At 41.2% G+C, this 64,761-nt stretch overlaps 2 protein-coding genes across 5 annotated transcripts in view; both read left to right on the top strand.

Annotated features, from left to right (window-relative positions):
- The first annotated feature begins 4,932 nt into the window (after positions 1 to 4,932).
- On the top strand, positions 4,933 to 46,168 carry lig1 (ligase I, DNA, ATP-dependent). The gene is made up of 27 exons (XM_026313191.1): positions 4,933 to 5,097; positions 5,684 to 5,746; positions 6,373 to 6,553; positions 7,977 to 8,145; positions 9,605 to 9,742; positions 11,226 to 11,585; positions 11,745 to 11,850; positions 13,793 to 13,879; positions 15,630 to 15,686; positions 16,377 to 16,435; positions 16,975 to 17,088; positions 17,229 to 17,395; positions 17,818 to 17,894; positions 18,061 to 18,152; positions 20,947 to 21,046; positions 21,265 to 21,350; positions 22,240 to 22,355; positions 25,019 to 25,114; positions 29,466 to 29,576; positions 31,528 to 31,599; positions 33,576 to 33,720; positions 34,385 to 34,467; positions 35,123 to 35,275; positions 40,322 to 40,375; positions 42,822 to 42,965; positions 43,673 to 43,765; positions 46,007 to 46,168. Exons 1-27 carry the CDS (start codon positions 5,081 to 5,083, stop codon positions 46,079 to 46,081), a joined length of 3,015 nt encoding a protein of 1,004 aa, XP_026168976.1. The 5' UTR covers positions 4,933 to 5,080; the 3' UTR covers positions 46,082 to 46,168.
- Positions 46,169 to 54,498: 8,330 nt separating this feature from the next.
- The window catches only part of mpz (myelin protein zero), a 14,171-nt gene continuing 3,908 nt past the window's right edge, over positions 54,499 to 64,761 (top strand). Inside the window, exons 1-6 of one of the 4 annotated variants that reach the window (XM_026314075.1) lie at positions 54,499 to 54,726; positions 56,169 to 56,335; positions 58,482 to 58,695; positions 59,422 to 59,551; positions 60,054 to 60,096; positions 64,701 to 64,730. In XM_026314075.1, coding sequence (XP_026169860.1) covers positions 54,681 to 54,726; positions 56,169 to 56,335; positions 58,482 to 58,695; positions 59,422 to 59,551; positions 60,054 to 60,096; positions 64,701 to 64,730 — 630 coding nt within the window. In that variant the 5' untranslated portion in view covers positions 54,499 to 54,680. Of the gene's footprint in view, positions 54,727 to 56,168; positions 56,336 to 58,481; positions 58,696 to 59,421; positions 59,552 to 60,053; positions 60,097 to 64,380 lie in introns of all 4 variants that reach the window. The other 3 variants (XM_026314073.1, XM_026314074.1, XM_026314076.1) reach the window with 3 other exon arrangements.

The following is a 64,761-nucleotide window of genomic DNA, read 5'->3' as shown; positions in this document are numbered from 1 at the left end:
TCAAAATCCTAAAAAAGAGCGAAAATGTGACACATTTTTGCTCTAACTATTTAAACAAATGGGCAAATATCCATCATTTAGTAACGGTATAGTGATGATAATGCATCATTCATATATTAGTCATGTATCAGTGGCTTATAGTTTGCATGTGAAACTAAAAGTATCACAGCATAGGTGTGAGAATCTAGCAGCTGTATTCCAGGTCTTGCATAATGTCATGTGCTCACTTGCACCAGACAGCCAGTGTTACATATGTCCGTGTAAAATTTTAAGGTGCCATAACCCTTGGGTGCTCTGCTGAGAGGTTTAAAGGTCTAATCGTGAACTGTAATGTCTCCACTTTGAGTGAATGTGTAATAAACACATGAAATACTCAAACAAATAGTCCAGTATTTTAGGAAATGTGATTCTTCACGTTCTTGCTCTACCAGCAGGTGGTTATCTTAGCTTAGCATAACCAAATGTAACAGGGATCAGCTGCTCTTGGATGTGTCCAAAGCTAATTCCTCTTGCTTCTCTAGCAGTGCTGTTCCCTGACTGGGCCTACAAGCCGGCCTGGTCTCCTGGTTCCAGGCAGGTCCAGCTGTGGCACTTCCTACTGGAGTTGCTGGGGCGGGGTGAGGGCGGGGCCATCGGCTGGGGAGGGGAGTGGGGCGAGTTCGTCATCCGGGACCCCGAGAGGCTGGCCAGGCTGTGGGGGGAGAGGAAGGGCAAACCACACATGAACTACGACAAGCTCAGCCGAGCGCTCAGGTGATGCAGATGGTGCCAGTACTGTACACACACACACACACACACACACACACACACACACACACAAATATGGGTTACAGCTCTTTAACTGTGAATGAGTGTAATCCTTCTTCTGTGTGCGGCTTCTCCCTGAGGCTGCTGCTGTGAATAACATGCAGTCCTCACCAACAGATGTTGTCACATGAGATTTTTCAGTCTGTAGTGCCCACAGATGCAACACATGTCATTTGGGGAAGCACTTTTATCTCAACTGCCCTACAGGAACCTGAGTGTAAAGCATAGACACACATCAAGCAGACACAGTCAGAGTGTAGTCTCACACAGAAAACATTTCACTTCCAGATACTACTACAACAAACGCATCCTGCACAAGACCAAAGGGAAAAGATTCACCTACAAGTTCAACTTCAGCAAACTCATCCTGGTCAACTATCCTGGATACCCACCACCACCCGGCCATCAGGTCATCACCATGTCTGCACAGCTCATGTTAAAGGACATTGCTCTTTTGGAAACTGGCTCCTCAGTTGTATTATTTTTAATGTAAAATCATATTGTTTATTAAATCAACGTGTAAACTGGAATTTGGCCAGTTTTCCAAAACATGGGTATGGTCCTTTAAGAAGAGTTTTATTCCAAAAAAGCTCTGAGAAAAAAAATAATTATCTTAACTGTATTAATATTTAAACTTGAGCCAAAAACAATGAGCTCAGCTTTATCATTTAATATGAAGTTGGCTGACTGGAATAAAAATCATTTAAAGCTAAACTGACCAACTGGCTGATCCTCTAATGCAGAGAGGATTGTCTGTTTAAAGTTATATCACATTCACAGGCACACAAAGGACTTAGGTTACCTACTATCCTTTAGAAAGCACCACACTTTAATTATATGGTTAATCCCGTATAATAGGGATTAGCATGCTTTGTCTGTTAAGGTGGAATAGTGCTCTGTGAGTACAGTTAAAATATTCCATTATCTTTTGCAAATGGAAATCCCGCTTTGGAATAAAACTCGCAATATTTATTGTAATTAAGTTTTCATAAGTATTTCAATTGTAAATGAGATCAGCGGTGTACAAAATATCAGGAACACCTTCCTGTTATTGATTCACTAATGTTTTAATCATCTGTAGTGTTAATTTAACTTTTCATTTAACTGCCTGCTCTTAATTGATCCAAATAATTTAAAGTTAAAGCAGTGCTAGATAAAAACTTCACTTGGTGTTCTTAATATTTTGTGCACACAGTGTCAGGCTCTACAGTTTTGAAAGACCCATGTTTCCATTTCAACCACCCTCCCATCTCATCCTCCATGCATTCATCCATCCATCCATCCTCCAGCTGGTTCAAAGAGGCGCCCTCCCCGTGCCCCTCCTCCCTGCTGAGCGTGGTCTTCCTCTGTGTGGAGGTGCAGGGTCAGTGACGGACAGAGGTAAGAAAACATCCATCAGTGGTTTGTCTGTGCACAAGCTACATGTGCGGGGTCCGAACAGGTCTCACAGTGTGGCTGTCACAGTAGACTACAGTTCTCTGCTTTATTCTCTGTTTTCTCTGACAGTGAAGATGATGATGGCCACTGCCAGGAAAACACAGATACTGAATATTCAGTTCAAGCATAAAATATTTTTCTATATATTTTAGCAACACTTTAAGTCTCTTCATTTCTAAGAGGCAGATAGACTTTTAATAATTGGTTAAACATAAATTAATAAACACTGTTGTATCATTAATGTTTATTGTGCACTGTTTTGTCAACAATATGAAGAACATTTTATATCATAACTATTTTTTATCATATTGTCATTGAATAGCTCTTTATAGACTAAATGTGCACAAGAGCAAGCTGTTAACAAATACATCAATTAGTATTTACAGCATTATTACTATTATTGACTATACTGTTGAACAAATTTTGGATTTGTTAGGGACTATTTCAAGCAGCGGATTAATACACATTTGCTACTCGTGCGTATTTACAGCTGCAGGATTTATTCAGACTAAATATATCACCAGCATTAGTTTTTCAACCAATTTAATTTTAGTATGTTTAGTGAATTTAGCTTTTTATCTGCATTTGATATTAAAATAGTCGGGAAAGCCGAAGAGCAGTCATTGACAAGTCCCCTTTTCATTTTCCATTCTCATATTCATTCAGTTTCACATTACGTAAGTCACTGCTTGGATGCTACACATTCTGACATTTTCGTTTTTAGTTCCTGTTACAAGGAAACTGCATTTTTGTGGTGTCCTTCTGCTGCTGAATGTGTTTCAAGGTGAAACAGGACCTCAGTGGTGGGAGATAATTGAAGCATGCAGTTCAATCTTGACCTTGAAGACAAGAAAAAGAGCAAAAACTGCACACTACTGCTGCTATGCAGGTTGAAAATTGGAATACTGAAGGTTTTCATTTCGAATTTATTAGACCCTCAATCATTTACTCAGAGTAATTTTAATTTTGATCAGTTTGAAATAAAATAGAAACATCAAGTCCAGTTTCTTGTGCTTTTAACCACATGTCACAGCTTTCTTCAGCTGCCATAAACATGGCACAGTTTAAGGCTCCAGGACAGGCTAGAACGTGGACCTTGGGTTAAGATTTTTTGGTCAAACTACTGTTTTCAAAGTCAGGGCTGAGCTGTCATGCTCAAGATTTCTTTTTTTGCCCTTTTATTACTTTTGCCATAAAAATGTCAGCCATGTGTAAATTATATTTTGCAGCCTCAGTGAACAAGGTCAAAAAGACAGTTTTCATTTTGCTGTGAATGACTTAAACTTCATCTGAGGCTCATTCAGTGTTTTAGGTTCATTGGGGAAATTTGTTTTATTATGTTAGTATTGATACATGAATATGTACGTGAACTCCTGTTGTGTTTTCCACATGCATATTAGTACAAATCTCATCTGTACTTTGTGATTGATGTGACCCTTTCTCTCTTTCCTGACAGGGGTCCAGTCTGTGCCTCATCCCTTCTTGCTCCCTTGCAGCCTCCCTAAGCCTGTCCTGACGCCCCGGCCTCTCCATGGTCCCTTCCCCTTCATCTCCCACCCAGCACGTCCAGGATCCAACCCGAAGGAGCTGAGGGGGTCGGGGCTCCCACCTCCCACCTCAACGCCCCAAGTCGGTGCAATCAACTGGCCACTCAAGATCCCCGTGGGCTGGGATCTGAACCACATCAGTCACAGCCTGTTTGGAGTGAAGCAGACTGAAATTCAAGCAGAGGAGAGAAGGGCCGGGAGTGATGCACAGATGGGTGAGAGAAAGTGAAGAACAGATGGACAGCTTACCCTCTTCAGATCTCTCAAATACACACTCGTATTGTGTGTGTGTTTTTTAATTGTACAGTAGTAATTTGCTGCTTGAGATTTAAAATACTGTATATACTGAATGGGACTACATTGTGTGTGTTTCTGAGAATAAAAATGCTGAGAACCCTGCTTTTCTTCTGTCTCCACTACATCACACAGTAGGACAGTTTCAGTTGTAAACAATGAACTAACTCCATGGCACTTGTGTTTGACTTGAGTCTAAGTCTAAGTCTAATAAAGCAGTGCCCTCAACTTGTGTTGTCCAACTGTCTGTCTTGCATTTACACCAGGCTCATTTCAGGCTTTATGGAATTAATAAAGCCTCCGACACGAAAGGGGGCAGTAGCAGATTTGATGCCATAAACTTTTCACGGCACAGCTTTTCCCGGGAGAGACTACTGAGAGGTGTAAAATAGGAGGAGGTGCCACACTGACCATTGTTTGGGTACCATCATCCTGGATTAGTTTACTTTGGAAGCTGTGAAATGAGGCTTACTATTACAAATGTTGATTTTGCGACAGTTTTCGCACACACACGTTACTATAACTATCATTTTCTGGTGCATAACCAACATTGTTTTAGATGTTGTTCATTTCTTTCGGCAACTTCTTATATTGTCTTTGAGTAGTATATACCATTATAGAACCCTTTTCATAGTTTACAACAGTTTTCTTTCTTCATTTTGTTTGTTTTTGCAGTTATTATAAATCTTTTGATGCAATTTATCTTTACATTTACTGCAGTACATGGACTAGGTTTGTCGGAACATTTCCAGAAAAGAACATTGGTGTGTCTTGCTGGTTCAATTTGCAGGCCGAAACCGGCCCAGATTTCAGCTGCTGAGTGACTCATCTTGATTGTTGAGAATCTTTGAGTGCGATGTCATTTTGGCGCCGAATATTCCAAATATATTGTGAATTTACAGCGCGGGAGTTGTTGTTGTTATTGGTCCTATCGGCATTTTAATCGTTAGTCTTAATTAATTAAAACCCGGACGAAGGAAGAGTTTGACGACAACATGCAGCGGAGCATCGCGTAAGTACAGTAGTGGCTTCTTGCTTGGAGTTAGCTAGCGTTAGCTTGGTGACGTTTCAGTCTGTATCAGCGTTACCGAGCTAAATTGTGTTTATGTTAATTATAGGTCGTGTTTTAATTATAAGTCGCGTTTGTGGATCTTTGAGATGTCCACCAGAGAGTTGGCTAGACTTTGAGGTGTGGGTGAGGTTTGCGTTAACTGCATTAACGTTACCTCTAAGCTAAGATAGCATTCGCATGCTAGCAAATAATCCAAACATCCACATAATCCGGGGGGAACAAACATAACAAGCGCGTCGTTTTAGCTTCTCACCACGTCTATGGGGGGAAACCTTATCTGCTTTGGCTTTATACGAACTTTGTGAACCAAAGCACAAGCAGAAGCCTCTAATAAAGCGTGATGTGTTAGCTACGTGCTAACAAGATAGCAAACTGGTTTCACGCTAGCTACTCGCTGTCAATATTTATCGTCTTTAATTTGTTAGTTATGCACATTTCGGCTGTGTTGTAGTGTCCTGAGGTGATCCAGTCTGTAAGAGGTAAACTCCTTTTTTTTAAACTGTGTGTGTGTGACTGCTTCTCTCAGGTCTTTCTTTCAGCCCAAGAGCAAAGATGTTCAGAGGAAAACCACAGATGATCCGGTGAAAAAGTAAGTTTTTCGTCTCGGGCACATAGACATGCAGCTTTTTGCTTTATGCAAGAGGTTTGACATTTATCCCTGGGCAGATTATAAGAGAATGAAGTCAGCGTTGTTATTGTAAATAATTACAATTCCTACATTTGACGACAGGGATACCAGTGTGGGTGGGAAGACACTAAATACGAGCTCAGATATCAGCTAATTTTCAGACACATTTTTGTATTGAAACCCCCACTGATGGTTTTAGTGTGTGCAGATATCTTTATGTCTGCAGGAGCTATTATCTACAAACTCGATGGCAAAGCGGTGATGACTTGAGTTTGCTATCTCTGCACTGCTTTGATAATGTCATGTATCATCCTGTATCATCTTTAAAGTATGTCTTAAAACCCAAACTAATCTCCTTGTCTTTATGTGATGATCTTCTCATTGTTGCTTTCACACCTGTTTTATGACTCTTGCCTTTGAATGTGTGTGTGTTTCTTTTTTTTTTTTAATTGCTTTTTCTGTTGATGTTATCTTTGAAAGTACTTAATATAGCACATTGCTCCTGTGCTTTTGAAGAGCGTGTTATATGTGAGGCAAATGGGGTCTGTTTATTTCAATTGCACAATGTGTTGTGTGCTCATTTACAGACCTGTCAAAAGCCCTCTTAAGGTGCAGAACGGTGTATCAGAAGCAGATTCACCCATCAAAAAAGTTGTCAAACGCAGTCGCCAAATCCTGGACAGCGACGATGATGAGGCACCAGCTGTCAAAGAACAAGTTGCTACCAATGGTCAAGTAGATAAAGAAACTCCCAGCAAGACAGGAAAGGTAAAAGGCTGCTTATATTTCCTAATTTGCACATCAGAATCTCTTAGAATAGTTAAGTTTAACCACATTAAATGGAGCTTCTTAGTGACATTTGTGCAAAAATAAGCCGACAGTTTGATGTCACTTTGTTAAAAAAGCAGATCTCATATAATCTATGCCTAACGCTACAATTGTAAAAGATGAATTAACAGTGGACTTCCCTTTTCCATGCAGCGTAAGACTCATTGAACCAGTGTGTAACCCATTCAATGTCCTAAATCCACATTGTGACCTGCACAAAGAAAATCTAATAAGGCTGTAAGAGCTCCTGTAGGCTTATCAGTTCCTTTTGTTGATTCAGTGGTGGTAGAGATACTGTTACATAAAGGCACAGTAATTGTATGGTGAATCACAATGTTGAATGTATATGTCAATAAGCCACATAATGAAAGGACCTGATTATCGGCTTTGGCTGTTGCTCAACCACCTGTGGTTTGATAAACACTTCTTTTAACCACCACGTTCATTTTGCTTGTGAGACGTTAGGAATTACTCATTAAGTGTTCATTGAGGAAAGATGGAAAAATGATGTTTGTCAGCATGAGCCACCTTGCGTCAGTTTTATATGGTTGGTTATTAAAATATTTTTGGGACTAGGTAGTAATACATTATGAACAAAGGGCAACAAATTCCATGAGAAATTAAGGTTGCAACTAATTATTTCCATCAGTAATTAAGCTTTTTGTTATTCTGGTTGATTAATTATTGATTTATTTAATGTGAAACAAAATCTGAAAAATCACATGTACAGGTTGTAATAGTTCTGCTATACACTGAGTGAACTAAGGTAAGTGTAGAGACACAGAGAGGGAATTGAACATTTTCTTAACCGATAACTCGATAAACAATCCAATGATCTTAGTTCATTATCTGCTTTTACTGAGCAGCACAATCTTCGTTAGGGTGGACAACTTTTATGGTGCAAGGAGACTAGAAATCTTAATTCTTAAATACTTAAAAAAAAAACACCAGCAGCTCGTGTTTGTGTCTTATGAATGCTCAAAATCAACTTGGGGAGCTTGAGTTTCAGTGTTGTATCCTTGGTTTTTCTAACTGCTTTGCAAAGGTTTCTGCTTTTATTTGCATTCAGCAGTCCCATTTGGGATGGTCATTGTCCATAAACAAATGAATCCTCCTTTTTAATTTGAACAAATCTGAAAAGCGAATGCTAAAATGCGACATTGAGGATGAGTGGTACAAACAGTCCACAGTGATCCAGGTCATATTGTCCTGGACAACTATTACCATCAATGGTTTCATTTTCAATATCAGCTGCAGACTGAAATAGTCAAGATGTTGTCGCCTCATGTCAGGACCATAATCAGCTTGTGCTTATGCCTCTTTTTACAAATCATCACAAATACAAACTCTGCTTCTTTTTCAGAAGGATGATGCATCTAAGGCTGTTCCCACCCCCCGCTTTTCCCCACCACCAGCCGTAGCGAGCCCTGTAACCCCTGCCACTCCGGCTACCCCGGCCTCCTCGGTGTCATCGGGGACCCCCGGCACACCAAACTCCATCTCCCCCTCTGGGATCGTTAAACGCAAGACGGGTTAGTGTCTCCTCTGATTTGATTAATTCCTTCTTTCTTTATTTCCTTTACACCAGCCTCTCACCAGGGCTGTGGCTCTTTTTGGCTACAGCAATTTGAACTTTGACACCATCTAAGGATTGATAGTTTTTCTGCCTGGAGCTATTTTGCTTGATTATTTGTTAGCAGGAGCTTAATAGCTCCAAATACTCATTATTTCACAATGAGGGGGAAAACAAGACATTCATCACAAACCGAATGCATAAGAAGTTTGTTCACCAGAAACGGCTAAGTACACTTCCCTCCCTCTTGTTTCATTTATCTCTGGAGTCTCAACTTTTAGATTGACACCCACTAGATTAGATTGTGTTGTGGTCTTCGGCATTGATCTCATCAGCTGAACCTCGAGTGCCCACTCTCTATGTCATTATTTTTCTGAGTGTATTTGTAATGTGATAATGTTATTGCTGCAGCATTGTCTTGTGATGTGTTGTTTCTGCTGACTGGGCATTAATGGAACCAGCGGAGCAAGTTGTCTTATCATTGTAGCTGATTATCTGCGTTTATTTGGTTTGTTTTTTGGTTTATTACTGTATGTATTGTGGATATTATTATTATTATTATTATTGGCTGCTGTTTTTCTGCCATCCATATTCATTATCTATAAATTCTAAATCTAAACCTTCTAAATCTTTGCATTTAACATAAACTATAACAGCTCAGTGATTTTAATTGAAGCTTTGCACTTGCTGTATTTTTATGTCAAACCAAGAATGTGGGGTTTTGAATGGAGACTTTAAGCCATTTAGAGCTATAGTTTTCAAGCATTGCTTATTTGTTTTAATTTGCGCCGTCTCTCATTTCTTACTTTGTTTCCTTTATCCTACTTTTGCATCAGGGAAGCGGCTCATTCTCTTTTCATCATCTCATTCTCTTTGTGTTTGATGACTGCAGTGTTTTCTTTTAGCAGCGGTGCGTTGCCACAATAAGAGCCCTGCTACCATCACCACTGGAAAAAAACATCACATTAAAGTAACACTCTAATTTGACCAGAAATTGCATTCTTAATGTCCTGGGTTAATGCTTCCATTATCATATCTAAAAAAAAAAAAGAAGCAGCAATTCTACCTGTGTTGGAACCTTAACAAGGACCAACACAGAGGCAGATGTGGAACCAAGAGCAAAATTACCCTCGAGCACCGTTGCTGCATAAAATTACAGAGGAAATTACACTGGAACTATAAGCTGCTGTGCTGCATAATATCTTTCAGGATGGAATTAGTGTTTTCATTAGCAGAGTACGTATTTGTGATTCTTTTCTTTTTTTTCATTGCCCTACATCTGCAGTAAGAAAGCAGACTTGTCCTGTTTTCATCTCCAAATTCTTTTTCTGTTTGATCATGGCACGATTTCCGTTGGGATGGCTTTCACTCCCCCAACCCCACACCTCTTTTAATTTAATGTTTATCCTGACGTGCAGCGAGGAAGATGTTCCCAAAGAGGAAGCTTGATGAGAGCAGGAGTGGCAGCGAGAGTCAGAAAGAGGAGGCTGAGGTCGAGGAGGATCAGGGGCAGCAAAACAAACGACCTCGTGTGGAGAGCAGTGCCAGCAGTGCAGGTACGCTGTCATGTCTGCTGTGAATCAGGTCACAGTCTGGAAAGACTTGATGACAATGGAAAATTTACTGGAGATTTTCAGGGTGTTGGGAAGTTGGTGAAAATGAGGGGAAAAAACAAAACAATGCATTAAGTGTTTTATTAGTAAACAATTTCATGGATAAAATGTAACAATATTAATATAATTCTCCAATAATAAGACATCAAATGTCCCATCTCTACAACACTGGAGTTATTTCTTAGCCAATAATATGCAGATTTGTTTTGTATATATTTATTACTTAATTGCAAAGGCAGGGTTTCTGTGGGAATGCAAAGTAATTTCTCCACGTTCATGAATATGCAGCCAGTTTTTCTGCATACCCTTTATACATTTTTCCAGCATGGAAGTGGGATGGAGCTTAAATTGCATTGGAATTATCTAAAGTCTTAAAAAGCCTTAAATCTAACTTTATCAAAGGTGCAGAAACCCTTAACTTATTTCTTTGAATTTAGTCTTTTAAATTGGAAATGAAAGATTTGGGCTGTTGGTCAGACAAAACAATCAATTTGTAGATGTCACTTTAGCCTGTGTTAAATAGTGACATGCATTTTCTAAACAAAAAAAAGTTATATTAATCAATGAATGAAAATATTTTCTTTGCCGCCGTAATGTCTGAGACAGCTGAGGTGTTACGCAGAAAATAACAGGACGTCAGCTTTGGACATATGGTGGTACCTGCTATAAGCCTGTAAATAATAGTCAAAAAACCAAGTCAAATCAGCTTGATGTTCAAAAGATCTGAGTCACTGTTTGTGTGATGCTTGCCTTAGGTTGAATCTGTCTATTAAATGCTCTACCAGTGTCAAAATCCTGTTTTAAGAAATGCAATTATCGTTTAATTTCTTATCAGACTTGCCTTTGATTCTGTTTGCTATTTGTTTGCTGTCTTTATCCTAGACTACGCCAAGCAGGAGGTTGTATGTTTTTACCATCTGTGAGATCAGTCTTGGAAATGTACACCATCCCTAATCTACATGTTTACATGATGTCTTCTTCATGGTGAAATTACTGAAAGTGACAAGTCTGAAAGAGCAGTAACACTTTCTCCAGTAAAAAGTCCTGTCACAGCCCCTTTAATCCTGGTGGTAAAATATCAAAAGTACAGTTGGAATCACCAATCTAAACTATCAGTCATTTTACATGTGGATGAGAAAATGAAAGTTTCACATGTGACTCCTCAGCCAGTCAGTATGACCCCGGTTCTGTCTGTTGGGACTCGGTGCTTCTAGTTTGTCAATAGTCATTTCTCTTACCTGGCTCTCGGGTGAAAGGGAAACCTCAAAAATATAACCTGCGGCATTTATTGAAAGAAGGCTGTTTTGCTGAAAATCATCTTCAAACATGGGCTCACAAAAAAAAGAAAAATTGGGTCGACCTCAGTAAACCTGCTGGCATTTATCTCTTCAATGACTCCGCTCCCTTTCTGTCTCACCCTGTGCAGGAAACACAAGTGAACCAATGGAGGAGGGAGCAAAGGAAGAGAGAGTTGAAAAGGCAGTGACCGAGACCAGCAGCCCAGATGAGGAGGTGGAAAACAAGAAGAAAGAGGAAGGAAAGAAGGCTGAGGAGGAGGAGCAGGTGGGGAGAAAGAGCTCTGATGAGAAAGAAAAGAAAGCTGAGGGGGCGGAAAAGAAAAATGAAGCAAAGGAGAAGACAGATGATGAGAAAGGGCCTGCTGTTGCCAAGGAGGAGGCTGTGGAAAAGGACACGCGAGAAGGAGGAGACAGCCCAAAAAGTCAAACAGCGAAAAAGCAGAAAGATAAGGAGCCGGCCAAGAAAGCTCCCATCAGCAGTTTCTTTGGTGGGGAGGAATTTGCATAGCTCTATGCTTGCACAAAAAAACGTGTCTGAAAATGTGCTATGCTTTTATCTGTTAGAAAAGATGGCAAAATATTGCTCTGCCCCAACACCGCACTCTCTCCTCACCTTTCTGTTTATTTATTTCATTTTTTTTCAATAGCTCCTCGAAAAGCTGTGGTGAGGATGGAGAAACCAGAGAATGGAGGAGAGAAAAGCACGAGTGCAGAGAGGAAGAGTTCAACGGAGGAGAGCAAAGAAACAAAAGGGTAAGGAAAAGTACAACAGGAAGTTGCAGACAGCTGAGTTGTATGTTTGTCCGCCCGAATCTGAATGTTGCTCCCAGGAAGTCTGCTAGTGCTGAGGGATGTCTACATCCAGAATTCCTCACTCCACATTGGGCTTCATGCTTAACTTTTTTCATCTGTGAAATAGTAATATTCTGTGTGTAACACTGTTCTACAAATTTTTTTTTTTTTTTTGAAATTATCAACCTCCAAAATAAAATTAGATTAGATGAATTAGACAACAGGTGATAAAGTTGCTAGTTGGCTAAGGTTTTAAAGATATTTCATGATAAAGATTTATAGTTATCTATACACAGGCGAGTGTATTTGCCTATAAGGGAGGGGGTGTCTGATGAGCATGATGCCTCGTACCTTCTTGACAAAGTACTGTAGAACAATGAAAATGGTACCACATGAAAGTTTACAAATTTATTTTCACTTTGATAATAAAGATTATTACCTAACTGTAATTTGTTGGTTTTATTTTGATGCAGTTGAAGCTGTATCTTGGAAACTAGAGCCAATTAACACTCACACTTCATTTTCCTTTTAGTGACTCAGTTCTGGTAAAATTTAGCTACTGTCATTTCAGTCTTCTCCTTGTAGACCAGTGTTATGCATGAAGCAGGTCTACCATTAATCGTTTCTATTATTTTTGTTGTTGATTACTCTAATGATCTCTATCAAGGAGGTCATAGTTTTGGTTTTTGGGGTGTTTATAGAGATTTTCTAAAGACTTCTTGCTAGTGTTGTCTTTTGAGGTGACCATGACTTAGCAGACCGATTCTCGCTTGTTTGTTTTCATGAGTGCATGATGTGCATATTTAAGGGTTATGGTGGCAGGGACCAAATTCACTGTTCCACCTGACAGCACGGTAATCACAGTTTTACAAAATAAACAACCTGGAGCCATTTACCATTGCTCGGCAGTGAAGGTGGAAAAAGGATGTTGGGCCCACTGGGGTGATTTAATTTTGTGTTTTGCCGCTGACCTGAGGAAGGTAATTGAATGCTGTTCACTGATGAAATAAAATATAATGCGGTCATATGGTTTGAATTCGGCATTGACAGTTTTCTTTTAAGATTTGTGGAAAACTCGGTTGTAGGTCAAAGTAGACACGTAGAGATGTGGGAAGGCATCCCTGACCATGAGCAAAAAGATATTTTGAAACATCTTGGTCACATTTTCTCTTTGACATTTGCTTCCATTATATGATTATTACACAACTTTACAGAAGGTACTTATTCTTAAAGTGCTTTAAGGCAATCAATTTAAATTTTTCACCTAGCATTACCTTTTTATTATAAAAAAGCACTGCTTTATCTAAAAGTCAGACTGTATGTAAATAAACCAGTAGCCGTAGCAGTAATGCATTACTACTTTGTCATTTTGAGGTCATGTTAACAATTCCATCCACCAACTATTTTTAGCTCTGGGAAGAGGAAATGCATTTTTCATTCTCCTATTTATTTTTTTATCACTGCCTGGTGTGCGACTCACCTTGTGTGAGAAAAAGGTAAACATTTACTCAATTGATGCAGATGAATTAAACAATTGATTCAGTTAAGTAGTTGATCCCATTTGGATCTTTTTTTTTTTTTTTTTTTTTTCTTGCAAGAACCAGTTATTATATAAGAGTGCTAGTGTGGGAAATGCTCTTTTGTTAAATGTTAAGCTTTTTCCTAATAAGTACTTTTGAGATGAACTTTTCTGTACTTCTTCCAGAGAGAAGTAACCAAGGAAACTTTCAAAACCTCTTCCAAAACACTCATTACATTTCAAAGTGTCTCACTGTTAGTATAATAGCACATATCACTTTTTAGCTTCAAAGGAATCTGAGTTGGCTTCAGTGACTGTACCAGCTGTCACTGTATTGTTCTGTTAGGCACTAATTTGTTGTCTTTTTGTTGTGGTGCTCTTCAGTGAGTCAACCTCAGGACAGACAGACTATGATCCGTCCAGGCCGGGCTATCATCCTGTGGATCATGCCTGCTGGAAGCAGGGTCAGAAGTAAGTTGAATCTGCTCATTCTTGTCTTTCTCATCTCCTGCAGAAAGGGGGAACCCAGTTTTGTTCTCAGTGGTTGTGATATTTTTGCCATGTAGTGGAATTTCGATGGCTGCCCATCTTTAAATTCTCAGAATATGAGCGATGGTTGGAAGGGCTCACTTGATAGAAGTAATTCAAATGTATATTGTAACTTAAGTTAAAAAATGAATGAGGAAATCTGCTTGGATGACAGCAGTGTGACACAAAACAGGTGGACTTGATGTACGGGTGGCACACAGCTTAGTCAAGGTAGAAAAAAAGCTTTTATTAGTGGCTAGATGTTAAAAACAGGTATGTAACCTCAACTGCATACTGTCTTCTATATAACCACATATACCCAACATAAGACACAAACAGGTTGAATGATTACAAAAAAAGAAAACCAACACAAGGAACTAACACAGGGTGATCAGGCACCCACTTCATCAAGTAGACATGACAAGAAATGATTTCCAGAGTGAGCGAAAAGTTTTTAGAGAGCTCTTTCGTTGCGGATATTATTTCTCAAGCTCGATGCAGTTCAGTACTCCCAGAGTCAGAACCTTCTTGCAGTGTGACAGAGAAGCTCCATCACAGGTGATGCCAAAAATTGGATGTGGATGGTATGTAACTGTTGAAAAATGTGAACTTGCAGGATAATGGGAAAACTAACCTTTGTTTAAACCATTTTGTTTATTTTAATCCTGTAGACGAGAATGTGATCTTAAAGTAAATATGAAAATCATAGCCTGTCTCTGTGCCACACAGTGTAGACAGGTTGTCATGTGGCACCTAATTTCCATCTTTTCCTCTGCTGATATTTGTTTTCACCCCCACTTGTGAGTGTCAAGACAAAAATCCCAAAACCAATTTACCCACGAGACAGCTGAGATTTCGGATGCAAGGTTTTCACCCAGCAATGCCGCCAGCCGCTGATGTTTCGGAGGTTTTTTTTTTTTTTTTTTGGTTGTCATATTTTTCCTGAGTCAAGCTGAAGTGAAAACCATTCTGGGTAAACATGAAAAAAATTCTGAAGAAACAGTATTTTTGACCAGCATATACTTTGTAATGGAAAGTCATGGAAAAATCATGGAATTTTTCATCAAGGTCATGGGGCGAGTATACTGCTTCTAGCAGACTTACACAGGGGTCAACTACTGTGAACCATGTTCTTAGTAACTGTTTTAACCTGCTCTTAGTATGTGTCATAGTTCAAGTGTCATGCACCCACAGGTGCTCAGGGGGAGATGGATAAACAAAAAAAATACATATATTATAATCAAGTAAGCATTTTCATTCAGATTTTCTCATATTGCAAGCAAAAGTAATGTGTTACTCCAAAGAAAGATTTAAAAAAAACAAAACAAATTTCTTAGACTCACAGCTTCAGACTATTTAAAAATGTTTTAAAAGCCCATAGTTTTTCTCTAACTCTACATATATTTTTGCTTTTCTCTAAAAACGATTGACGCTCCACCAGATGGAGCATGATAGATTTTATTTTTTTATTTTCTTCATACCTATCAGGCTTACTCAAGAGGACACAGTTTTCCCTGTGACTGGTCTTTGTCCTCCTCACTTTAGTGGTGTTTTGATAACCCAGAATCAAAGCTGATGTTTTGTTGCACTAATTGCTAGTTGCCCTGAACTGCTGAGTCAGCTCAGTGTTGTGAATTATAATCGTGTTGGTGTGGATGCTTCACCTGCTAACTGCGTGCTCATCACTCTCCAGAGTGCCGTACCTGGCGGTGGCTCGCACTTTTGAGAAGATTGAGGAGGATTCTGGCAGGTAGGGGCTCCACATAGAGGAAACTATGATTTTTATCTCAGATTGAGGTGTAGCTCACACTCACAGTTTGGGAGAAATTCATTGCTTTTCTATTCAAAGCATATACATGTCCCAAAGCATTCTTATAAAATTACCAGCCAGGCTTCCTGCTGGGAGCTTTGAGTATAATTAGACCGTGTTCCCGCCTGGGAAAGTAAGGACCTTTTGGTTAATTTTCCCAAGCGTGAGAAACTTGAAGAAATGGGGGCAGTTTGTAGAAATGTTCAAAAACTTTTTTCACACTTAAATTTAATTGAGGGTTTTGACTTTTCTGCTACTGTCTTGGAAACCTGGCTGATGACTTAATTTACATCTCTCGAGCCAAAAGTGGGCACTAATAAGAAATGTATTTTTAAAAGGCTTGTGTGTGAGTTCTGCCAACACACAGAAGACACCTTTATGGATTCTCATTTAAACTTTTGAGGATATTGAAAGAAAAATGTCCTGGTAATGACTTGTGTTTTTCCTACCCACTGCAAATGATGTGTAGCCCTTTTATAAATGAACTGTTCATCTGCCTCTCGAGCTTCCATTTCTGATTAAAACCTTCAGACAAATCTCATTTCTCGCCTCCTAGTATTTACAGCATGGCTTTAAAATTCGTTTAACTCATCTTCCTTGTCTCAAAGCAATGCTGTTGTCATTTCCTAGGCTGAGAAACATCGAAACACTGTCGAACCTGTTTCGCTCTGTGCTGCTGCTCTCTCCAGGTAAATGGTATTTTATCTCTCCCATAATGCATGCTGATGTAGCTACACTGGCAGCTGGCTGCCAGCCACTCTATCATGGAGATGATGATGTAGCCAGGTTGCACATAAAAGTGGGAGGATGAGTCAGTTCATTGATGTGTGTGTTTGTGTACGAGCATGTACCTGTGGGATATTTATTTATTTATTTATTTTCTTTATAAAGGTATTGCTCTGTGTGTGTGTGTATTTTGTTGGGTTATACAAGTTTTTTTTTTTTTTGGTCAGTCTGTGTTTGTGTGTGTTTGGTTTTTTTGGTGTGGGGAGTGTTTGCGTTTTCATGTCTGTTTATGTGGTTGATTAGATCTGTTGTCTGTTTTTATGTCCCAATTTGTGTCTGTCACTTCTGTGTCTGTCCATGTGTCCTTGAATGTGTTGCTGGCTGACTGCGCTGTGCTTTTTATTTCTGTTTGTGCTTCTCTTTGTAGACTTGCGTGTTTCTGTGGTTTTTGTGTCTTCATATATGTTGAGTGTGATATGATTGGATTCCTGTCTTTTTCCAGATGACCTGCTGTGCTGTGTGTACCTGTGTTTGAACCAGCTAGGTCCTGCCTACCTGGGAATGGAACTTGGCGTTGGAGAGACTGTGCTAATGAAAGCAGTTGCTCAAGCAACCGGTAATGGCCGTGCTCACACAAACAACCGCATTGCTGCACCAAAACACTTGCTTGTGCATTCCCAGCCCAACTGCTAGGAACACTCTTCTGTGCTCAACTGGCAAGACAGCTGCTATTTACCGTTTTGCTCTTGTTTACAGGGCGACAATTGGACAAAATCAAGGCAGAGGCGCAAGAGAAAGGAGATTTAGGCCTCGTGGCTGAGAGTTCCCGTAGCAACCAGCGCATGATGTTCCAGCCGGCCAGTCTGACTGCAGGGGGCGTGTTCAGGAAATTGAAGGAAATTGCCAGCATGAGTGGAAACTCGGTGAGCCAAGGAATAACATTTTCATTTGAGGAAAGCAGGCTTGGGAAAATATTGTTTTCACTGTGTTTGCTTCTCAGTACTGGGTTCAGGGAGAGAAAAGAAAAGAATCGTTAATGCAGTTGTGTATCTAACAAGGAGTTATTAGTTTTGTGAGGGGGAAGAGGATCCAGAAATGATCCTTTGAATAATTTGAATAATTATTTGAATATCTCAAAATCTTTGAATAATTTGTCACCTGTCTAGACTCTCTGAAGCAATTAGTTCCTTTTTCCCCCACTGCCACTGCTATTTTTTTTTTTTTTTTTTTTTTAAGCGTTATGGATTGAACATGGAGTTACTACTTGCTGGTGACCTCAGTCTTTTTGCATTCTATGTCTTCTCTCTCTGCTTCTGTGAATCTCAATTTCCTCCCCCTGCCTCAGGCCATGAATAAGAAAATTGACATCATCAAAGGCCTCTTTGTGGCATGCCGCTTTTCCGAGGCCCGCTACATAGTCAGGTAAAATGGCACTCTCTCACGCACCTACAGACAGAATCGGCTGTGTGTATGACCAAAGGCATGCACATATCTGCGCGTATGTAGACACAAAGAAATTACTCCATGTGAGTATGCTAAAGTTTTTCTCATGGGCATCAGGTGTCAACACTACTATTGGTTTTGACAGGTCCCTTGCTGGGAAGCTGAGGATAGGCCTGGCTGAGCAGAGCATCCTATCAGCCTTAAGCCAGGCTGTGTGCTTGACCCCATCTGGACAAGGTAGTTTTGAATTTTTAACAATAGGCTTAAAAAATGTTCGCCTTAAAGCAACAGTCAGGTGCTCGTATGTACATTGAACCAGGTTTTGTTTGCTGTATCATTCCTGTTGTTGTAAAACTGTGCAGTACAAGTTTATCTGAATTAAATATGAGGCTTCAACAGTCTGAATTAAACAATTCATTTACCCTCCAGAATCCCTCTTGGTGTCACAATCCTTCCACCATAGCACTGCATTTTGTACTGGGAATACAAGCTATCTATGCTATCATATTAGCTTCAAATAAATTTTGGGATATATTATAATTATGCATGAGTTAGGGACTGTGTTTGGAAGCCTCCAGACTTGTAATAATCAGATGCTTCTGGAATTCACTGAAGGGGAGGAGGATGAAGTGTTAGGGCAAGTCATATTGAAGGAGCACTCATTAAAGCTGTGTTAAAATATTCTTTGCAGTTATTAGAGCTGTTATAGATTTAATGTGTTAAAACAGTAAAGTTTAATGTAGACTTTTGAAGTTAACACATCTCACTAATATGTCGCTGAATTCATCAGGATGCATTGAAAGGATATACAGTGGGTACGGAAAGTATTCAGACCCCTTTAAATTTTTCACTCTTTGTGTCATTGCAGCCATTTGCCAAAATCAAAAAAGTTCATTTTATTTCTCATTAATGTACACTCAGCACCCCGTCTTGACAGAAAAAACCAGAAATGTAGAAATTTTTGCAAATTTATTAAAAAAGAAAAACTGAAATATCACATGGTCATAAGTATTCAGACCCTGTGCTCAGTATTGAGTAGAAGCACCCTTTTGAGCTAGTGCAGCCATGAGTCTTCTTGGGAATGATGCAACAAGTTTTTCACACCTGGATTTGGGGATCCTCTGCCATTCTTCCTTGCAGATCCTCTCCAGTTCTGTCAGGTTGGATGGTGAACGTTGGTGGACAGCCATTTTCAGGTCTCTCCAGAGATGCTCAATTGGGTTTAGGTCAGGGCTCTGGCTGGGCCAGTCAAGAACGGTCACAGAGTTGTTCCGAAGCCACTCCTTTGTTATTTTAGCTGTGTGCTTAGGGTCATTGTCCTGTTGAAAGGTGAACCTTCAGCCCAGTCTGAGGTCCTGAGCACTCTGGAAGAGGTTTTCTTCCAGGATATCTCTGTACTTGGCCGCATTCATCTTTCCCTCAATTGCAACCAGTCGTCCTGTCCCTGCAGTTGAAAAACACCCCCACAACATGATGCTCCCACCACCATGTTTCACTGTAGGGATTGTATTGGGCAGGTGATGAGCAGTGCCTGGTTTTCTCCACACATGTCGCTTAGAATTAACGCCAAAAAGTTCAATCTTGGTCTCATCAGACCAGAGAATCTTATTTCTCATGGTCTGGGAGTCCTTCATGTGTTTTTTGGCAAACTCTATGAGGGTTTTCATGTGTCTTGCACTGAGGAGAAGCTTCCATCGGGCCACTAAGCCATAAAGCCCCGACTGGTGGAGGGCTGCAGTGATTGTTGACTTTGTGGAAATTTCTCCCATCTCCCTACTGCATCTCTGGAGCTCAGCCACAGTGATCTTTGGGTTCTTCTTTACCTCTCTCACCAAGGCTCTTCTCCCACGATTGCTCAGTTTGGCTGGACGGCCAGGTCTAGGAAGAGTTCTGGTCGTCCCAAACTTTTTCCATTTGAGGATTATGGAGGCCACTGTGCTCTAAGGAACCTTGAGTGCTGCAGAAATTCTTTTGTAACCTTGGCCTGATCTATGCCTTGCCACAATTCTGTCTCTGAGCTCCTTGGGCAGTTCCTTCGACCTCATGATTCTCATTTGCTCTGACATGCACTGTGAGCTGTAAGGTCTTATATAGACAGGTGTGTGCCTTTCCTAATCAAGTCCAATCAGTTTAATTAAACACAGCTGGACTCCAATGAAGGAGCAGAACCATCAAAAGGAGGATCAGAAGAAATGGACAGCATGAGAGTTAAATATGACTGTCACTGCAAAGGGTCTGAATACTTATGACCATGTGATATTTCAGTTTTTCTTTTTTAATAAATTTGCAAAAATTTCTACATTTCTGTTTTTTTCTGTCAAGATGGGGTGCTGAGTGTACATTAATGAGAAATAAAATGAACTTTTTTGATTTTGGCAAATGGCTGCAATGACACAAAGAGTGAAAAATTTAAAGGGGTCTGAATACTTTCCGTACCCACTGTATATCTGCTCTCAGAATTGATCTGATCTTCTTTCATCAATACCAGCTTTAATATGTTTTTTTTGACTTGTTAGTATTTGTGCCTTATTCTCTACTGGAGGTATGCTTTAATAAAAGTCAATTAGACCAGAGGCTCGGTGGGGAAATATACATTGATCTGTGGTCTAGTCTGGAAATGTTTTTCTTAACATTTTTATTTATTTATATGACCATTATTTAATCAGGCAGGTCAACGAAGAGCAATTTTTTGCAGAGCTGAAGTGGATCATTACGATTAATAATTTAGTTCAAAGTCATGTTTTAAATATATTATAATTATTAATGTTAAACTGGGACACTAAATAATTCATGTAGCATTCAGTTCTCCATTATTTTAAACATTTCAAACCCGGCGTGACTAACACTACATGTTTCGATTGAGTTCGAGTATTACAGAAAACAATGAGGTGCAGCAAGTATTTGTGCTACGTATTTCCTGGCCTTTGAAATGCGTCTGAACTTTCATCCAACAAGTGTTCAGCCATACAAATATTCAGACTGAGTTCAGACAGATCTGTTTCAAATGTATTTTTTTCCTCCATTCTTGTAGGTTTCCCTCCTGCTGTGATCGACGCAGGGAAAGGGATGAGTGCTGAGAGCAGGCGGGCCTGGATCGAAGAGAAGAGTCTCATTCTCAAACAGACTTACTGGTAACTGAAGCCTAACAAACCCCCTCGTTTCACTTTGCAGTCGCTCCTAGGCGCCACTACAATACTTCATCCCTCTTAAGCCTTATCGCTCAATCTGCTCGCTTTCATTTTGGATGATATTGATTTTTTTTTTTTTTTTTTTTTTTTTTTCTCCTTTTGTTTTTCTTTACACACTTTGCCTCATCTCTCTTTCACATCCAACACTCTTTCCGTTCCAGCGAGATGCCCAATTACGACGTCCTCATCCCTGTTCTGCTGAAAGAAGGCATAGACCAGCTGCCCAATCACTGCAAACTAACTCCAGGTAAGCCAATCAGGCAGCATGAGGGATATTTCATCCAAAACAGTGACTATTGTGTGTGTATCGATCGTTTCATTGAAGATGAGTCAGTTATTTTAGTAGAGTCATCTATCACAGAAAGATAAAAGATACCGCTGAGCTTGGGATTAGCTCCCAATTACACTGTTGTCAAGCTATTTGCAGTGAGGAGCCTTGAGACCAAGGTAGGAAATTAATAGCAGCCACCATCAGAATGGGACTAAATTGGGAAAGTAAATTGGCAGTTTTTGGTCAGTTAAACAAATCGAGCAGGTATGTTGGCACGTAAACGATCATTATTCACAGGGCTGTTCTAAAATGCAAGCTAGTTCAAAGAGCTGGTCAATTTTTGGCTAACACCCGCCGGTTTGGACAAAACATTTACTGCCCTATGTCTGGCTCGGTGCTCTGCAAACTGCAGTTTAAAAGAAATGATTTGGTAAATTTCATTATATCACTTCTCTGCTCCTCTTGAAGCTGAGCAGTGTTAGCCCAAGGGGCTGTGAGTCAGAGAACTTTCATATGAGGGCCAAATGAGAATGCAACAAACAGATTTTAACTGTGATTTTGCCACAAACAGTTGTGGGTGTGATGCTGATGTGTCATGTGGGAATGTGTCATTGAAGCTAATTTCACAGCTTCTGGGTTTTTTGCAAACACATCCAATATCTGTGTAACATTCTCGTTAGCTGGAGGCCTGTTAGCCCCACCCTTGCTTTTCCCCACATGCAACAGAAAGTGTCAAAAGAAGAAAACTTTTCCCATGCTAACTCACTTTCAGCTGTTCAGCTATTTATGATTATTAAGAATATATGACTTTTTTTTTTTTTTTTTGTATTATTTTCAAATTCTCTTTCCACCTTTCTCCTCCCAGGTGTGCCGCTGAGACCCATGTTGGCTCACCCCACCAAGGGTGTCAGCGAGGTGATGAAGAAGTTTGACGAGGCAGCGTTCACCTGCGAGTACAAGTATGACGGAGAACGTGCACAGGTCTGTATTGGTGGGTGGCAAAGGGACAGAGTGCAAATGTTTGTTTTTTGTTGAGGTTTGGCAGCGAACATATGCCTGCTGAATTTTGTATGCATATACCTTTTGGCTGTGTTCTTTGAATATGAGTTATTGCTGTTCTCTCGCTATGTGTTCGGTTCTCTGTGCACGCACGTGCTCGGTGTTTGTGTGGTGTGTACGTGCATGTGACACTGCCTATTCTTTTGAGATAAACAGTAGTGGCGCTTTTGCCCTGGGCTTGTAGGCAGAGCAAGCTACTTCTACTGTTGAGGACTAGATAGATCGAGAGGGGAGGGGTTGCAGATGGAGAAGTGTAAGGAAAGAGGCCAGAGACAGTGAATGCGAGACATAAAAGAAGAGGGAGACAAACACGAAGACACAACAGGAGACAGCAAAGGGAATGAGGAAATTTTGAGCGCGAGAGAGAGAGAGGCATAGAGAGATTGTAATGTAAACCCCTCCAGCTGTATTGTTAATTTTGGACAGTCATGCCAATAAAGTGCCTTTGAACTGAGTTGAATTGAGAAGAACAGAGATGAGCAGGGAGAGAGAAATGGAAGCAGAGAGAGAGGATGGAGACAGTGAACAAACCTTATGACGTCCTCCTCTTCTCTGTTTTCTCTCTCTGTGTCCTCACTGCAGTGAAGTTTACTCCCAACAGCCAGCAGAGGGACTCACGGTACACCACTCTGTTAAAACACTCCCTCTGTGTAACTCTTTTCAGACTCGAGTATCCTTAGGAAAACGTGAATCTGTGTGTGTAGAATTTGATCAGTCTGACATGGGTATGTGTCTCTGAAAAAATGTTTTCCCCATATAAATGTGATTGTGTGTATTATTATTATTTTTTTTAAGTTTAGTTTATTTATCAGATACATTGTTAAATGATCAGCTGAAAAAAGAATTGTGCATTTGCAAAAATCATTTGTTGTCCCTGGAAATGATGTATGCATAGTAGGAACATTATAAAAAAATAATAATAAAATACAGTTAGCTACTCCCACATTAAGGGATATCATCACACCAGGAAAAGACTGATGACAAGATGGTGAGTGGGTATGAGAATAGGATAGAAAGTAATCCTCACATTCATTGAGATTTATAAAGAGGAACTTAACATTTACAATTCCTGAAATAAATAATCCCAGAGGAGCCTTTTTCTCTAAAATCATCCTCAGGGATATCAGTAATTCTGTCTTGTGAAAGTATCTAATCCATCACAACATCAGACTGGCCAAATAGGAATAATTTGTTTGACAGTCAAAAATTCAGCAGTGCTAAAAATAAAAAAAACCTCAAAGATTCAGTTAAGAATCTAAATTCACCCACCTGCTGTCCAAACACCCTGCCAACCAACTTCTTTCTAAACGTTTTAACTTATTTGGAAGTGGATTTAATGAGAACTGTCATTGTTTCACTCCTATCAGATATTTTTCCAAAATCACTGAAAACTGCACTTGTTATAAAACGACAACCTGGATCCTGCAATAATAAACCACTACCAGGCATTTTCTAATATGTCCTTTGTTTCTAGAAAATATTGAGAAAGCTGGTTTGATTCAGTTTAATTCTTTAATATTAAATGGCCTTTTAGGCAGATTACAGTCTGGTTTAAGACAACACCACAGCATTAGAACTGCACTAACTAAGGTCTTCAGTGACATTTGTTTCAATACTGAGCCAGGTCAGTTTTGTTGCTGCTTGATCTCAGTGCAGCTTTTAATACTGTGAGCTGTACGATCCTCCTAGACAGACTGAAAACTGGGTCGGATTATTGGGTACCGTCCTCAGTTGGTTCAGGTCAGTTCTCTGGTTTGCGTTGGTGATGATGAATCTGACAGCATTACAATGACATGGAGTCCCCCAGGGTTCAATTCTTGATGTTGTTCAGGCTCTGGATTTAAAATCATACATGACAGTAATGTTGCTTATCACAGTTATGCAGATGACACTCAGATTTACCTATTTTAGAGATTTACGGTGCTATGGGGATGCAATTAAATTTTCTAAACCTGTCAACTAAATACCTTAAGGAGAGATATTTAAAAGACTGTTGATTAGTTGAAACAAGAAATCTAAAGATGTCACTGTAAGTCTCTAGGTAATGATAAAATTCTGACATTTCATGATCCTGTAATGAATCCGTTGCTTTACTCCTTCACTGCTTAGTGACCCAGTGTCACTTTCCATCAGAAACTCTGTTTAACTACATGTCTCTTGGTCAAGTCACAGCATTGATGACTCTATTACCACCTGATGTCACAGCGAAGTGGCCTTCTCTAAAGAAATAAATATTGATTAGATTGATACAAGCATTGCATGCATAATGTAATATATATGACTCTAATTGCCTAATCCTTCTCTCTGTGATCGTCTTATCTGGCACTGATCATTTTAAAAGACAACTGGTGGAGAATTCCACCCACGTGTATGTTTTATGATTGTTATTTGTTTTTTTTATTTTCTTGCTACAGTACAGGTGTTATTCACACAGCCATCTGTCCGATTCGATCATGAAATCCAATCTGTCATCGGTAGTATTAACAATTTAAACAGACTTTTTAAACTAGACCAATGTGAAATTATAATTCATTGTGCTATTTTTTTTTTTTTTTTTTTTTGTATTCCCCCCACCACCCCCACAGATTCACATTTTGGAGAGCGGTGAGGTTCGAATATTCAGCCGCAACCAGGAAGACAACACCAGCAAATACCCTGATATTATCTCTCGCATTCCCAAGGTAAAACTCTTGAACACACAGAGCGCTTCAGCTCAGCCCCTGGGAGAGAGTAGAGTCTCTGTGAGCTGTGATTGTCAAATGAGGGCTTTTACAGCGGTGCGGATAACAACCGCACACATTTATCTTGCTCACTCTTATCTTTCATTTTGCTGCTTTTTCTCAACCTATCTTTCATCTGTCTGGTTTCCTCTGTCTGGAGTCTCCTCCTCTGTCTGTGTCTCTCAGCCTGAAACCTGTCTTCAAAGTTTGTTTGTTCCGTATTCCTTTTCTTCTCCCTGCCCTTACCTATCCTTTTTCACTAATCAAGCTCTACCACTAACATTTTTATTTTTTTTTCAAATGTTTTTTCTTCAAAGAGGATATATATTATATATTATATTTTTTTATAAAACTGTATGTCCCCAGTAGATGCCAAAAACAGTAGCTGTGGGTTGTCTTGCCAATTAGTGAGAATCTGCTTGTGTGGGGAAAGAGATCACCAGTACCTGAAGCTTTGGCAGTTGGCCTGGGGTTATCTGAGCACACTCGCCACTTTGGTGCCTGCTGAGTATGGTCTTCTGCTTTTTAAGGAGCTGCAATAAGGTACCAAATAAAGCTGTATCAGTTATCCTTGTTCCCAAGACTTTCTCTGGTACATAACCAGCACTAAAACATTAGTATGATTAAAAGCAATTTCCATGTGGCATGTATTAATCAGGGCAGGTTATTTAGTCGAGGAAATTCTCAGAGTAGTCGGAGAATCTTACTGATGAGTCCCTTTGCTGGATTTTATGAAAGCATAATTATTGGCGTGAATTAGTAAGAGAAACCAAGTGTTCTTCTCCTGTGCTGATAAGTTGGTGATCACTTAATAAAAAGAACTGCAGTTTTTGTTGGGTTCCTAAAACAAATTCAGAACAGGCAACACTCCAGTGGTTATAAAACGAGTGTCATGTTGTCTTGATCATTTAGTTGAAGTTTATTTTGAACTAATGGACTGACAAAACTGCTGAGGCTTTAAACAACCGGTTTCACATAATGCTTAGAAAATATTTTTTCCATTTTTCTACAATGAATGGATGTTTTTTTTTTTTTTTTTTTTTTTTTTTTTTTAAGGTCCAACTAGTCTGAGCTGAAACCATAACTAAACTTAGGGTGCCCCCCATTCGTCACACGGTCTTTTACAGAAATGATGCATCAGTGTTGCATTTGAACATTTCCTAGTCTACTTTAGGTGATTATAAATAATTGGGTTTTAATTGTGGTGTTTTTTTGGAGAACATGCACTGGAAGATGTTGGTTGGTCTGTCAAGATCAGTGGTGAGAGGTGGGTCAGATAGAGCCTGTTTTCATCTCTCTCTACAGATAAATGCACCCATCCATGCTGTTGTGGTAAAGCCTGGTCGCAGGGCTGCTTGGTCCAGCCTCCTCACTCAAACCAAAGTCTTGTATTAAACTGGCTGAACATTTCGGTGGATATGTTGGGCGCTGTTTCAAAAGTCTGTTCAGCTCACATTACACTCACATGGTTGCTAGTGAACCTTTCAGTTTGACGTTTAGCTTAATTTCTGTTAATTTATTCAAATCGTCTTGTTTTGGCTGGTTGCTTGTGCTGATCTGTTTGAACTGTAACAAATAGCTGTTAACTACAAACTGAACATTTACTGCTGCACAACCCAAACTTTCCACTGGTTGAGCGCTCTGGTGGCCTACTCTTGGAGCTTGAACTGCCAGCACCCCTAGTTCAAGTTCAGTATGGTGCTTGGGTTACATGTTTTTCTCTTCTCATGTCCAGTCATTTCTCTACTGTTAACTCTCCACTAAACCCATAAAAAATGTCCCAGAAATACCATTTAAAAAAAGAGGCTTTTATTGTGAAGGAGCTATGTATACAGTGGGTAATGCAACGGATTTGTCACCAGGTTATCTTTATGAGCAGCACCACTGTTTACACAACAAGATATGGAATTAAGTGTTACCATTTGGTCAGCAGAGCAGTTTCATAAATTTCAGGGAGAAATGGTCAAAGCAGCGACAGGCAGAGAGATTTTAGCGATATTCTGCGTTTACCTCACCTTGCTGTCTCTGTGGAAAATCAATAGCTCTGACATAACTTGAATGGTTGCTCATGGCTCGGCTTGGTGCAAGTGTATCTCCCCCCCCCCCCCACACACACACACACACACACACAATGCACACTATATTACTCTACCTTTCAGTGCTGCCTGCCCCTTCCTTTAATTCTTCTTCACACACTCTGGTATCTCATTATTTTATGTAACTTCTGCCCTCTGTTTCTCTCAGACTTTTTTCAGTTTTTTTGCACCTTTTCTTTTCATAACTTTAAAAGCTACATGGCTCTTTGTCCACTTGTCTCTTTTTCTCAAGACTCTCTATCTAATCACTCCTTTTTTCTTCATTACTTCTTCATAATGTCCTGTTTGCTCTCTCACTACTCACTGCTCTCTTTCACCTCTCTTCTACCTCTCCTTTCACTCTGGTTATATCCATCCTCCTCTCATCTTTTTTTCATCACTTTGATAAAGCTCCTATGCAATTTCACCTTTTTGGTCTTTGTGCCTCCCCCATCACCACTTCTCTCTCTCTCTCTCTCTCTCTACATACTTCCTTATTGCTTGTTGATGCTCCTGTGTGCTGTCTTCTCTCACATTTTGTCTACTTTATCCCTGTCTCCCTTCCTACCATTTTGTCTTTGCAGTCCGTTTTTTTTTTTTTTTTATTTTCACTTCTCCCTCCCCTGTAAAAGCTTTGATTAGACTTTTTCTTGCTTTTCTTCATTCTCTCTATGCCCATTAAATTGCATTTCTTGTAATTTATTTATTTATTTTTTTCCCTCTTACCTCTCTCAGCACTTTCACCTTTTACCACCACTTACCTCCATCTATACTAAAATTTAGTAAGCAGAATGAAAATTTTGGGTGTTTGTGCTTAATTTATACGATGTAAGAAAGACACAATTTTAATGAATTTTATTATAAATTTGAATTAATTTGATTTAATTTGTGCTTAGATCTAATTTTCTTGTTTATGTAGCAACGTTTAATGTACCCGTCAATTGTTTTAATGACGTTTTTATCTCAGAGATCGATTGGTGATTATTAATGTGGCAGACTATTGGCTGAAAAAATTGCTTGAATTAAAATTTTCACCCGTCTGGACATTATGTTGTCATGGCATCATCTGTGTGCTGACACATTCTTGTGAACACAATAAATGAGCAATGCCTGAGTGAAACTTCACACTAACACACGTTGCCTGCATAGAGGAAATGGTCTGATGAGATTTTACAGCACCTTGCTGCATTATTTTGCATAATAATGAGCGAAAACTCATTTTCCCTGATGCTACTATCACTTCATAATGCTTTAAATTAATATTAATGCTTTTATACATTAATATTAATACAAATATGTGAATTGGTAATTAATGCATTACTTACCCTAATGACCTTATGAAGATAGCTGGTTATGCTTGATATATTATTCTGTTTCCAAACATCCCGTTACCTCTGATTGGCTTTCTCTGATCACCTTTCACATTTCACTCACTAATCGGCTTTTACTGTCAGCTCAGGATCTATTTTTTAACTTTCAAAAATCCTGGTGGCCCTGAGTGACCAGGAAGTAAGAGATTAATCCTCACACACAGGATTTGGTAGATTAGATAATTAGCAGCCACTTAGTGTGATCTTGAACAGCAGTTGTGATGGTCAATATAATCTGCCCATGAGCTACATGTTTTATCCCAAGCCAAAAACCCGTATCACAGAGAATAACTCCGAGCTTCCAAAGCCTTTTACTTAATGCTGAGATAAAAACACAAATTGGGAAATAAACAGAAAGTGTCTCTAGTGAAGCTTCTGGCATTATGTAAGCATCCGTCCACAACAGGGGAAAAGTGTTTAACAGGTTGCTAATTGGTTTAGGAGAAAAGATGGCAGCAATGACCATGGCTACTCAAGAATAGCGATAAATGTAGGGGAGAAAAAAATGTTACTGTGTTGTCTTTCATAGACGTTGGCAACAAAGTGAAGGCAGCTGCAGGTCCTGAAACAGCCTGAACGTGCCTTCATGCTGAATGCCTGTATTCATGCATTTTAAAATCTTCAGGTTAAATCCTTAAATGAGTTTGAGTCTATGGGTTTTGTTGTATTTACTGCAGTGAAACTTTCCAATCTTGTTTGCTACAGCAGATGTTGCTTATGAGCAGGCTGCCAAATAACATCATCTAGCTTTTTTAAATTCTGAAAACAACTTTTCATCATCTTTCTAAGTGCAACCGCTTTATGTTGTCTTTTTTTCCCCCCTCCTTTGAATTCCCCTTTGCTGTGTTTTTATCATTTTTCCCATAGGTAAAGAAGGACTCTGTGGTATCCTGTGTCTTGGACTCAGAGGCAGTTGCCTGGGATCGTGAGAAGAAACAGATCCAGCCTTTCCAGGTTCTCACTACTCGTAAGAGAAAGGTATGAAAGGAGAAGACTGAAATAAGATGGAAGAAGGAAGAATAAAATGCTCCTGGTGTCAAAAAGCTAGAGACTAGCAGATGATGAGAGGAGAAAAAAAATGAAAAGGTTGGCGAGTGAAAACAAGACTGAGATAAGGACTAGTAGGTGGAGGAGAAAGATAATAGAGTGAAATGATCCGGCAGACTGAGGGAGATGGACAGAGAAAGAGCAGACAGACAGAGGGGCAGACTGATAAGTAGGAGATGGAGGAGTCAAATGGATCGAGGAGAGAGGTGGAGGGTGTGAGATTGCAAATGTCAGCTAGGTGTTTTTTCAGTTTTGATCAGAATAACGGCATCTTTCCACCACACCAATCACATTAGAGGGAAACTGCTCCTGTCTGTATGTATGATAAATTGGGAAAGGAGGAATTAGAGCACATATATGGACAACATAGTGAAGAAAATTGCTAAAAATGATCTCAATTTTTTTTTTTTGCGGGGGGGTACCATTACCGCCACTATGAAATGATGATTATTTATAATGAGCATTTAATGCACAAAGTGATTGTACTGCCCTTCAGGCATTTTGTAACATCTCTACACTTATACACACACAAGCTTTCGTACTGAAATGACATTTCAGATAACATGAAACCAAATATGGTATAACACCATTAATGAACGGAGGGGACGGTAATGAGGGAGCATGAAGGAGAAGAGGGATAAACCAAGAAAAATATCTTTTTAAGTTTTAACACCAGAGGTTTTATTCTAAACACTGCAATTTAATTTTGTATTTCTGATCACATCTTTTTACCATCCGCTGCTCACAAAAGTTCTGGGATAACATAAAATTTTGGAGAACTCTACCAACTCTTTGTAACATCAAACTTAGTCTAATTAGAATTAGAAGTGTACAAATTGTACTAAGTGGGGATTCACGCATCACTAAATAGAAATGGGCTGCACCACCCACACTAATTCTTATGTAGAAATTACTTGTTATAGCCCAGTAAATGCCAGATTAGTTGGATTAAGTGCAAGATTAGATTGATGATCCACTGCACATTTAGAGTAAAGAGTAGGAAACATCATGCACCTGTGTCAGCACACCTTATCCACTACACTTTAGCACAGTTTTGATATTAACTCTGAAGTATTTACTTTTCTAGATGCGTACATATAATTAAAATAGTAACTGCACTTACAAATTATTTGCCAGTGAGTTGAATAAATCACAGGCTGCTTAGACTGCTAATGATAAAATATGTCATGCTATAGTGGCTTCCTTTCTGCTTTCATTCTGTGGTACTAACTGTAATGTATTCAGTGTGCATTATCTTCTCTTGACAACATTGGCAAACACAATTTCATGTTAATTTCCACCTGCAGATAAGTGGAAAAGTGTGAAACCATTGGTGAATCTAGTACATCTCATTAATAAAAACATTACTCCTTAATGCAACTACAAGTTAAATCTTAATGATGTAACCTGATTTAGAAAATCACTGGCTTGCAACTGGGAAGGGAGAACTTTACACAATTCAGTATTTCTTCAGCATAGTTTCAGAAAAGTTAGGGACTTTTGCATCCTTGGTGGAAACCAGGTAATAGAGCAGGCTGGAGAGTGTAGGGACTGACAGGAATAAACAGGATTAGGTAGAGGTAGAAGGGAGACGAGGAGATGGAGAAGTAGAAGCGGTTTGTCAAGTGAGTCAGGGAGTAGGAAGTGATATGTCGGAAGAGAAGCATGAACAACGAGGTGTAATGCTGTTAAAAGGGAGAGAGAGATAATGGGAAGGCGTGGTGGTTAACGTTCAAGATCAACGGGAGAGAAATCAAAGAGCTCTTTGTAACAAGTCCCAAGGTTGGATGTAGCGATTTGTGAATAAGATGCGTTTATTTGCATATTTTTGTCAAGGGAAAAATATTAAAATGTATGTATGTGTGTTCATGCTTCCCTGCAGGATGTGGATGCCTCAGAGATCAAAGTCCAAGTGTGTGTGTATGCCTTTGACCTCCTCTATCTCAACGGCGAGGTAAGACCTGGTGATGAGGAAAATATTAGCCTGAGATCTCCCTGAACACTCCTGTCATCATTTAAAACCAGCTTGTGTGTTTGTGTTTATTGTTTGTGAGCGTGCTCGCATGTTCGTCACCCCACCGAGATGCCAGCAACATCCCTGAATGCCAATGATGGTGCTACTGGAGGCCATAACTAGATGATGATTTTAATGCTCATTGTAATTCCAGTAGAGTGTGTGTGTCTGTCTGAGACTCTCTAAGTCTGTGTATGAAAGCACAGTCGCTGCATTTCTGAGGCTGTGGTGACGATGATAATTGTCACTGGGTGTGGGATCGAGCATGTTCTTTCCATCCAGATAATGCACATTTTTAAGCAGATTTTCTAAAAGTCAGCAGAAGAAGAAAATGAGAATTAGTGAATGTTTCCATAAGATAGTGCTATGTCTGTTTCCTTAAGTGGATGGGGACACAATTACATAATTAACAAGCCCAAGTACCTTTTAAGCAATGACAATTCATGACTCCTACCTAATGTGGCTTTTTTTTTTTTTTTTTTTTTAAATTTTATGAACTAATATATGTATGTCCATATCCATTCCAATGTATACATATATATGCGTATATTGCTGTTTCCCTTTTTTATTCATTTATTTATTATTAATTTCTGATTTCTACTTATCATTGTCAAGTCTGTTGTTTTCCTAAGAGGGTCTGTGCAGACTATCTCCATGAGATACCTCACTGCTGGACCTGCACAAACAATGGAGATATCAAACTCATGTCCTTGGCACTATTTTTTGGAATTTGGTCACTCTAATATCTGAGAAAGGTTTTACTGCACATGGTGTTTTTTACAAGACATTTTTGACAGAGTTTTTGCAAAATATAAAGAAAATTAAATAAAAATGTCTGGGTTTTGTGGCGACATGACCATTAAGGCAACACACATGTATGACATGCGTCAAAACACAGCCACCCAGTGTTTTCTGTGTCTCAGCCTGCACACCAGTGGTATCTTGATGCATGTCAACATGTCAGAATATGCCATTGTCTGTTCCCAGCAGTGACATCCTTGAGCTCTCCTGAAAAGCACCAGTTTTATCCCCTTCTCTCTTTGGATTGGCCTCTCTTGCCTAGTGTGCTCTGAGCATTTCTTTTGTCTCTAAAATGTATTTGATCTGTGCTGCAGGCATCAGCTGATATATGCCAAATCATTTGCATTATTAACGGCGTGTGTTGAACTTAATTTGACAAAAAGATATAAAATATAATAAAACATTTGATTAACTAAACAAATGGGAGAAATACTTTTAAGAGGATTGTTTGTACTGGGGTAAATCACTCATGACTGCAGGATATAATCATGCTATGGTCTATGCTATTGTTCAAATAAGACTATGATGCCTCTCTGGCTTCCCACACAAAAGCATGATCAGTAGTTTGTTTGAAGCCTGACACAGTTTGTTTTAATTATAGGTTTTTATTTATTTGAGAGCAGTATGTTAGTGCTGTGTCTGTACAGATGGAAATTAAGAAAAAGAAGGAATGCAGTGTCGTCGTTAATTGGTAAAAACTGCATCCATTTACTTTTTGTGCATCATCAGTGCAAGTGGGTGCTTTTCTACTTTGGCTTCTTTTTGAAGGATTCACATTTTAGTGCACAAATGCATTAAAAATACAGTAGGTGGTTGGAAACGTGTTGATTGTTCTTGTCTTTGTGTGTGTTCATGCTTGCAACCAAAGCCGTGTGTGTTCTGCATCTTTGAGACTGTTTGCGTGTGGGTGTTTGCATGTGTCCAACCAGAGCTGTCGTGACTGTGTGCATGTGTGAGTATACTCTTGAGACTGTGTTTGTGTGGGTAGCTAGTTGAGATGGCATTTCATCCTTGTCACCGCAAGGCTCCAAGCTACGAAGAGGAAATGGTTGTAATGACGTGCAGTTTTGCCGTTTGTAATGATGTGTGTGTTTTGTGTTTGTGCGTTTGTGTAGTCCCTGGTGAGACAGCCATTGTGTCGGCGTCGGGCTCTGCTCAGAGAAAGCTTCTCAGAGGTGGAGGGAGAGTTTGTGTTCGCCCGATCCATCGACTCCGACAATACCGACACCATCGCAGAGTTCCTGGAGCAGTCTGTCCGAGGTGTGTGTGGTTGTGTGTCTGTGAAGGAGATGGAGACAGGCTTGCTTACTTGTTTTCCTTCTTGCTGTCTCCTTTTGTGTCTTGAACTTTTTGTGTGTGTACTAACTGTGTGCTTGTTTCCTCGCCTGCTGTCCCTGTGCATCCTTAACCTATTTATGTGTGGGTGTGTTGCGTGAGAGTCTCATTTCATTTGTGCCTTTGCCTGCTGCCTTCATGTGTAAATTGAGTGTGTGTGTGTGTGTGTGTGTGTGTGTGTGTGTGTGTGTGTGTGTGTGTGTGTGTGGTATGTGTGTATTTGTTTCCCTGCCTGCTGCCTCTTTGTTTTGGCCTGGATGTTGGTTGTATTGTGTTTTTGTGTGTGAGACATAGACAGAATCTGTGAGTTGTGTAATTGGGTTTTCTTGTGTTGTGTGTGTGTGTGTGTGTGTGTGTGTGTGTGTCTCTGTATATGGGAAAGAACATAGAGATGTGCTTCCCCATGTGACTTGTGTGTATATGAGTTGGATGCCTGAAACTCCTTCGTCTGTGTGTCTCAGCCGCAGACAAAGACCTTACATGTATCTGAAAGATAATCTGTTAATTTCCTTTCTGCACGACTAGAGTCGTGTTTTGGGGTATTAATGTACGTGTGTGTGTGTGTGCGCGCGCGCGTGTGTGTGTGTAGACTCCTGTGAGGGCCTGATGGTGAAGACTCTAGAGAAGGATGCCACCTATGAAATTGCCAAGCGCTCTCATAACTGGCTGAAGGTGTGTAATGTAGTGAGCGAGGTCAGCACTGTGACACTGTAGTGTTTGTAAACATGGACACACACTCACCTTACGTTAGGTACGTTAGGTGTACCTAGCTAAAACGAATGCCCATGTTCAGCTTTTGTTCAAACTGTTTTAGACACATTAATTCAACATCAACGATGATTTTAGAAAATGTAGTTTGTTCAGCTGTTGAACTGTATTCTAATGTACAAAGAGCTTAATCTGGCCTAGCATCACTGATATAAATGTAGTCGACAAAACTTTCACTTACACACATATGGTAAGAGACCATGAAGTATGTACAATAGACCTCTAATGTACAGAAACTATTTTTATTCTTTAAATTGTATTTTTAATTTTAAATCCAGAAATAAAGCCTTTAAATGTGTTTCATTCATATACAGCCTAATTAAGGCATAAGAAATGACTAGTCCTCATTAAGATTAAAGCTAGAACTGATTTCTCCAGACAAGAACATTTTTAAAACTATTAGTTTTCAGACACTTTTCTGACAGGTCATATTGTTGATAAATGACATTTAATTAAGTCCACTGGGTGTGATATTTGACTGGATTTTACTAACAGAATTATTGGTTTTAATCATGCTTATATGGTGTATATGTATGTGTGTGTCTGTTCTCCTCCCCAGTTGAAGAAGGACTACCTGGAGGGGGTAGGTGACACAGTTGACCTGTGTGTGATCGGTGCATACCTGGGGAAAGGCAAGAGGACAGGCACCTACGGAGGCTTCCTGCTGGCCTGCTATGACGATGAAAATGAGGAGTTTCAGTCTGTCTGCAAGGTTTGTATCTGCGTGTGTGTGTGTGTGTGTGTGTGTGCGCGCACGCGTGTGTGTGTGTGCGCGCGCGTGTGTGTGCGTGCGTGCGTGCGTGCGTGTGTGTGTGTGTGAGAGAGTTTGGTATGCTGCAGGGCTGTGGGTTGTTTCACCAACTCAAATAATAATATGCAAATAGGGTTATTCAGTTTAACCATTTCTTAGTTTGTGGAAAACCTTATAACCGTATAATTCAGATTGTCTTTGCATAAGACAATCTCAAGACAAATAGGCCAATTCATCTTTTTTTACAATCAGGTCCATATTTACATAAAGCTTTATTGAGGAACATGATGGCTAGATGTTGTATCCTTAATTTCTTTATTCTCTCATAACAGCCAAAGGTCAGCAACAATTGCAGTATAAATAACTTCTGTCAGACCTACACATTTCAGCTCGTCACGTTTATCAAGATACGGTTATTTATAGTCCAAACGTTGCTTTGAAGTTGTCACAAATGCCTTCTCTCCATTGCAGAAAACCACAGAACTGTTTAGACAGACAAGTCACTTGGGAGAAATTATTTTATTGTGTTGTATTTATATTTACTTTGAAACTTTTTACTTGTACTGTAGCGTTCGGGCGAAGGTGTGCTTTGATGTAGCTGCATTAATGCAAGTAAACATAAAGGAAATTTAAAGAGTCACACACTTAGAATATGTGCTGGTCTTTATGTTGCTTATTTTACTAGCAAATGAATAATGCTGTGATGAATGCTGTTTCCAGAGCTGTCCAGGTCACAGGGCAAATGAAACATCTTCATATTTCCGGCCTGGACATGTACGTCATCTTTGCAAGCAGCTGTTGAAAATATTAATCCGTACTTTGCCCTGTTGTTGCCCTGTAGTTCACATGCAGCTTATAAATCAGTGACAAGGACTGTTAATTAAAAAATTAGTTTACGGTGTGACCGATGTTCAGCTCCAACATGGAATATTGCATCTTTCATGGGCTGTTACCCCTTTTGTTTGTCAGCTTGTCTCTCTTCTTTGCAAAATGGGCTTTAGGTCTATTGATTGAGGTGCTATAGTGTTAATAATGTGCATATGTGTTTGTAGTGTCTGTGTCCTGTGGGGTGTGTTTCAGATACGTGTTGTTAAGTGTGTGGATATACGCAGTAAACGTATTGGTGCATGTTTGAGAGCATAACATCGTGAACAAGGCTGAGTGTGATTTCGCTGCATAAATTCTGTTTCTTGTCTGACCTGCTAAAACCTTCCATCTTTTTTTTTCTTCCCCTTCTGCAACATTCATTTCTTCATGCATGGAAAAAGGATTAAGTGAGAAGCGACCACACGTTTCCCTAGCACCACCATTTCACTTTCTCATACTTCTACACTTTCACACCTGGGAGCTCAGTGGTACAACCCCAGCACTCTGCTGTTGCCCACTGAGCAGCACCACTGGAGCTGCTGGAGGTTAAAGTGGCTGTTAGATTAACATGTTGGTGTTCCAGACAGTGCTGCTGGTTTTTGTTTTTTTTTTTTTTACTATAACTAAAATTTCACAGGAGCATGTTTTGACACATAAGATGACTTTCCCAGGGTAAGTGAGACTAGGCTTCATGTGGGCTTAAGTTATACGACAGAAGACACCATTCAATGAAAATCTTTTGGATGACACAATAACTCCTGTATTTTTTCTGTTATTGATTTTCTTATTCAGCCGTTTCTCTGAATAGCTGCTAGCTGCAGAATTAAAGTCCTTCAGTTGTCGTAACATTTGATCAACACAGTAGTTTTTTTTTTTTCAAACTTTCTGGTTTCTTGCTCTGAACAAATGCTGACTGAGCTGCAGAATGGACAGATTTGTTCACGGCCACTTTGTCTGAAATTTACACTTTCAGCTCAGGTTTTGGCCACATTAAGTCAAAGTTGTCATAGCAAAGCATTTTTGTTTGGTCTCGGTTGTTTTTGGCAGTCACACTTTGGTTTTTTTTTAAAGTTGAGTTGGAGCATCACCTTCCCCATGCACAGCAGCTCCTGTAACATCTTTAAAATGTACTATATCGCCTCATACTTTCCACAATCTCCTAATTCAGTTTATTTCATAATGAAGTGGCAGGCTGACTGACGTTTCACTCGCTAAATGTCATTCAATCTTCTACTCATGCTACTAAACATAACATATTGTGGATATTGCAGAAAATGTACATGCAGTTTTTGAGAGCACTGCGCTGTTGGCCAGTTAAACATTTAAGAGACCTTTTTTTTTTTTTTTTTTTTTCTTTTCTCCCTCTCATCATAAAATATCTAGATGAACTCTTTGATAACTAAGAGGGAAACATGTTTTGCGTATGCATCACACCAACACTGTTAATCCATAAGTCTGCGTTCCTCGACAAATCTATTTTGGAGTCCTATATAAATAATCGTGGAATATCTGCCTCTAACAGGAAACATCTTCCTAGATGAAAAGAATCAATTACATGTTTACACAGGAGACATGGTGTGAGCAGCATGTTAGCAGCAGCAGCAGCTTCAGTGCTCAATCTGTCTACACAAGATGCGTTCAGTCACAGTGTTGAATGCAGGTCGCCCACATTTTGGCAGCTCTCGGGGCCTAACTCAGTCACTAAAGTTAATTGTGTCAAATGGAAGAAAAGGGATGTAAAAATGTTCTTTGGGCCGTGTTCAGAAGCGGAGGTCAAACATGAGCTGTTCATCAGCCTGAGTAGATAACACTGGATTGGTTAAAATAGACGTGTGTCAGATGGACAACTGTAAAATGCAGCTCATACTGTTTCTGTGTACATACCAACATAGTGAGTGCCAAACAGTTAGGGTCATGTGACTACAGCATCCATTTTCATGTGTGCTTCATGCCACGTTTCCTTTCTTTCGCTCTTCAATGTCAGCGATAAAAGCAGAAAGTCATAGAACAAAAGATTGTTGTCCTTGATATGGTAAACTTTAGCTGGACCTCAGTTCGAGAGGCGACACTGCAGCTAAAAGCAGAATTTAACCCACATTTCCATTTCCCTGAAGTCATCTCAACTATATGTCCTGCTGAAACGTCCTTGAATGAGACACGGGTCCTAAACAAATGCAGGAGCAGCACTGGTGCCGCAGTGAAGTCAGGCAGATTTCCCTCATAGAAACTCAGAGGAACTCAAATGAAACTGAACTGACAGTTGTTTATATTACAGTTATTTGGGGGCTTTGTTTACAAGCTATTGTACTGTCTGTTTGGCTTTGCCATAGCTGTGACAAACACCCCCCACAAGTTGTAAAAATTCTATGAAATCACAAAAGGCTATTCTTCTGATATTTGGTTATTGTTGGTACAGACATGCCGAGAAATGAAACCCCAGCTACTCATGTAAACACCTGTCTTGTTTACGTGTTTGAGGCTGTTTTGGCTCAGTAGAGCTGGCAGTTTGCTGCCTTGGTGCAACAGGAAAGTCCTCTTACATCCTTTGATGGTGTTCATTGACCATCTGAGCTGATATTATGGGAGGCAGGAACGACTCAGAGGAGCGAGCTTGTATGAGCATTTGTTTCAAAGAAGAAAAATCGAGAAGCATGTTAAATATGTGAGAATCAGTGGCTCAATAAAATTCAATGTAGTCTGCTTTGATACAGAATGAACAAGAAATAACAGCAGTTAAAGTTTATGTTCCCTCAGTACTAAGGCTGGATATCAGCACTGATCTCCAGAGTGGATTCACAGGGTTCAAAAAGATTTGGCTCTTGATGATTTAATTACATCAGTTAAATACCAGGGTAGTATGAAGTACTACTCAGAATTTATTCTGGGAACTTAAATGTCTTCTGTGTTGAACAAGTGAGCAACTCCTCTGTTTCCTTGAATATAAAACTGAATAAAGTGCACATCACTGGCTAAATTATAAACACATTTTCTGGTTATAAAAATGTGAACAAAGGATTTATTTCCCTTGGCAGATAGTAAAGGACCGAAACCAGGCACATCTAGATTTACTTTACAGCTACATGTGCAAAACAGCAGAGCAAGAATAATCGAAAACAACATGCACCACTTACTTAACAAGGTTATTATTGTGCATATTTCAAAAAGGGAATGCTTCCCATACAACATCCTTTTCCTATGATCCTTAATGTGACGCAGCCAGCCACACAAAGGATGTTCTTGTCTTTCCTTGGTTATAGCTCCTCCAGGCAGCCTCGTCAGTCCTCAGAGTGGAAATAAGAGCTTAGGGACATCCTTAATCATCGTGGACTAGAAGGACTTCTGGGTTGACCAAGGAACGATAAAATGAGGGAATTGGGATTCAGCCGTAATGATCAGTTTGACCACGGAGGGGCAGAAACTGAAGAGCTGCTCAGTAATTCATCTGCGCTGTTTGTTTTCAGCAGGTCTTTAAATAAAAATCATCAAGTATGACAGTGGACTTTGAATGTCTGGTTAGGGATGATTCCTTCTGCTTTGATCAGATATTTCCTGATCTAAATCACAATCATTAACTCAGGCCCAGAATGATATAATAAAGCATACGTGCAGTGTAACAACTTCTGCTTTAACTACTTCCTTCAGGGCAGCTCATTATTTCTTACAAATAGCAGCACAGCTGGTATCAGTTTAGGTCTGGTGAGATAAATGGAGCTGAACCCATAAAGGAGATACAGATGAATGTAACCTTCCAAACCTTGTGAATGTACTAAACGCAGCCTTGGGAACATTAAGCTTCTTTTGGGCGCCTGCAGAATACACCTTTAGAAAACTTGTGTGAGGTGGAAAATGCTATATGTGCATGATGTGCCAGCCTCTTTCTTTGCCTTTATGTGACTCTCAGCCAGTTACGTGATTCCCGTGTGTCAGCAGGTTCAGGTCTTTTGAGAGGTGACACGATGCTTCAGGCAAAGCAGGTAGACAAGGTGTAGGGGGTGGGGGAGGCATTTGCTTGCTGTTCTGTGTTCTGCTGCTCGCTGCCAAATGTCTTCTGTCTCACCACGAGGGAGAGTATATGTGTATATCTGTGTGTGTGTGTGTGTGTGTGTGTGTGTGAGTCTTATGACTGTTTGTCTGTTTCAGATCGGGACAGGCTTCAAGGATGAAGATCTGGAGCAGCATTACAAGTTTTTAAAGGTAAGCTGGTGCCGTGTGACTCTTGCACCTACTAGCTAAGGGAAAAAATGCAGCCTGACACTGATGTCATTTCTTTTTAAAATCATAACTTGGGCTTTGAAATTCAGCAGCTGCAGGTACTTAGACAGAATCAGACATTTTTGAGGTTTAAAGAGCCAGAATGAGTGTGGCTCAGGTCTTTGGGGCCCTTTCAGTGTACAAATAATCATTGCCTCATTTAATTCTTAATTTATTCCACCTTTTCAGATATAATAGAGATATTCAAACCAAAATAATATAACCAGCGTGCAAATGTACTCCAAAAATACAACTCAAGTACTGCTGTAATTTTGTCAGTGACTCCTCCAGGTACTTTTAACTTGTGTAAATGAGAGAAATCACAGAAATGACCCCCCCAGGCTTGCCCACACAGTGACTACTAATCTGAATGTGCCATGTATGCATTTATTGGCTTGCAAATGTGTGAACTTAGTCTCCCTATTTGGAAATATTGAGTGGAGATCATAAATTACTTCTTTCACCAATAAAAATATGCATTTGGAGTAAGTGTGCAGGCGTGCTCTGACGTTTAGGGATTTAATTGCTTTTTCAATTTACTTTTTAAGAGGTTCGTTCCAGAGCAGCAGAGCAGCAGCATTTGAAGAAAATGACAACTGCTTTCTGAAAATGATCGCTGTTGTGAGAGTCAGAATTCATTTGAGTGCTCTGTTGACTTTATCGGCTAAATTTAGACCTACTTTTACAGAAATAACAGGCTTTTAAAAGCAGTCATCTGTTTGTTAGATAACAGTGAGTGTGCAAATCTGTGACACTCTGGTGTTCTGAAATCAACTAACCATAAAGTAATATTTTAAAGGTTAAGGGTTTTGACTCTGTGGTACAAACTGCTGCATGGTGCAGAAACAGTGAAACAGTGATTGAGAAGGTGGTGTAACCTTTTTTTCATTCTCCCCAGACCAATACAGCCTCCCCACTGTAGTGCTTTGTAATGAAGCCCTCCATCTGAAAGTGATGGATGGTGAATTAAGGCAAGTCGTGTTGCTTTAGCTGCAGTACCGCAGGCCGATGGGACTCCAGACAGGGAGACGATTGGCTCTGTTCACAACCCCCTGGGTGGTGAGGTTCTGTGCTGTAACAAGGAACACACTGATCCCTTCTTTCTGCTCTGGATTTTATGATACTTGAATTGAGGCTTTTGACCAGTACAGATTTTTTTTTTAATTATTATTATTATTATTATCTGCCGCTGTTCTAATCATTGATTTGTTAGTAGGGACTTAATAAAAAGCAAAAGCTTCTCTTATGTGAATATTTGCTGGAATTCTTCACTCAGTGCTCGAAGGTATAAATACATTCAATCCAACACAAATAGTTTTATTACATTGAAATAACTCCCACACATTTGCTTCTTTAGGCTCATGTACAGTGTTATTTTAATGTAGCAGCTATTTCAATTAGTACTTGTTACATTTTCTAACCATATAGACTTAAACCATATTTAATGGGGGTCAGTTACATCCAGCCTGATACCTGACCGATCTCATAAAGCGTGCAGGTATATTAGTGTGGAACTGAGGGGCCACAGGTTGAGCCCTGACAGAACTCATGTCTATGAGCTGCAATCTTTTAAAAGACTCTACACGCCTACCAGTGCACTCATTGTAATTCATTCTGGGTAAGTGTCACTTGAATGCCTACTGTATAAATAATGTGTGTGAGAAAACCACCAACAGCACTGCTGCTAGAGTTAGCAGTTTTCCCAGCATTACTTAACTATGACCCAGTTCTGTGGGCACCACTGCAGTCGAGTTACATTTCGCTGTTTGTGAGTCACATCTGCTGAAATGGATGTTTTAGGCCAAAACAGAGATGGGTATCATTTGGTAAAAATGTGACACCTACGCTGACAGAATGATTGCCAGTGTCAAAGTTAAGAAAGCACTGGTAAATATTGTACAAGCTGCCAGTTTTCTTGCAGAATAGAAGTGCTCTCATTTTTTCTTCTTTACCATAAGAGGTGAATATCAAGTAACAAATGTGCATATCAAGGTGTTTCTGAATGAAGTCTTTCATGTAGGTGTAATGTGGTTCAGAAAGCAGCCTCTCCTGTTGCCCCTCAGGCGAGCTGGAACTCTCTGAATATGAGTGTTGAAACTCTGCGTTGTCTCTTGGGAAATGATTGTGAGGCAGAATCCAGCAGGACGACCAGAGCCACTATATCACTGTCTCTGTGAATGCACTGCCCTGTATGTGTCTACAGTGGATATATACACTCCTTCATGTGTTTACATTTCATTTTGTGGCTCTTTTCACACTATTGTAAAGTGAATGTCTTTGTTTTAGGTGTTTGACAACTTTAATTAGCCATTTTCACTGTTTTCCTCTCATTTACACATTGAAGTTGAGTATAATTGTGAATGCAAATAATTTGTTCTGTGTTTTCCAGGAGCACCTTTTGCCCAAGCCACGCGCCTATTACCGTGTCGACCAATCAGCAGAGCCCGATGTGTGGCTCGACGCCGTGCAGGTTTGGGAGGTGAAGTGCGCTGACCTGTCGCTGTCGCCCATCTACAAGGCTGCGATGGGAATGGTTGGTTCAGTCTGTTAATCCCCCGCCCTCCCTTTTCCCACATTAGCTTCCTTGGCTCGTTATGGTCTGTTGCTTACGATGAAAAGTCACAATTTAGCGCCTCTTAATTAAGTTATTAAAAGTGTTGTAAGAGATGCTGTTTTTCTTTTTTGTTTTTTTTAGCTGTGGTTTGGCTTTATGTTGCCCACAAAGTCCCACAGTGAATATCAGTGTTTGCCATAATCTAAATACTATGCAGCCTCTTTTTAATCAGTCAGAGAAAAAAGAGCACTAACAGATGCATTTGGAGTGTGAAAACTAATTATAGAAAATATTGCCTCTTTTAGCTGAAGGTGAAATGTTATATTTGACGCTTTTAGAATCTTTATTGATGAATCTCTGAATGTAATTCATTAATCATTTGAATAGGTGTTCCCTTTCAACCTTCCTTTGTTTTCAGAAAGACCTGAAAAATGTGCAAGACATTAATTTCTGGAGGTGTAATAAGATCTTGAGAAGCTGCCGAATTGTTGGGCAGAATCACAGTTTGTGGAACTGAGAGAGTGTGGTGTTTTAAACCCTTGAACTAAATGAGTTTTCATAGCTTTCAAAGCGTGACAGTCAAAAAATGACTTCACAACTCTGTCATTTTCAATAACAAAGGACCAGTGCTCACCAGCAGTGGAACATATGCTGATTTCTGACCATGTCTACATGTCTACCCTCAGGTCGATTCAGTGAAGGGCATTTCTCTGAGGTTCCCCCGCTTCCTCCGCATCAGAGATGACAAAAAACCAGAGGACGCCACCACTGGAGCGCAGGTACATCCCGCCACCTTACTCTAGTGGTGTGAAATCAACACAGCGAAGTACAAACTAATGTCTGAAACACAGGTTAGACATGAAATACTATCTTTGTTTTGTGTGTGAAGGCCCTGGAGTTCAAACAGGCCGGCCTTCTGCAGTATAATGACTGTAAACCAGTAAAAATTCAATCAGATGTTTGTTTGGCCATGCTACTTTGAAGTGCCATATAGACATGATGCATTATGATCATGGCCACTTCACAAGAGCTGTCCTGTAAAATGCGAAGGTTGAATGGCTCAGCTTTTTCTGCTGGCATTGGCTGATATAGTGTCCTCCCACTGCCTGTCGAACAAAGCTGTCAGGATCTCGAGTGTACTGTTGGAGTCTGGGTAATATATAGTTAGGCAGCAAATAGTGAAATATATGGTACAGTAGGGTAGCGCGGTCAGCTTCACCTGTAAGAACACGTTCGTTCATCGTCCTGTGTGTCTTCTCAAGAGAGACGATCTTAATCAGTCTGTCAAATTAAGTTTCAGCTGCTTTAATTCATAATAAAACAATGTTTACACACATGTCTCTGACCTGCCCTCTGACCAAGAAGCACATGGTTTTTTTATGAGTGAACCCAACCAGCCTGTATTGTCAGTCCGTGCACGCTTCACTATGCTACTATAAGTGATACAGAATACCTTATGCTGTCGACAAACAGCTCTTCTTTAAAAATATGAACCAACACTGCACCTCAGCAGTGAAACAGTCGGACAACAAAACACGTCTCATCTTTGAGAAATGAGATGAGCAACAAATCATCAGACTGGAGAAGCTGTTTGGTCTTTAGCTTGAAAAATGTCCTCAAAATGACCAAATATCAAAACAGTTGCAGATGAAGTTTGACACTGAGTTTATTGACTAATCCTTTCTGCTCTAAAAATGATTCAGTTTTTCATTTATGAAGTCAATTGAACTAAAAATGCCAAATATTCCCATCTTCCATCTTCTTTGACTGCTCTTTGGACAAAGAGTTGTAGAAAGCTGTGGTGGGTAGAGAATAAACAAATTAGCAGGTAATTTTAAACACGAGTCCGATGTTTTTGTTGATTTATTCCTGGAAATAATTCAGTGATTTGGGATGAGTGATGTTCCAGTAATGTACTGTAAATGCAGGGGCTCATTTGGCTGTTTGGTTGTGTTTACTGTAATGTTTACAGAAAACATTACATCATCCTCTGGCCTAACTCAGTCTGAAGATGCTTTTATGTCTGTGAAGCAGACGAATAATCAGTCCCTGAGTAACCACCTCCTCCAGCCACACAGAGCTGGCAGTGTAGCTCTCACTTGTAAATACTGCAACCACTTTGTCAGATAACAAGCTACTGTTCAGAAGTTTGATTCCCTAATAAAAATTTTAGCGCACTGGTCGGCATCAAGAGTTGCTCTGGAGGTACAGAGTCAGGCTGATGTCCAGAACCTGTCTCCAAAATCAAAGCCAGGGATCATGCAACCATTGCTTATTGTTGCATCACACTCCACATCCTCATGTGGGTTTTTAGCTTTAATAAGGCCCAAACATTTTAACTGGAGCCTGGATGTTTCTTACCTGAGCTCAAACGGTATTTATGAGATTCCCTGTTGTAATGTCAGTCTTCTTGAAATAGATTCATCAACCCTCTGTTACCTGTGGAGTCTGGTTTTGTAGTTGCTACAGTTGTGAGACATCGGCTGCATTTAAATGTGGGTTTTAACTGTGAGGATACACACATACTTTCACGACGTGTGATTCCACGCACTAATTTCAATGAAGCCTGACTCGATTCCCGTCAGCAGGAAATAAGAAAACGTGGAGCCTGAATGCGTTGGCACCAGTCAGTGTCAGGCTGGTAATCAAAGCTTTACCTTGATCCAGTGTTGGAGAATTAATGTGATGTTTTGTTGTTTTGCTTCTCACTGTGCTGCTCCACCATAATGGCAGTGATACTGTTGCTTCTGGGTTTGCCTGGTGTTCACACATTATTCATTGTGCAACCCCCTCAACTGATGAGCTCCAGTGAACGCACCCTCCATCTCCCAGTCAGCAACTGGGAGTCACCAACTTGAAAGCCCGAGATATGAATAATCAAACTGTTATTTTTAGCCTTTCCTCTTCATGCTACTGACCTGACTTTATGATCTTCTTGCTCTCCCTCCGTGCCTCCTTTGTTCTCTCTTTCTTGCTCCCTCTTTCTTCTGTTCAATCTGTCCATCTCCTGCTCTTCACAGATTGCTGATTTGTACAAGAAGCAGCAGCAGATTCAGAATCAGGGGGAAAAAGCTGACCTGGAAGACTACTACTGATTGTCTCTAGTCATCACCAGGGAGTAATAAATAATGGCAATTGCAATGTAATTGTAAATAGCTTTTTTTTTTTTGTAATGTTGAATGTTGTTGAATGAAAATAAAGACTCTTTTCAGCTCTATCCCAGTTCTAGGCATCTTGTCTTTTGATTTATTGAAGCTGCCTCTTTACTGACTCAATTTGAATAAATATCTTCCTGCATATGGAACAACAATTTCCAAAAAACCCAAATCGACTTAGACTCAGTTAGAGCCTTACGTGATGGTAATAGATCCCTGTCAAGACTTCCCTCTGCAAAACTGCCCGGCAAAACATGACATGTATGGGCGGCATACCAATACTTTCAGCTGACCTGATTTCTGCTGGAGCACTCAAAAGGTGGCAGCAAAGTGCATCCAGTGTGTGGTAATAAGAGGACAAGCCAAGGAGATTGCCAGCTGCCTGAAATGTTATTAGAAAAGGAAAAAGACGTGGGCGCTGACAGTTGCTTAAACAGCAGGACAAAGGAGAAGCACTCACAGCTTCCTTTAGATGATAGAAACCCACTAACTGTCCAGCCTGAATCAATCAGAGGCTGTCGGAGATGTGTGGAGGGGAAGGGTGGGGGTCAGTTTGCGAGGCAAGGACGAGCAGTTATTACATGCAGAGGCAAAGAGGATTGAGAGAGTGAGGGAATTGTGAGGGTGTGTGTGCAGTGGCGACGCACATTGAGCTGTTTGGTGTTGGCAACCTGTTTTGTGCTTTTATCTGTAAGAGCCCTGAGCAACTCAGAAGCGCATTAAATGCCAAATAGCGTGAATATGCAGGAAATATTTTGTTGACATTGGCAGACGCTGTTTGAGAGTTTTACTTTGCATAGAGGTGCATCAGACCAGTCTGCATTAGAAACAGAACTGCTGCAAATAAGACGTGGTGGTTGCTGAATTTTAAGTTGCAGTTTCTCTTAGGGAGACTGAAATGCTAGATGATCCAGACTAGTATCTTTTAATATTGGACTCATAGCCATATAATGTGGTACATATGTCCAGAGTTACTTGAGAATGACAGAAGCAAAATAATACAAATTTTAAATATGCAAAAAAGTGAATAATAGTGAACTTTTCAGTTTTCACAGCCTGTAGTTCTATGAACTATAAATGAGGCCAGTCAGGACAAGAGAAGCACGGCAAATACAATCTTTATCCTGACGGTGTAAATACTGCCATGTACTGTGTGCTACACCCATATGAGCTTTTACATTTTATTTGTTCTGCAGCCAAGAACCAAAAATAAAACCCTAATGTTATAAGACAACAGTTATCAGTTATAAAAAACTATTTCTCTTTCAGATCTTCTGGATGCAGAGTTCTCCTCTTGGAGATTCATTTGCATACTTATTGAGTAGTTTGATCCATGTCACCACCTCCTCATGGTTTTGTAATCTGTTGTACAGCACAGAATGACACTTGAGGCTGAATGGCCGTGCAGCAGATGACTTCAAATCGCTTTTGCAAATGGCACTCTGCTGTTCCAGGAGGTAAATCACCCAGAGGGTTGAAGCTAAGACACTGACTGATGCTCCAGGTTTTGTGACTTGTGAATGTGCTGGTTTACCATACAGCTGCTACAGGGAACGTAGCCGGCCAATCTGTCTAGACTTCTCTGGGTGGGAACAGTGGGACCAGAAGAATCTGCACATACTAGATAAGGGCTTTCATTTCTTGCTTTGCAGTAAGAGAACAGAGGAGGGTCCATAGAGGAGGTTGCACACACATGAAAAACCCTTGGTGAATCTATAGTTCTTCAGCTTTCTTGGGCAGATTCGAGCCAGGCAGTCGGACAGGCTCTCTCCTGGAATATTCTGTACAATTTTTTGAGCCTTTAGGGCAAAATCTTCCAGTGTAGAAACACTTTAACCTCAAAACAGTGAGTAGAGCAGCCCTTTCATAGAGAATACTGTCTATTTATGGGTTCTCTATAAAAGGTTCTTAGAATCTGTGCACCCTGAATTCATTCAGTAGAGTCCATGAAACTCCACAAAAGCATGAATTCATAGTGAGTAGCTAGTAAAGATTTCCACAATTGCTGATTTGTCAACAGTACAACAGAATAAAAAACTGCTGTATCTTCAACAGCTTTAGCAATGTTTTTTTTCATAGTGACGAGATGCATTTCTGATGTAACAGACTGAATGTTTATATTAGGGACTTAATAAAGGCGTAGTGGTGTTCAGTTAGGTTGGAAGTTGTACTACAAGTAAGTGTCAGAGGCTCTAACAGCCTGTAACTGGAAGCTTGTAGGTCCAGGTGGTTTTTCTAAGGACTTATGTATCTTAGGGAAGACAAGCAGGAAAATCTTTTGTCAAAAACCTCATTTCAACTTTGAGCATATTTTGAGTCAAGAAAAGAAGCCACCTCGTTCTTGAATACAGGATCATTACTGGGAAACTTTCATTGGCACGTTGGGGACATGTCTCATTATCATGGGACTTTTAATTAATCTGAACAATCCCACTCATGGTTTTCAGTGTTGTTCTTTCTACAGCTGCTGTATCTTTCATCTTTTTTTCTCATTATTGGGTCAAAATTTGCACCAGTCACATCCTGTTTATGACCAGTACCTGCAAAATGGATGTCATTCCAATCAGCTAGGTCAGAGCTAATGTTAGCATGCTAGATTAAAATGATGGACATTGTTACAGCGCCCACATCATAACGTCAGCAAGTTAGCATTGTCATGGAGAACATATTACTATGCTGATGTTAGCCTGTGAGTCAAAGCGCTGTTGTGTCCTAAAACAGCCTCCCAGCAGCCAGCTGGGCTGTGAACGGGCTTGTTCTGATCTCTAGGGATGCACCAGGTGATCAGTAATGTGTTGCTCCAGGACACAGCAGGAAGTTGTGCTGAACACAATAAGATGCAAGAAATAAATTACAAGCGTCGGCAGACTGGCACCCCTGCAGCTGCACGGTGGCATGCATCAATTGTGTACAGTGTTGGCTTTTCTGCAGGATATTTGCATGTGAAATGTTGCCAATTCTGCCGTGACTCTCACTGCATGTGGTATACTATCGTTACTGTTCCACATGCAGAGTGGTTTATATTTCCTATAACTCATGAGATCACTATTTGTTATGCTATCTCTGTATGCAAGTATGCATACTGCTCAGTTGGTGGTTTGCCTGTTATGTGTGTGTGTGGGCTGTCTGCTGAAGGCGAGTTTGAGAAGGACACCATTGTGTTCGAATAATTGTGGAAATTCAGAAGCCAGAATGGCTTGCCCTTTTCATCTGCCACTGTTGTTTATCAGCACTGTACACTTTTTATGCACTTCCTTCCCCTTGTGAAGGTTTAAATGTGTTTTTTTTCCCTTCTGGTTGCTCCTGCACATTTCTCTGGGTACATCTGACACTCATCTTGAATATCATCATCACACCTCATCTATTTTTTGAATAGAATCGAGGGACTTGCTGGTGTTACTAAAATCTGAATTTCAAATAGCAGTTGTCAGCTGCACTGTTGCTTTAGAAGTTGGCTTGAAACAGCAAGTGTGAAAGATGCAAAAGGCCCTAACGGAAATCAAACAGGCAGCAGAGCATGAAATTTTGAAAATGTAAATATGTAATTCTATATCTTGTGTGCAGCGTGACCCAAACTTTTGTTGTGAAGGTTAACTGCAGCAAGTGTTCAATCTGCCTAATTTGTATACGTGTGATTGTGATTGGAGGTGTGAAGTCATTGTGTACGTTTGTGCTGGGTGCTGGGTGTGAGTGCCAGCCCGCTGAGACGTTCCTGTATTTGTTTCATCTTTTGTACAAGTGTGAATGGGGTTGTTTTTATCATCTGTGTGAAGATGTGCGTGCCTGGTTAACTGCCCGGTGTGTGTGTGTGTGTGCGTGTGTGTGTGTGTGTGTCACTGATGTTTACAGAGGGGGCAGCTGCCGCACATTACAAGCCTGTAGGGCATTGGAGCACAGCAGCCTCAATCTCCATTGAGGTCGCAGCCCCTGTTCAAACAGCTGTGCTATTAGTTCACATTGAGTCACCCGTACATGCCGGTTCCTGAGGGGGAAAGTTGAAGTTGCAAACCTTCCAGCTCACCTCCTCTGTTGAACTGTGTTTTGCTGCATGTTAAGGAGCGTTGGGGGCTCTGTGTGTAGAGCATGATTTCGAAATATGCCCCAGAACTGATCTTCTGGTGTTCTGACAGATGAAAGGCAAGCTGAAGATGGCTTTTCTGTGCTGAACCGGTCCCTGCTGTGTTCCTCTTTAAAGGCTTAAGAAGTGTCCCCTAAAGCCGGGTTGTGGATTACCACCAACTGGAAAGAAAAAAAGGGGGCATCTATAAAAAATACCAGGTTTCACCTTTTTCTGTCCTTTTGTGCCCCTCTCTCTTCCCCCCACCCCGTTCTCCCACATAAGCTATCTGTCTTGTTCACAATACCCCTTTCTCCACCCTGAGAACAATGTGTTTGTTCTCCTCCACCTCCTCCTCCCTATCCCTCCATCCCTTTCTATCCTTCCATCCATTTGTTTGGTGCTCTCTGTGACATCTCTGCCATGCCAGGCCATGAGGGAGAGAGGGAGGGACAGGCCCTGCCATTGTCCCCGGCCGAACCCCCGGAATATCAATAGTGTTTTTCTTGAGCAGGAGTGCCGAGCGTTGGCCAGTAACCTTTCGGATCTGATGATGTCAGGCCCCCTCGTTTTTGGGCCCTTTATATGATTTCTCTCATCCTCCGGTCGCCACTCAAACAGGGTATTAGGTCCTCGACACAAGAGACAGTGCAGAATTGTATGCGTTGTGTGACTCATCAGGGCACTTCATCAGCTCAGTTAAAGTAGTACAAGTTGTGTGCGACTGTGCCAAGAAGTCTCCCAAATTAAACATCAAAATGCATCGTTTGTAATCGCCTTCCGCAGCGACATTTATAAGCATTTTTTGATCGGCTGCTCCAGTCAGCCAGACATCACGCCTGTGCCCTGAAACTATCAGATACTACAGAAAACCTTTGGACACTGATGTGGTAAAAGTCTTAGGCACAGAAACCACCTGGTTGTGGTCAGAGGTGATGATTTGGATTAAAATAACACCACGTTTGAGGAACAGTAGTGGTTAAAGAAGCTAGTGTTCATGGGAAAAAAGCAGCGATCTCTTGTTTCAAAGTCGGAGGGTTTGTTCCTCTACAGACTCTACGGCTCTGTAACAACATTACACACTTTCATCCGCTGCTCCCAACAGGCCGATTCATCATTTCTGCAGCTGCTGTAGATGTTTGTCACTTGAACCCAAATGTGTCATTTTTGGTGGACACTTTTCTATTAATTTTAGCAGTTTCACATTAGTTATCTGTTACTTTTAGATAAATATTTCAACTACTCTGCTTCTTTGCTAACTAGTGGCTCTCTGACTGAAAATGAGAATAGATTTCTAATTTGAATAAAATGTGTTTTATCAAATAACTTAAGCTGTTCCATGATGTTTCCATAAACCTCTCAGCAGCTGCAGAGATGCAGGCACCCCTGGTTGGAAATTTGAGTTCTATAAGATGAACTGTCTAATTTCTTGTGTCAGCTTCCCACTTTAGATCATTTATTTTAGTCCGTGGGTTGTTAACCTGTGTCGTATCAGGAAACGTAGATGGCATAACGCTGCTGTATTTATGTTTAATCCTGCCTTCTGGCCTTAACTTTTGACAGTTTTCTGGCCAATTGCTCGCCATGGTTCATTTGCCTTATTTGGTTATGGAAATGTTTTGCTTGATTATCCCACCCCTGCAGCAAAACTGTGTGCTGATGTGGTCGTTTATGAGACTGCTTTATGATTGGTGTATGATGGCGGTTGTTGTTCCCCACTTGTCAGCGACTCACAGCCTGGCCCGCATTGTGAGGCTTGTGCTTAAGGAGGTGAGACTGAAGCACACTCCACTGGACCGCTGCTGATGATCATTGGTCTAATGACCTTCGTGTGAACCGGCCTCTGTGGATGTGCGTCTCTCCTGCAGTCCCATCTCAAAGACGCTCTGCGTTCAGACAAGACGTCCACATTTCGAAGAAGACGTTCCCCTTCTCCACATCTGTCAGTCTGCCTTGTGATCAGGGCTGCACTCAACTGTGACAAACACACTCAGCGCTGCAGAAAAATTAGACATGGATAGAGTTGACAAGAGCCCCTAACATCTACAGCTCGGGACGCTTTCCCAGACTGTGATTATCTCGGGTCTTTTGGACTCTGCACTTGGTATGTTTTTTATCATCCCATTGGAAATAATTCTATGTCAAAGAAAATTACAATATCACAAGAAAATATGCTCTGTAAATTTCTACGGGTGTCTAATGACATGCCCTCGCCAAATGCAAATGAGTCCCGTGAAAACAAGCTTGATGAGTTATACAGGCAGACAGTGGCTGAGATGGTTTCACTCACACTACGGCTGAAGCTGGAGGTACTTCGCGTATTCAGTCATCTCTAATAACACCAATTGATATGAAGCCTTTTCCACCTCAATATCACTGAAGTGCAGATGAGGACTCATGTATAATTTCACAAAAATCTCTAAATGGCTCTACAGATCGAGTTTTCTCTGTCTCTTTCTCTCTGGTACCTCTCTTCCCTGTTCTCCCCTCTCCTCTACCTCTCCTCCCTGTATAATTTAGCAGCAGATAAGCTCTCCCGCTCCTACATTAGTGTGCTATATCACTGCCAGCTGAAGGAATGGGGGCCTCTGCTCTATATGTGATACAGTTTCTGCCTGCCAAGCACAGCCACTGCTGCTGCCATCGTCACTCGGTGCTGACGAGTTTGGGTGCTTGCCACATTCTGCACCTGCCAGGCTCATAAAGAATCCCCCTGTTTCTCTGCGGCCTGAAGGCAGGATCTGCCATAATTGTTAAGGATGTCGCGATTTAGATGTTCAAGCCAAAGCTTAGACAGTTGATGGCGCCAACAAGTTGGCAGATGGTCCGTTTTGTTCAGCTGATCCGTCAGTGGGGTATTTGAGGTGTTAAGATGAATGAGTGGATGCGATTAGTCACAAGTGGTACAAATTCATGCTGTGGTCTCAAATGTAAGCAAAAGTTGATCTGTGCTGCTGCCGTCTGGGCCAGGTACCTGCTGCAGAAGGAGATCCTTAACTTGTGGCGTGGTCATGGTCATCCCTGTTGCTTCGCTCTCGTCATGTGTGTATGTGTGAAGGGGGTGGGAGGAGTCAAATTATGATTGAGATGGTAAAAACTTCATATTGACTATGACTGAGTTCAGTTTGTGTGTTTGCTGAAGCTGAAGGAGAACCACAGACCATTAATTTTTGCATGTATTCACTATTACTCTGCCAGCAGCTAAGTGAATGCATATTTATGACGTGTGACAAAATGATGAAATGAGGCCTCGAGAAATTAGGCTTTTGCAGAAATTCCACCCCAGCGTGTCTGCTCATACACACCGCTGCCTCTATTCTCATTTGCTCCCCTCACGTCTTCCCCTGTATCTGCCGCTGCCTTGCTCTTGTGTCTGTGTCTTGTCCTGTCCTCATATCAACTCATCTATATATAGCAGGTCTCTCCCCACACACTAGCTGTCTGTGTTACTGGAAGACCGAGGAGTGGGCGCTGCACTTTGAATACACAGCTTTGTCTGGGCAGGAGGAGAAAACGAGGCAGGGAGAAAGAAAGGGAGAGGCCGAAGAGGAAGAAAGCACCATTGACAGATGGGCAAACACCAGTCAGCCCCTGTCCCCCTCTCTCTCCATTGTCTACAAGTGCTAGACGTCAGCAAATGAGAGGAATCTGGAGAGAGGGAGGAATTAGAGAAAAGGCAGAGCGAAGACTCGGGGCTTTGTTTGGGCTTCTGGCCTCAAACCCAGTGAAAGTGCAGGGAGAAGAGAACGATGCATGAGGGATGGGGATGGAGGAGAGAGCACTGGACTGACCTCGCTGTAGGATCCTTGCCTCCCCCCCGACTGTAAACAGACAGAAAGAGGCCGAGACACTTCCCACCCTTCCCCATGTAACATGTACATATGAACCCTAATCACATACAGAGCGACTGCAGATGGTCATGATTCCCTGTCACACACCCTCGCTGGCGCCTACATGCTAAGCGTTGATTAGCATTCCCTCTCAGCTCAATCACATCATGGTGAGGGTGTAATCTAACACATTACATTCATCATGATGTAATGCAGCACAGAGTTTGCAAATTCGCCCCAAGTCGCCCATTGTTTACCCAATTAATTCACCAGCTACTGTACAGCAGGTGCCCCTCGCCTGCGTTTTTCTTCCACTTCAAAGATAATGTGTGTAATTTGTTTCAATGAGGGATGAAAATGGCAGGAGGGAAAAAGGTGGGGGGGGGTACCGAGAGGAGGAATGGGGCCGGGCCGGGCCGGGCCTGGGCGAGGGGTGTGGTTGGGTATAAACGAGGGGACAGTGAGTTTTCTGTTGTTGTCCTGTTTTGAAGCCCTCTGTCCTGGCATCCTGCACCCCGCTACTCTCTTTTTCTCTCTTTCTTTCTTTCTCCTCCTTCCACTCACACTCCCTCCACAGTGGGACTCTTCCTCGACAAGATCCTGTTAGGTTTGCGGCATCAGTCTTTTGGGAGCTCCAGAGAAGCCTGAAACCATGCTGACGTTTTTGGCACTGGCGTCGGTTGTCCTCCTGGGAATAGGTAAGAAAAAGCAAAATCTTCTTTTAACTTTTCAACAATATTTTGGCGAGGACCACGCTGAATTCCAATTACTAAAACTGGTGTGGGGTTAAAGGTCAAATGAAATGATGATGAGGTCTTTTTCTGTGATTTCCACTTCAATTGTTGCCTGAAAGTTAATGGAGTTGATGATAATAAAGAGTCAATAGGCTTAGTGGTGAATTAATAGATCATTCACTGAAATGTGGCATCTCCTTCTACACTGGATTAATTCGAAACTAACGAACTTTTAATTGATATCCTGCCATTTGCTGTATTGATTTCGCCCAGAAAGGCCATTAGAGCACCTGTGGGTAATGTAGTTCCTATTCAGGTGCATTACGGTAAGTGGCCAAACAGCATTTATCTCTGTCCTCTTGTAAAGCAGGTGTCTCTGTCTTCAGACTTGCACAGTTAAAGACCACTAATATTATGACTTCTAAAGTGAGTGTTGGCAGAGTTTCTGCTGTCAGGCAGCCGGCTTTCCCTGCTCCCCTCCTGTCAGCCATTTACAATTTTTGTCAGAATTTTAATTAAAAATGTCAAGCGTGATTTCATTGACAAGTTTTGCGTGGGCTGGCTGCACTAACAGCAATTGCTCAAGGACGCTCGCGAATGAAAGCTGTGAACTTTACTCCCTGGGTGTTAAAACAGGCAGGAAAGCTGAAACACTTAGGGGTGTTGGTGTTTGTGTAGATGTAAGAACACGGTTCTCTGTGGTGGCCCGTTAATGTCGTTTAACTGAAACTGAACTATACAGAAACTTTGTTCTGGCTAATATCAGGGTGGCAGTGCTGCTCAGTTCCCAGGAGTGTTCATGGTTGTTTGAGATGCTGACTGCATTTTCTATGGTAATAAAATATTGATTTTGCAGCCATAACCAAATTAATATTGAACGCTAAATATTATTCAAGCATAAACAGTGTACATGATTAAGCCAACATAATCCATATTAATGTTGAAAATTATGTTCCTATTTGAGTTCTGGAGACCAGCACCAATATTCCTGTAATATTCCAAATATGTACTGAGTGCATGTCTGATCCAGTGGTGGATCTAACGTTTAACACGTGTGTCTGGCTGCAAGTATTTAGGATGTGTATATGTTCTGACTTATTGTAGGAGAGAACTAATAAATGGGACTGCATACACTGCTTTTATGTGTCACGATTCCAATAGGGATTGAGAAATATTGTAGTGATTTAAGGAAAAATGCATTTCACTGAATTCACATTAAGAATTGAACAAATGGTGTGTGTTTGTTTACTGGCCCCAAACGTCTCGAATAAAAAACTTTTACAGATCGTAAGTGGAAAAGTTGCTAAAGACATTATTTATCTTTAAACCAAAATCACATTGAATCAGTGGAACCTCTCATGCTGTCGGTGTGAATTAACTGCATCCACCCGATTTGTGTCTCCCAGTGCCTGAGAAGTCCCAGGCCATAGTGATTTACACCGGCTGGGAGCGCCACGCCCTAGTGGGCTCCGACATCCGGCTGTCCTGCTCCTTCTTCTCCTGGCGCTGGACCTCGGAAGATGTCACCTTCTCCTGGACATACAGGCCTGATGGCTCCCGGGACAGCATCTCTGTAATGCATATATACACACACACACACACACTAAACATTATCAAACGCTCCAGATTTTGACCTCAGGTGCTGACAGCTGTTTTATCAACTGATCCATATCATAATCCTAGAAAAAATATGTATTTGTCACAATCCAGCAACCTGCAAAAAAAAATCAGTGAAGCTGTACAAAAGGATTTAGTTTTACAACCTGCATCCTGGACCGACCTTCATCACCTTTATCGCTGACATTTTCAGTCACTTCAGGCAGTTTTTTTGATGCAGTTCTGTTAAACCCATCGTCCATTCTCCAGTCAGCACCAGACAACAGGAAGACTAAGTTAGTGACTAGTTGAATATCACAGAGCAGCATTTAAAACGAGAGCCAGATATTTTTGCATAAATCATTAAATGCAGATGCAGCACAGAGCATGGGCGTTGTGTGATCCTACATAAAGTTAACCTTTACCACCTTTATCAAGCTGCCATGAATATATATTTACAAACTTCTGCAAAAATGCAGCAGCAGAAATGTAGACACCAACAGAGGCCACTTGTTCTATCAATAGACTTTTTGTATTCACTATCTCTGCCACACAAAGAGGAACAAAAATGAAGTCAGAGGAGGGAAGGGAGAAATAGTTCTCAGTGTGGGATCATTTGTGTCCATGATCATTTTCCCTGCAGGCCACTCAGTCTCATGTAATCTGAGTTTTGTAGCGGACTCTCAGTAAACAGGTTTAATCTGACAAATGCAAATTGTCATCACACACTCAAACTATATTCACATCTATTCACTAAGTGCAGTTTGAATGCATTAAGCTACTGGAGGAAACAACAAGCACAGAGAAACGTTCTCTCCTAGTGTCTCTGGCTGCCTCCTGCTCTTTAATTTCACTCTCCCTGCCCTTATCAACCAGCCATCTCTCTAATCTCTCTATCTCTCCGTCCTGACTGCCTCCTTCTCTCCACCTCCCTTAATCTCCTCCTCCCCGGCCATGCCTTCTTTGTCCCTCCCCTCCTCTCTCATTATCTACTCCCCACACCTCCTTCACTTTCATCTGTCTCCCTTTGAAACTAGATGTCTCTTCTCTTCTTTTCCACTCATCTTTTGTCACTTATATCTTCACCTGCCTGGACAGATTTACAGTTTCATACATCTCTCTGTTTTCATGGTGCATTTGTCCTTTTAAAATGTCACTTTTGATTTCTGACATGATTATATCATAAGCAAGGGCAGGTGTAATTCATGGAACCTGCTTATGTGTTTCACAGGCCTTAAAGCTTCAAATAAATAAGTTCTGAACGCCACAACAGATTTCACAACAAATTCAGCCCTGCACAGTCTGGGTCATCAGCTCTTACCCCCTCCTTACACCAGCTACAACCCTCAGCCTATTTAGGCTTAGAGCAAAATCAATTACCATCTGGTTAAAAAAATCAATTCTTCACACTCTGGATTTAATATGTGTTGAAACTTTTCTGTTTATAAGCCTTTCAGGTAGTGCTGAGACAATATCTGTGTTTCGATATGATGCCAAAGCTACACTTTTTAAAATGATCTCACTTTAAATATATAACTGTAAATATGTAAACATCTTTTTGTCTTTTAAGAAAATCTACAATATTAAATCTCAAACAAGCAGCTGCAAAAGACCTTGAACTATAATACTCTGAAATTGTCCTTAAGCTGCTCTAATCAATATTTTATATTAAAAGTGGATTCAGTGACTGTGTGTAACATTGCTCTTAGTGATGGACCCACAGAGAATTGCCACCTGGCTTTGTATAGTTTCCCTCAGCTCCAAAGCCTGGAATTTGTAGAGCTGAAAGCAGCTGGACACAGTCTGCCCAAGACCAAAAAGCACACAGATGCAATTTGCAACTATCTGGTGAACACAGACACAAAATCTTTCCTGAACATTTAGTGGAAGCCAGAGCAGTTAAAAGAGCGACTGCTGGCAAATAAAACTGCAGAGGAATGTAGCTCCACATCTCCAGCACTGTCTTATCTCACCATCAACACCAATCTGATCTGATTGATCCCAGGCTCATTGTGCCCATGAAGAACCCATTAGAGTTCTTGAAGATGGTCTGACCCCACAGAGCCCTGATCAGAGTGGAGTCACACACTGGTAAACAATATGTCGTCCTCTCTGTCCCACAGATTTTCCACTACACTGGTGGTGCCGCCTACCTTGACAACAAGGGCCCGTTCAGGGACAGGCTGGAGTTTGTGGGGAACCCCAGTCGCCGTGATGGCTCCATCCTGATCAAGAACCTGGAGTTCAGCGACAACGGCACCTTCACCTGTGATGCAAAGAACCCTCCTGACATAGTGGGCCGCCCCTCCAGCGTGCGCCTGTTGGTCTTCGAGAAAGGTGAAATGGGAGGGAGTGCGGTGAGACCTGTGGGGGTTCCTCAGCAAATCAAATCCCTCTCGCTGTAATGTCTAATGCCTGCATTGTCTTACATCTGTGTCTGCTCATTAGCTTTCCACTGAGCCCATATGGCACATTTTGGTGAATTTTTTTCATCAGAAGCCAACTGTTCTCAGTTGCTGTTATAATCATTCCAAACTCTGAAATTAATCTCAATTTGTGTTGTGCATCAGACTAAAGCTAAGGCACCGTGTTCAGCCCAGTCGTCTCACTGCCTCATTTAGAATTCCTTGCACCTTCTGGTTAATGAAATCAATTACAATTTTATCTCTTTCTCTATTTGAGATTGTTATCGCTGCTTCCCTTTCGCTGCTCTTCTCCCTCTCACCTTCTCCTCCCATTTCTCTCTTCTTTCCTATTTCTGTCTGCTTCCAACGTCTCATCCCCTCTGCCACCTTCATCTTCATTCAACTCTTTTTACCTTATTTTACCTTTGTTTTCTTTTTCGATTCTCTCTTTTTTCCTCTAGTTTTCTTCCTCCCCTTCCCTTTCATCCATATTTCCTTCTCTCTCTTCCCTTCACTGTGTCTTTGTGCCTCATTGTTTCTTCCTCTCCAACCTCTGTCACTTGCATTTCACCTCTGCCTCCTGTTTATTCTCAAACTCTCTGCATCGTGCTCTCTACCCTCTAAGACTTTCCTCCTCTTGTCCTTTCCCTCTCCACAGTGCCCATCCAGGCTGGCGTGATCACAGGAGCCATCATCGGGGTGGTGCTGGGCCTGTTGGTGCTCATTGTGGTAATCTACTACCTGATGAGGTTCCTGGTGGCACGCCGCGTCTTCAGCCTCAGTGTCAGGTCAGTGCGCGGCCTGTGGCCGGCAGCGCTCTGCCATTCGAGTCTGTGCCAGGGACTGGAGCTGAGGCCAGAGCCCATCCCTGGCACTGACACCTGTGTGGCCAAGCTGGCATAGCTGCTGTGCCACAGTTTGATTTGGTTAGCTGTGTTAGGTTTAGATTTGAAGTTAGTCAGCTGGAAAGACACAGATAATGATCTCTCATTTAGATTTAATCTAAAAACAGAACTACACAGGACCAAAGCAAGATGATTAAATTGGTGAAGCAGAGGCGTCTGACTGGATAATCCACTCGATCATGAAGATGATGGATGCATCACCTTGCTCATACCTTTCCAATCTTAAGAGATCTTAACACATCTAGCACCTGGGAGCCATGTTTGAGAGGCCGGTAGATTAAGTTGATGTTCTCTTTGTGACGGCTGCCAGGCAATGCGCCCTGTGACCACTGGAGGGAGAGGTAGATTCGACATCCTGACATTGTCTTTCTTTTGTCCCTTCCAGCAAACATGGCAAGAAAAAGAAAGAGGGATCACAGCAGAGACAGGCAAGTTCTCCTTTCCTTCCTCCACATCCCTTCTTCCTCCTCTTCCTCTGCCTCTGCCTGCTCTCCTCACACAGTCCATCACATGTGCACTTTCACTCGACAACACCAAACGCAACAGCTTGGTTGACTGTCATTTTCAGGCGTTCAATAGTAAAATGACATCCTTTTGCAGAGATTACAATGGCATTCAGTGTGGAAACATGGCGTCAGAAGGAATATTCATCTATTCTGCAGCAGCACAGCCACACAATAGCACACATCCAACATGACAGTGCATAACAGCAAAGTTTTATAATCGCATTCCCCAGTGCCAGTCCAAGCAGCTCCGATATGTCCGCACACTTAGCCAGCTCCTCCTCCAGCAACATATAAACAACAAAATAACATACCATTCAAAGTCTGCCCTCCAAACACTAATAACAGTGTTCAAGCTGTTAAAATTCTAGTGCTGTCTCAGTGTTTGAGGTGCTTTAAAGCTCGTACTGTCCCTTCGCTCTCTCTCTTGTGGCCCTCACCCTTCCTTCAGCGCCCTCAGGGGGGCCAAACAGCTTGGTGAGAGTAAACAGCCACAGGGCAAAAATCAAACCAGCCACTGTGAAATGGCTGAGGCCAGGTCACACCACTAATGCTATTGCTGTATTGAATGGGACAGTGATTTGCTCGCAGTGGGGAAATGGATGGGAGCTGCTGATTTCGCTCACTGGGAGTCAAATGAAAATCACTGGGTTTATTATGGTTTGCGCTGTTATCAGTGGTTTTACTCCGCCGCACGCCAAGGATTTTGGGAATTTTTTCCCCTTCTGTTCCTCATGGGAGTGTGATAGCCTCAAGTGGTGGATTAATCAGACATTTCGGTGCCTTGTATTCACAAAAGAATACAAGGCACCAGGGCAAGTTGAGTTTGATTACTGTGTGGTGATGTGGCGGCAGGACGGTCGCGGCGGTGTATTGTAATTGACTGTGCACCTTGTATGTTGATAATGAAAAAAGAGATGTCAAGGGATTTCAGTTAAAGCACTTTCCTAAATCAAAAACCAGCTTTGAAATGAGAGGCGTACAAAGATATCCGAAGCAGGAGATCAAAGGTGTTATTGTGCCAGTGAGCCACTTAGCCACAGGTAGAAACTAATATGAGAGTGAGGCAGTAGCGGCGGCGGTGGGCTTCTGTCAGCAGTTAGCAGTGCACCACTATGCCCCTGTGGCTCACACCTAGAGGGCGACACCAGTGAGGGCCAAGCCTTCCTCCTTCCTCAAACAAGTGTGTTCATTCAAACCTCCCCGGAGCCTCTCTACCTCCCTCTGTCTTCTTCTTTCCTTTCTACTGTCGTTTGATTGTCAGGTTACTATTGAGCTGCAGTCAGCTGCTCTCAAGTGCCTGCGGCGGGTGACAGTGCATATATGAATAAATAACTCACCGCCAAAAGGACACTGAAATATTTGACAATGTTGTCATTTACAGTTACTCTTATGCAAGGCCTGGCTCTGAAGGAACGTACACAGCAGAAATAGCGGGTCCATCTCAGCTCACATCCCCTTATTTTTAATGTTTATTTATTTTTTATCCTCAGAGCAGTTCTTCTCTTGTAGCTTCGCCACACACAGGGGACCCATGGGATTTTATTGTGTGCTCATAAGTGGTTGTTTGATCAAATAGCTCTTATTAGAAGGCTCTGCTGACACACCACAATTTGGTATCAGCTTCACCATCTTCGTTACTTTCTGTTTGCTGGGCTTGCACTACAAATCTTCAAAAGGCTGTGGGTGAGGGAGGGAGTGAGACAGACAAGACAAAGGAACCTCGCGATGTGTGCTACTCCCCATTAGGTGGAGTTGTGGGAGAGGAGTTTACCCCACAGCCGAACACATAAGGAGGCTCGCAGGACCGAGCACACATACACACACACACCGTACTGGAATGATAATTGAGTGCGTTTGGTATTGATCTGCACGCACACGCACACACACACACACAGACACAGACACACAAACGCACACAACCCACTCCTTCTTCACCCAACCACTGCCCCTCCACTTCACTCCCCCCACCTCACTCTCTCATTCACATTCCTTTTATCCGGTCCCTCGTCTCCTTCTCTTCAGTCGCAACCTCCTCCTCCTCTCCTTCCTCAGCTGCCACCTCTCCCTGCCTTTGACTTCCTCGCTGACCATGATAAGCATCCATCTGTCTGTAATTCCCCCTCTCCTCTTCCCTTATTACTTCCTCTCTTGCTCTTTCTATCCACATCTCATCCAGCTCCCCCATTCCCACCACTTCCCACCACCCTTTCCAGTTTCTCTCCTCTCCTTCCTCAGGTCTTGTGGGTTCTGATCAGCTTTGGTTCTGGACAGAAAATCACTACCTCTCACTCTTCATCTACCTCTCAATCTCTGCCCCCACCTGTCACAGTCTCTTTTTAGTATGCAGCAGGGGACTCAGCCACTTACCCACCTATCTACCTCCCAACCAGTCTGTCCTATTTTACCACTGTAGCCACATTTCCTTTGAAGTGTGTGCAGCCCCCATAACAAGGGTGGATCTGCCTTCTGCCAAAGCAAGCAGGAGTGTGTTTATGAGACAGCCCCCTCATTAGCGTGGGATCTCATTGCAGCACAAACTGAGCCTACTGTGGGATGCACAATACAGTGATGTAAGAGACAACGTAAGTATGATCGAGGGTAATGACACCGGTTGGGCTGCACAGCTGCCCCCGTCATGCCGGATACAGCTACAGTGCACAACCTCAATTGGTGTCATCAGAGTGCATGCTGTTCTTACGCAGGGCATAATTAGAGTAGCTACATTTTCTAATGCAATCAGTGGAGTATTATTAGCTGAAGCTTCAGTGGGAAGAAGCAGCTTTCCACTGTTGCCTAACAGGATGTGTTACAGTAGAAGTATTTCATCTTCCAAACCTTAGGTCCAGCCTGATTCCCATTCACTGCATGAGTTCTGTGTAACGCTTTACAACAGTGTACTGGCCTGTAGTTCAACCTGTGGAAGTACACAGCATTGTGAAAACCACAGGTTCCATCAGGCCATTACATTATGCACTTGTGATACTTTTCAATAGGTTAACTCACAGGTTAATGCACTGGGATAGAGCTATTGTAAAGTTAAGTGTTGGCTTGACCTTATCTTCACTCTGTCCAGTCCTTCCTGGTGGATTTTTTGTGCTCAAGTGAAGCCTCACCTTACTTCCTTTTTCCCTCCCACCCTTTCTTCCTTTTATAGATTTCTTAGAGATGTTTTTAGATGTTGCACCGACAATATACAGAATGAGTGGGAATGAGTGGGTCAATTATATAAGTGCTACTTGGGTGAATATTTGAATCTTGTTGGCTTTTTAAAAATATCACAAGGCCAGTAAAGCAGGTCTTTCCCTGACCACAGCGATAGCAAAATGGTTTAGAAGACCTATACTGAGAGATTTATTCCCCTGCTCGCTTTCATTATTTATTTAAAAGCTTAGTTATATGATTTGTAAACAACTATTTAATCTCCTGGTAGTTCCCCTCTCTAAATGTAATGGGGTATTGTGCCTTAAAGTGCATCTAGCTCTTAAACAATTTTATTTTTATGTGTTTCAATTAGTTACCCTGAAAGTCAATGGAGACCCAGTATGCATAGCTGTTGATTTGTTGTTGATGCTGATTTGCCACGTTTCAAAGAAATTACACAGGACACAGGATCAGTCCCAAGACATTTTCCCCCAATTTGCACACAAAAACACAGGAACTAGTAGTAATAATGTATAATTTACTTTGACACTAAAGTAAAACAAAAGCATAAAAGCAGGTGCAGCTTTATTTCAAAACCGAAAAAGGCCAAATTTAAATCATTCAGATAAAGAGCAGATTTTATGTGTTAAGTTATTCCCGTGGTGTCAGCTGTATTTAAATGACTATGTCCACACTGGACACTGTAATATGGTCATCAAAGTGCTATTTAAACAACAATTCAAATGTAATATACTGCATCACTTTTCAGATGAGTTCATTAGCTCTGTAAACTTTAGCCTATTGTTAAGGTCACACTTACTGTAGTGGGGTCTGTCCTACGTGATCAATTCAATAAATAAAACAATATTAATCATTCAAACCAGTATTGGTCACTTCCCAGTTAAAGCCCTCCTTGATATACAGTTTGTGTGTGCATGTTTGTATGAGTGTGTGTGAGTGTGTGTTATTGATCAATTGTCACTCAGTTGTCACAGGTGTATGGAACCTGCCTGCCACTGTGTCCCATCCTAACGCATGGTTACCTGTTTTGTCACCCCCTTACAGCTCTGGACACCGCCCCCTCTCACTTGCTACCCCCTCCCATAAAAGGACTGTCTCTCTACCTCCTCACCCCTCTCTGTATGTCCGACTCTCTCGCCCCCCTAACTGTGTTTTCGTCTCCTCTTCACACAGCTCCACCCGTCCTGCTAACCCCATCTCTCATCTTCTCACCTCTAATGCACCCATCTCACCCTTCCTTCCCTACCTCCCTGCCCTTTCTCTCTCTCTCTCTCTCTCTCTCTCTCTCCCTCACACTCCTTTCCTCCTGAAGTGACTCTCCTCCCCTGTTCTCCACCCGACCCCCTCTCCCTCCTCCCCCACAGGGCCCCGTGCCTCCCGCCGACCCCTCCAAGGTGAAGGCGGCTGCCTCGGAAAAGAAGAAGC

The sequence above is a fragment of the Mastacembelus armatus genome, chromosome 17, assembly GCF_900324485.2.
Source record: "Mastacembelus armatus chromosome 17, fMasArm1.2, whole genome shotgun sequence".
Lineage (NCBI taxonomy): Eukaryota > Metazoa > Chordata > Actinopteri > Synbranchiformes > Mastacembelidae > Mastacembelus > Mastacembelus armatus.
This window is presented reverse-complemented; position numbering and strand designations above follow the sequence as displayed.

Excerpts from the sequence above, each read along its gene's own strand:
- lig1 (XM_026313191.1), top strand. Across the intron at positions 8,146-9,604 it reads GATCGTTAAACGCAAGACGG|CGAGGAAGATGTTCCCAAAG; the intron begins GTTAGTGTCTCC and ends CCTGACGTGCAG. Across the intron at positions 34,468-35,122 it reads GCTCTCATAACTGGCTGAAG|TTGAAGAAGGACTACCTGGA; the intron begins GTGTGTAATGTA and ends TCTCCTCCCCAG.